Raw genomic sequence first — 70929 nt, 5'->3', positions numbered from 1 at the left:
TGCTCCCTTTGTTCCTTTCTTTTTTCCTGCTCCCTTTCCTCCTTCCTTTCCCCTTCTCTTTCCCTCCCTCTCATCCCCTGCCCTTCCTGAATAAGATCTCACTATCTAGTCTGAGTAGCCTGGAGCCAGAGATCCTCCTGCCTTAGCCGCCTCTATGCTGGTACCCTGGGTATTTGTCCCTTACCCAGCCACCTTGAGACTTTCCTCTCAGAATGCTGAGCAGCAACCACAGGTAAGGGCAGGTGACTGGGGTCCTTGACTCATGAGTGGTGAATATCAGACATTCTTTCAGACATTGTTTCATGGGGACGTCTAGCTACAGCATTAGATGGACACATTAGAATAAAGGTTCCTGTGCTTGTTCCTTCAAAATGGATTCATTTGAGAGAAGTGTTTTGCCTGTGTTTATTCTGGATGCTTTATACCTGCCAGGGTGCCCTTGGCACCGACCTCTTCTAGTGGTCCAATCTTTACCACATTGTATGCATTATACAATCAGAATGGTCTCATTTTGCAACTGTTGTTTGTTTGTTTGTTTGTTTGTTTGTTTGTTTGTTTTTGAGAGAGAGAGAGTACACATGAGCCTGGGCTGCTCTGGCTAAATTTCAAAGCATTTGGTTCCTGAGTCTACATAGCTTCTTCCCACCCACGAGGCAGTCGCATGGTGCTGACTCTAGCCCTGTGGCACTGAACTTCTCGGTCTCCCTGGCAGGACTCCGTGGCTTGTCATCTAGTCCCTTACTCTTTCTCTGCTATTCTGCTGCCTGGACTCCATCCATGCACACATGGGTGCCCAGCCAATGGCTTCCATGAGGGAGAACTTCCTGGGTCTATGGCTAAAGCGGTTGCCAACAACAAATACAGTAGTCACAGAAGCCTGATGTCTGGTTTTGACTGACAAGTAGGCATTCTGGCGGCCCTGGCCAGTTCCCACAGGATCATGACAGGTCTGTGCTGTAGAAGTAGTCTCCCAGGAACCTCTCTTGCATTTTTCCCCATTTGCCAGACCAGCCTGGGCAGATTTTGGATGTACAACTCCTGGTTTTGCTCTTTTTGTGTCAAGGTGTTCCCCATGTGTCCCAAGGTACCGACGGAGCATGGCTTTGTCCCCATGTCTGCCTATGGCTGGCCTGTTTACATTCTCTCCTCCAGTTTTTACTGGTTGCCCACAGCACTCTCTATCCCTTTAAATCTAGAAGAAGAGAGGACAATGCTTTCCTGCTCAGAATCAGCCTCGTGTGGACAGAAGGCAACGATCTACCACCTCTTACATTCTAGGAGGCTTCTGAAGTTTTGTGAGCCCGGATTCGAGGGGCAGGAGTGACAGGTGGGCAGCCACGAGCTGTACTTGGATAGGGCTTGGGCTACAAAGGAGCCTCGGACTGAAAGCCGACTCCCAGGGAAGTGCTATTTTAGGCCAACCTCCAGTCCTTTGATGTGAGTGCCACTTTACAGCCATTGGAGACTTCTGCAGGCACAGAAAGCTGCACCTGGGTGGATGGATTTAGGTCTCTATCTAAGCTCCGTGGTCACATTGCTGTGTGGTGCTGGGTAGACTACTTCACCTCTCTGAGCTCCCCCCCCTCCTGACTTCAGGATCTTCTGAATGCTAGCAGGACTATGCACTCGTGGGTTCAAAAATAAAAGAGGATCCTAGCAGTGAGGAGTCAGAGTGCTTGTCTAGAACGTGTGAAGCCTTGGGTTTGAGTCCCATCAGTCAGAGGGTGGGAAAGGTGAGGGGGTGGGAATGGAGAAGAGGAGAGAGGAAGACCCAGTTCTGTGATCCAATCCCAACTCTGACACTCGATGTCTCTGGTCCACAGTCCCCATTTGGAACAGGATGCTGGGATGCTCCAGTCTGTTAAGGATTCATCTCTGGCAGAGTGGTATTCATTCACCTCCTACCGCTTTCCCCTCTACTGTGGTTAGCCAGCTACACACCAGTATGAATTTGGAGGGACTTACCACACTGAACCAGGGCCACAGTGTCCTCGGGTTGCAAAGGCACAAGGGTCAATGCATCAGAAGGTCTTGGCTAAGACAGCCGGCCCTGGCCCCCACATGGCAATTCACCAGCTTGCAGCCAGCAGGGAGCTTGCCTTCTTGGCACAGCTTCCTTGTCTGCAGAATGAGAGTGACGGTGTCTGTGTCCCTGATGCTTGGCATGTGCTGTGATTCTGCCGTGTTCCCTCCGTGCCGTGCTGGCTGGTGTGGAGAACGGGCAGTCAGTGGCTTTGAGACAGGGTGTCTATTTGCAGAGGCCTTCACTTTGGTCCCGGTTCCCTGGGCAGCAGCCCCCGGACTCTTCTTCGTTCTGATCCCTTTCAGAGCGTGTCCTTCTCTGTCATGGCTGTGTAACCCACAGCAGTGACCAGGGAGCTGTCCCTGATTTCCCAGGCAGTGCTGTGGGTGGTTCTCCCCGCCACCCCATGGCCTCGGGTCAGCATCAAGCTCCCCTTGTGACAGAGAATGACACTGTGGCTCAGAGACAGGCGATTTGTCCTCACCTTTGTAGCAAGCTGGACCAGTCAGGACCACTGCATGGCTCTTTACTACACAAAGGCCCCTGGGTAGGAGCTATCAGGACTGAAGTACGGCCTGCAGTTTCAGGCCAGCAGGAGACATGCCATCAACACAAGTGGTATGGGGGCTTTCAGGCCAGGCCACTTCCCCAACAAGAGTGTAGAGGCAGATATTCTCAGGGAAGAGGGCAGCCCTGGGAAAGGAGACACCTCAAGGACACAGCTGTTCTGGCCAGGGACCACATCTGGGGGGGCTGTAATGGCCCCTCCCCAATGCCAGATGCACCAACAAGACATGATGCTTGCCACACACAGAGGTCTCTGACCTGAGCTGTCTCTCCAGCTTTTCAGACATGTGTGGCTGCCTGCCCCAACCCAGGTCTACAGTGAGTCCTTCAATGATGCCGAGTAGGGTGTGGCTAGGAGATGGGGAGATGAATGAGCCCCAGTTGTGGGTGCTGTCTACAAGGGGTCCATCTTATTTATCACTTTGAGTGTGTGGGCTATGGCTCACACCTTGTTTGTGTCCTCTGAGAAGGTTGGGTGTCCATACTGGCCAGGCTTGGAGCATTTGGTGTGTGGGGACAACCATGTGTCACCTGCTCAGGCCCAGAACAAGTCCCCTCCTCTTGGTCATTTTTCCTTCTCATGGCCAAGAGGAGTCTGTGCTTAGGTTCTCCCCTAGGCGGAAGCTTCTCCAGACCATCATGCAAGGGAAGAGGTCAAGAACAACAGACACAGCCTCGGAGAGGAAGCCTATGGGACTGGTGCTCATGTGTCATTTGCTTGTTTGTGCTTCTTAGGCTCTGACTGTCTCCTAAGCTTACTTGTTGGAGCTAATCCTCAGTATGGTGCTGGTGTGTGGGGCCATCAGGGTTAGTGGATTGATCAAGCCGTTACAGAAGGACTGGGAACAAATGAGAGGATGTGTCACTGTGTGTCTGTGTATGACTGTTGAGTGTCTCTATGTCTCTGTATGTGTGTTCTCTGTGTGTGTGTGTATGTGTCTGTCTGTCTCTGCATTTGTGTGTGTTCTCTCTCTGTGTGTCTGTCTCCATGTGTATGTTCTCTGTGTGTGTGTGTATCTGTCTGTCTGTCTCTTTCTCTCTGTGTTCTCTGTGCATGTCTGTGTGTGTATCTGTTCTCTCTGTGTCTCTCTGTCTCTGTGTGTCTTTCTTTGTCTGTCTCCATGTATGTGTTCTCTGTGTATGTGTATCTGTCTCTCTGTGTGTTCTCTGTGCGTGTCTCTGTGTGTGTCTGCTCTCTCTGTCTCTCTGTCTCTGTGTATGTGTGTTCTCTGTGTGCATGTCTGTCTATATCTGTGTATGTGTGTTTTATATGTGCTTGTATCTGTCTGTCTGTCTCTCTGCCTCTATCTGTGTGTGTCTGTTCTGTTTTTCTGTATCTCTTTGTATGTGTGTGTCTGTTCTCTGTCTCTCTCTCTCTCAGTGTGCGTGTGACATACTGCTCCTGGCTATGTGGTGACACAGCAGAAGGAGCCTCACCAGACTTGTCCCTAAGGCTCTTAACCTCTGGAACAGGGAGAAGTAAACATCTTTTTTGAATTCCCCAGCTTCAGCTACTTTGTTACAGCATCGCATCATGGACTAAGGCAGACCTCAGAACTCTGTGAGGAAAGCCCAAGGGAAGTGAAGGATCCCAGAGTAGCCCTGGGTCTGTAGCCACAGGGAGCAGGTGCCAGACAGGGGAGCTAGGAACAGTGGCAGGATGTGCCAGGCTGTCCCAGAGCCCAGGCCTCCTTTAAACACTGCCAGAGTTGCAGGGGTGGGGGGTGGGAGGGAGTGGAGATGAAACAGCTCCTCCCCCTTCCTCCTCTCCCCTCTTCAGGCATCAAGGACACATCCTGTTGATCAACCTTCCCTGATCAGAGGGCTCAGAGGTCTGGATGATGCCATGGTGACCATGCCCCTTCAGGGCTCAGAGTGACCTGGAGGGAGAGAGATGGAGGTCTAAAGGACAAGCAGATGCCGGACACAGTTACCAGCCTGTCCTTAGGAGGGGACACTGGCACTGGGAAGAGCAAAGCCTGACACTCAAGGTCACCAGCAGAGAGGCCAGGATGGAAGCCTTGCGCTGGAGGCATTGGACCACCCCCTGCAAGTCCCTGAGCTGATTACCATCTTCTTGTCTCAGGATTTCAGGAGCAGAGGGGAGATCCCAGGACCAGAGCAGGGGCCTGTGGGATAGTTGCCAAAAAGATGTTTTGAATGCAGTTGCTGAGGGCAGGTGTGGGAGAACCCAAGTAGTGAGGTAGCGGGAAGTAATGCAGGGAGCTGGAGAAGAGCCCAGAGATGTTCTGTGCTTGCCATAAAGTCACACAGCAGATCTGGACAGAACCTGGTCTGGGAACCCTGTGGAAGGTAGAAGTAACCTCGGGCCTGTGTGTGTGTGTGTTGCAGTCTGAGGTGGAATTAATGTGCTTCTGTCAAGGGAGAGAGGGAACAGGACACACTTCTTAATGGCCTATGAATGCACTGAAAAACCAAAATGGGCCTGTGAGAGAGAGACATCTCTGAGACAGTGAGTGAAGAGCCAACCTGCTCATTAAAAAGAAACTCTGCTCCTCTTCAGCTGGCACACAGTGGGGAGGAGCTAGAGAAAGGGTGTTGAGGCCTGCAGGTGAGGAAGTAATGAGGTAACCCCCCCAGAACCTAACTGACCAGCCCACTCCTAGGTCAAAGTCCACTCCTAAGAGAAAGAAAAAGTGTAAATGTAATTAAAAAAAGAAAGCTTCATAATAGCTGCTGATGCTGAGACAAAATGTAGGGGGCTGGAGAGATGGTTTGATGGTTAAGAGCACTGACTGTTCTTCCAGAGGACGCGGGTTCAACTCCCAGCACTCATGGCAGCTCTCAGCTGTCTGTAACTCCAAGATCTGACACCCTCACACAGGCATGTATGCAGGCAGAACACTAATGCACATAATAAAATAAGAATAAATAAATTATAAAAGAAAGAAAAACTAATAAATAAGCAAAATGTAGAGCCCTCCTAAACGTCGTGAGTGAGGAGAGGTTAATGAAATGTGGTCTGTCCATACACCAGAATACAATTCCGCCACGAGAGGAAAAGCGGCTGAGAGACAGCAGAGCAAGGAAGGTCCCAAAGAAGGTGAGCCAAGTGAGGTCCGTTTGCCAACAGCCATGGGTGGCATGGCTGCTCTAGAGGAGGACTTTATACACAGGAGGCAGGCAGATGGCAGCCCACAAGAGGAGACAGCGGTGAGGGTGAGGGCCGAGAGCTCACATCCACCTTTCCTTTTGCGGTTCTAAGACCGATGCTGGCGACAGTTACGAAACCAATGAGCCTGCCGGCCAACAAGCTGCGCACTTCGAATGGGCAGATTTATGGTATGCAAATTGTACGTCAATAAATCTGGTGTAAAAAAACCGAGCTGTGGGAAGATGGGTACATGTCCGCGGGTATGTGCAGAGCCTGAGACGTCTGGGAAGGTGTCCCTCATACCTGCCTGCTGTGGTGCTCCGGGAGACTCCGCCTCCTGCTGTAAAGGGGCAGTGGGCCAAGTTCTTACTCGCGGTTCCAGTGCGGCAGAAAAGCTGCGTCTGCACCCAGCTCTGACCCTGGATTAGCCTTCCTTTAAGAGGCTCTGCTGCCGTGGGGCCACGGCCCAAGTGTTTCAGAAGCCCAGAAACTTGCAAGGCCAGAAATTGATGTCTGAACACACCAAGGGCGAGTCAGAGGGTACGGGCTTCTGGAGGTCACGTAGGAGCTAGCACTGCAGAGGGGCGGCCATCTTGCCTGCTCCCTCCAGCTAGCGGTATGGACACTGCCTGTGCCATATTTGAGGGAAAGAGGCTGAGAAAGGGGACGTGGTCACTGAGGCTACCGTAGCTGAGGCTATTGTCTGGCCCTCCTATACCACCTGTTAGTCACACACTAGTGACAGAGTAGCATTTGGTGAAGTAATGAAGTCACAAAAGGCTGACACAGGAAGTTTAAGCCAGTCTGGGCTACATAGCAAGACCTTGTCTCAAAAAATTGAACTAACATCCCAAGTTGGGCAAGCACAGACAAGGCTCTGCCCCCTTCTTCAGCGAGGCTCAGGATGGCTGGCTCTCCTTCTTCTGCCCACACCAAGTTTCCACATGGGGTCATGTGACTCTGTCAAGGAGACTGTGGCCTGGACACTTCCAGAAGAACAGTGTGGCCGCCTCAACGCAGCCAGCAGAACCCATACTTCCCGACTGGGGAGGTTGATGCCATGCTTTAGAGCAAACCACTGTGGTCAGGGTTCAGGCCTGCAGACCCCAGAACCCAGCCCAGAGATGGGAGGCCATTAGTCTTGGGGGTAGCAAGGGATGGGACGTGATAACAGTTTACTGGGTGCAGGGGTAGTGAAGATATTTTAAGATTGGCACAGCAGGATTGGGAGATGGGGCAAAGGAGAGTACCAGCAGCACCTGGGAAGGGTGGCGCTACCACCCTGCACCTGAGGGATGCAGCTTTTCCAAACATCCTCTGCTCCTGGCAGATCAGGGCCAGAGAATGGTCACTAGCCACATGCTGAGCCTCACTTCCCAGAGAAGAGGATAGGGGCTCAGGTGGGGCAGAGCTCCATTGTGCTCAGTGAATATTTTCTCCTGCTCTCTCGGATCACTACCTCCCCCCACTAGATTTCCCCACCCTGTCCCCATTCCAGTCTGCTCAGCCTCTCTTCCCAGGCCAGGCCATCCCCAGCAACCAGCCTGGCCTACAAGCCAGGGGCTCCCACCAAGGGGCTGGCCGACCGGCCGTGAACCATCTCTGCCTGCATCCTGCTAGTTCCTTAGAGAGGAACAGGGGATAGGGCACAGGGAGGGGGCAGAGAGGCCAGGCAGACAGTTTCCATGAACGGTTCCCTGCTACTCCCCAAAATAACCACGGTGTATATCCACGGCCTCACACTGTAGACGCTTAGGATAAACCCTCGTAAATCTGCGTGCAGGACCGAAAACCAGAGGCCATACCAGAGGCCAGACCCTCAGAGAGCTCCTGCTCTCTCTCTCTCTCTCTCTCTCTCTCTCTCTCTCTCTCTCTCTCTCTCTCTCTCTCTTCTTCTGCCTCCGCTATCTGTCTGTCTGTCTGCCTCCCTCCCCACCACATCTCCATGGTGCTTTCCCCCATCATGGAGCTGTGAGGCCCCAGCCCAGCTCACGCCCACGGACCACATATTTTAATGCGCCTTCACAGTCTTCCAGAAAAACAGCTACAGCATCTACGACATTCTTCCGCCTCCTTGGAACAGCAGTGAGGGATGGGCCTGGGGGAGGAGGGCCTGGGAGACGTGGGGGAGGAAGAAGCGAGCTTCCTGCCCTCCTCCCCTGAGGAACCACAGAGAAAGCAAGGCTCCTGCCTCCTCCTAGGCCTTCAGACACCTAGAAAGGCACCCAGAGCGCAGGGACCTTGGGGAGAAGCTTCATGAAAACATTACAGTGGGAGCCTCAAGTACAGAGTTCATGAACAAGATTCCTGGTTCTGCTTTTCGGCTCCACATAAACCCAGAAACCTCAAAGCATTCTTAACTCGAAATTAGGAACCCAGAGCCTGGGACTGGGAAGGGGGACATGCCACAGAGGAAACGGTCACTGACCCTCCCTCAGGTGACCCTTGTGGGCTAAGGCAGCTCTGGGTTAAAGGGCACGATGACCTGGCTGAAAAGAGCCGGGAGGAAGATTTGAGCCCTCAGGCACACACTATAGCTGACACACAGGAAGCTGAATGTACACAGAGGACAGGGTGACCATGCGGGTCACAAGTTAGGGCCTTCAGTCAGTGCCCATGGCAAGCCCTCCTCCCCCATCCCTAGATGCAGAGAATCTGGAAGGGAGGTGGCCAACTGTCTTCCTAGTAGCTTTACTCATGACTTCTCTTTGGTGGGTGCATTAGCCAAATGTTGCCTTAGTCATTCAGCCAGTCCATCTTCAGGTTGCACACTGAAGGCAGCCTGCTTCCTGAGTGGTGGAAAGGAACTCACTGGGAAAGGTACAAGGACCAGCTCTCCAGGCTGAGGGGAGTTCTCACTGAGTCCCTGGGTTGTGGTAGGTGAGGGGGTAAGAGGTGATGCCAGAGAGACGGCCAGATCCCGACGGGAAGGGCACGGAAAGAAAGCTGTGCTCCATTTGCTGGTTGATTTTCTTGACATTAGCTTCCCCGGAAAGTGTGTGACTTTCAGTGACTCTGCTGTGGAGCTGAGAGCAGACCTGAGTCATCAGCTTGTGAACAGGGCGGATGTGTGAATGGACGGGTAAGATGGATGACTGCGTGGAAGAGAGAAGAGAGTGGATGAATGAGTAGGGGAGGGTGGTAGATGACAGAGTGATGGACAATGGACGGGTGCTGGAGGGTGGTAGACAGGTGATGACTGGGCGTTGGGGGGGATGCGTGATAAACGGGTGCTGGATAGGTGCTGGATGAATGAACAATGGGTGGGTGATAGTGTGTGGTGAATGAATGAATGAATGGATGGATGGATAGATGGAATGAATGAATGGAAGGCTATATGCTGAAAGCCCCAGGAAGCACCTCAGACCAGGGTTACTGACTGGAGGAAGGACAAGAGGCAGGGGTCCCATAATAATGCTGTCACCATGCACACAAGGGAGAAGGGACCAGAATGTTGGAGAAAACCTGTAACTGTGCTCTGAAAATGAATTGCTGTGTTTGGTCAAACGAAGGGTCTGAAGTGAGAGGTCCCATGGTGGCCAGGGCCATCCTCAAGAAGACCGTTTGGAGCGGGCTATGTGAGGTCTATGGTGACTGCGCTGATCCAAATGGACAGGGGAGGGGAGACCTGGAAGATGAGGTGCAAGGGACCTGTGGCTCAGTGCACTCCCTCAGCGGGCCAGGGATGTGAGGGTTGTCAATTGTGACACACTGTCTTAGTTAGGGATTTTATTGTTGTAAAAAGTCACCATGATCATGACGGTCCTCTCTTACAAAGGGTGGCTGGCTTACACTTTCAGATGCTCAGTCTGTTATCATCATGGCCGGTAGAATGGTGGCGTGCAGGCGGACATGGTATAGAGGAGTAGCTGAGAGTCCTACATCTTGCAGGCAACAGGAAGTTGACTGAAAGTCATACTGAGGGAAGCTTGAGCAAGAGACTGCAAAGTCCACCCCCACAGCTACGCCTACCTCCAACAAGGCCACACCTTCTAATCGTACCACTTCTCTTGGGGGCCATTTTCTTTCAAAGACACTGTACCTTAGGCCATGTGCCAATCACTCGAATCTTACTTGTTCTCCCGTGGGCTGTGCTGCCAGGGGTCCCACCTGTGCCGTTTTTGTAAACAAAGGCTCAGGTAGGTGATCTAACTTGTCTAAGGTCACACAGCTGCTGAGAGCAGACGGGCCTCCTTCTTGCCATGTGGTGTACATGCACATACGGTGTCTGTACTGTACATGTTCACGTTAAAGTGTACATGTGTGAGTGCGTGCCTGCACGTGGGGGCCAGAGGGCAATGCCAGATGTCTTCCTCTATGACTCTTTAGCTTTTCGTTTAGTTTTGTTTTTGAGACACAGTCTCTTATTAAACCTCGTTGAATCGGCTAAGAGGACCAGTCAATGAGCAATAGGAATCCTCCTGCCTCCACCACCCCCGCCCCCACCACCCGAGCACTGGAGTTACAAATGTGCACAGCCATGCCCAGCTACTGGGAAATAGATGGGTACCGGGAATTCGAACTCAGGTCCTCATACTTGAATGACAGTGCTTAACCGGCTGAACCATCTCCCGAGCCACTTCTCCTTTTTGCAGCTGTCAAGCAGTTAGGCCTCTCCCACCTCAGTGGGAGCTCCCAGACAGTGCTACTTCCCACAGCATGCCCAGTGGTTGCAGGGGCCATGCCAGGTGGCGTTGCCTGAGACAAAGGTAGGAGGTTCGTGACGGCACACAGGGTGGGGTGGCCATGACAATAAGGGCTTGAGCAACACAGCCAGGTGGCTTCTGGGAAAAGACAGACACTGTCTCCAGTTTGTTCTCATCAATGAGTGAAGCAGGGCTACAAGCCAGGACTCCCAAATGGCTCCTGGACGGTGTGACCTCAGCGCCTCCATGGACTGAAAGTTCCAGATGGCTTTTTTTTTTTTTCTGCAGCTTAAGTCTTGATGGTGTTTATTCAGAGCAAAAGAACATAGCAGGCAGCTACCGCTGACCGAGGACGCACAGGCGAGCCGCTAGCTGGAGGGTGGGGCAGGATGAGCAGCTGTCATTCCCCCGCAGGCTGATAGCCTGATAGGTGATAGTATCCTCTGAGGCTGGCTGCCGTTCACTCGGCCTCGGGATGTGTTCCTGGGAAGGAAGACAGCACACATTGCCAGACTGCAGCATAGGCGGGGCTTGACGTCCTAAAAGCAGCTCACCTGGATGAGTCAAGACCAAGTTCTACTGAGAATATGTTGGTGGCTTGCAATCAATGCTGGTGTGGGCATGGACACAAGGATCTCAGAAATCCTGGGGGGTCTAGAGCCCCATCACTCATATCTAACCCCGCTGGCTGGCCTTGACCACGGATGACAAACACAACGTGTTCAGTAATCAGATACTGATGCCCGAAAGGGAAGTTCAAACCCAGAGGATTGGGAGTGGCCAGCAGGCAAGCTTGGCCCTGGTCAGCAGCGTGGGGCAACAGTTCTGGGGGAGGCTGCAGAAAAAGAGGGTTTGCAAACACACAGTTGACTGTAAATCTGCCATCATGTGCGCACACACCTGGGTAGTACGACTGAGCCTCTGGACACCTCCACAGGAAGCAGCAGCATGGTGGCATCTGGATAGTGCCTGCGGAAGATGGGGCCTCCTTCCATTGGCCATTCTTGCCTCTCTGGAGACTTTCTTATACTGTGCCTTCTGTGTTTGAGATTAGCTCCTCATGGTCATGTCCCTCCCCGGCAAAGCTTCAGCACAGGAAAGACAGATACACCCAGCTGATGACTGCACTTGACAGCCCTGAAGCCTCAGAAATGCTTGTTCATAGGTTGTCTTAGTCAGTGTTCTATTTCTGTGAAGAAACACCATGATCACAGCAGCTTTTATAAAGGAAAGCACTTAATTGGGGCTGGCTTACCGTTCAGAGGTTTGGTCTATTCTCATCGTGGTAGGGAGCATGGCAGCATGCAGGCAGACATGGTGCTGGAGAAGGAACTGAGAGTTCCGCATCCAGATCTGCATGCATCGGGAAGAGAAAGAGCTGGCCTGGCTTGAGGTTTTGAAATCTCAAAGCCGTCTACGCAGAGGAAGGACCAGGCTGGGCACGAGAGCAAAGGGATGCTGTGCCTCATCAGCGGCACACGTACGCCAAAAACCGAAGGACCACATGTGCACTGGCTCCTCCCAGAAGGCCAGAGGTTCATGTTGTGGAGAAAGGGCAGGCCTCTGTGCTGTCTGAGCACTGAACAGATACACCATGGAGTCAGCCTGCGTGCCTACAGAATACACTCTGCCCTGAAAACAAGGGAACACCCACCATCAGCCACAACACGGATGAGCCCAGAGGACATTATGTCGTGTGAAATAAGCTAGACACGGAGAGATGACTGTGTATCTGGTCTCATGTGTGGGAAAGGCCTGAGAAGGTCAGAGGACTCAGTTCAGCCGACGTGACGTGACTATTATAAAATGTGTGTTTGAAAAGGCAAAGAGGAGACCGTAAGTGTTCCACCAAATAAAACAGTAAGTGTGTGTGGTAACTGGCTGTGGGCCGCCTTGCTTCAGCGGTGCTTCTACGGTGCACATGTCTCTCAGAGCAGCTGACGGACATCACACGTGTATGCAGTATTTTTGATTAATTTTAAAAACTAAAAACTTTAAAAACAAATTTCAACAGATACCCCGCCAACTATGTCTAGAGAAGAAAGTTTCAACGCACGAGACAGCAGAGGGAGGGGGTAAGACTGACTTGGGGAGAAAGGCCTCTGGAGGTGGGGCTTGGTACAGTGGGAGATCACATGACAAGCTGAGCCGGTCCAAGCCCTAGACTAGATCCCCAGCGCACCTCCAAATGCTAATGACCTTGAAGACAGAGGACCAGAAATGAGCTGAAATGAGACACAAAAATAACTCCGTGTGTTTGTTGTGCTGGGGATTAAAGCCGAGGGGATCTGGTACTCTACCACGGAGCTACAGCCCAGACCCTCAAGAGAAATTCGTAAGGACACCAATCTCAGTGACCTTGGGACACATTCAGATGACTCAACACATGTGTAATTATGAGGGCAGCAGCAGGAGGAATGATAACAGAAGAGGAGGAGCCCCAAATCTCCACATCCCCATAGACCATAATGAGAGTTTCTGGGTCCCTCTGCCCCATCCCATCCGCACCTTGACGTCCATCACTTCCTCCAGCTCTCAGGGTCCTACAGGCCACTTGCCCCTCTTGCAGGTACACTTGTCTCATCCCTGGAAGAGTTCTGGGGCTTCACTGATGCTGCTTCCCCAGGGTGGGATTGCAGGATAAAAGCCAAGAAATGAACTGCTCAAAGTTCCCAGCCTCTAGGAAGTCAAATGAGTTTTGACCCCAGGATCCAAGATACAAGAAAGAAAGGGAACATGGGAGAGCCCAAAAGGGCCACAGCTACGTGTAGCCTGTTCACCACACAAACTGCACCAGAGGCATGCCTAAGGAAAAGACCACCAAGAGAAGTTCTACCAGGAACATAGTTGAGACTGTGCCATCAGGGGTGTTCCTGAAGTGAGCATCTTCCAGACTTCCCTGTCTCTCTGTGAAGCAGAGTTACTTCATGAGCTGTGACATTCACAGCAAGGTGGGCAGGAACCCATCTCACGAAGTCTAAAGACATCCATCAGGATTTAGACCTGCTGGTATTGCCATTATAACCTTCATCAAAGCCCGCGTAGAGAGCTGGATGGAAGGAAACTCAGCTTTGGGAGAAGTAAAGTAAAATAGAAATTTAAGAGGAAGAGGATAGGAAGAATAGATGGTTGTCCCAATGAACAGCGTCCCTCAGCCTCCTGCCAGCTGGGATATAAGCCCAGGCTTCTGGGGTGAGCAGGAAGGAGATGCGGTCATGCAGACCTGCCAAAACAGCCATTCCCCAGTTCCAGCAGGCCGTGGGTCCTGTGGCAGGACCTGTTTCCCTTCCCTGGTGTGTGGGCTCAGCATAGGCCTGCTTGATGACCCTCATCCACTCTCCATGTGTACAGAGCCCCCCACAGCTCCCTGTTATCCTCAAAGGATACCCAGAGGAACAGCCAGAGCTCACATGCAGGGCTCTCTCTGAAACCCAGAGCCCACACAAGGGCTCCCTCCCATCGGGTCCCATTCCCTCTCTACAGGTTGGGTTAAGTGACATGTGAGAATCTGTAGGGGACAACCCAAGGCAAGGCGAGCTGTCCTTTCTCTATGGACCATTGGTAGGACCACTCGCTATGTGTCAGGCCTTATTTAGTTCACTGTGTCCCTGTCTCTCCAGCAGCATCTTGGGATGACCTGAGCTGTCTGGGGTCAAGTCATTCCCTAGCAAGAAAGTGTTTCCTCTTGAAACACCTGGACCACGCAGCTGTGCGTGGGCCCCAGGAAGGGCTGGGGTTGGAAGGACTAAATACCATAATAGGTAGGACTGCAAGGAATGGGGCAGCAGGGATCCAGTTTTGCCTCAAGAGAAAGTAAAAAGGCCTGCCAGCCTAGGAGGGGAGGCTTATGTTCAATGGTGGCATGGGGTTGGTTATTTTGTCCCTACCCCGTGACTCACTACTAGACTGTCTTTAACTGCCATTGTATGGGGCAACCATGGGGTCAGGATTAGCTCAAAGCATCCATTTCAGTGTCCCACAGCAGACATCGGGCAGGGTGACATGAGGCGCCGGGCCTCCCCCAGACTTGCAAAATAAGGAGTTCCAAATGCCCAGCCTCTCTGACCCCTTGTGATGCTCACATCCACTGAGGTCCCCGACTCCCAGGGTATTCCATCTGTGTCTCTGATGACTGGCAGGAGGGGATAAGCCCGCCCCTGTTGTGTTTGCAAGAGTTATTCCCAGTCACACACTAGCTAGAGAACTATCTACCGAGTCAATGGGGAGGGGGCATGGCAGGGCTGAATTAGCTACTGGGGAAGATGGACAGTAGGCATGCAGCTGAACGGAAGGTGGCAGTCCGGGTAGAGAGAGCAGCACCATGGAGTGATGGACAGCGTGGAAGCAATGACGTCATCATCGTAGCCCTCACACAGCCTCTACCTCTCAGTGCTTCATTAGTAAGTGAAGCTATGCTGTGGCTCACTTCTCTGAAGCTCGCGGGCCCTCATTCCCAGGTGCCTGAAACCAGGGTGGGCTTCGTGGTGGCAGTGTCTCAGGCCATGGATTTGAGACGGCGGGAGAAGGGATGAATGTAAGGAGAGCTTCCAAATGGAAGGAGCTGCCTTCCATGAGGGCGGACATTTGGAGCTTACTGTGTTCTAGAATGATCCTTCCCTGTTTCTGAGACCTCCGTGATGACAACAATGCCCATCATAACCCGACTTTACAACAAACCAGAGAACTGCTAGTCAGTTGATGGCCCCAATGACACCCTCTTATGGATGTCATTCCTGTCCCATTCTCTGTGGGCTACACTCAAACACCTGTCCTCACTGCACGGTGCCCAACGGCAGCCAGTTAATGATGTTACTCAGCCTCTCCCTGTCTGCCCTGTGAAGGGTGTTCACCATATTCACAGAGGAGAAAAGGGAAGGGTGGGCTCAGTGCTGGGGTACTCCCAGCCCTGAACTCTCATGGGAGGATCCTGACCCTGGGCAAGTCCCTAACCTCTCCGAGCTTCAGCCTTTTCGTCTCTATCTAAGGCAGGCACCAGCTTTGCTGGGAGTTTGAGTTGGGAGGGACTGCTTGTCCACTCATGCAGTGGATATACATCAAAGACCGTGCTGGCAGACAGTGAGGGTGAATGGCCCACCCGTGCATTGTGGGGTTCAGGGGGAAAGGATGGTAGCTAGCCAGCCACCCTGTCAGTGTGACAGAAAGCCTGGTGTGAAAGTGAAGATGAGGGCGGGGAAGGCACCAGGCTCAGGAGAGGATGGAACAGATTGCATCAGCCTAGTCAAGATGGTTAGGACTGTGGAGCTTTTAGAGACAACGCGAGTTAAGACCCCAGTCATGAGGTGAAGCCCTGAGGTTGGGGGAGGGGGCACCTAAGGTGGGGGTCAACAGGTGCAGGTGCCCCGAAGCTACAGGAGGCTCAGTATGCCTGCTGAGCGTAGGCATGGTGGTGGGGGTTATAGGAGTCCCCAGAAGCCAGGCCAGGGAGGGATCTGACGGGCAGGTGGGAAGGCAGGCTCTACCCACCCTGTATGGCCACAGCAGAAGCTGTGGAGAGGGAGTCTGCCTGTGGGCTGAGGATCAGTGGCCTCCAGGCCTCTCTATAACTGACTTTCTTATCCAAAGATTAGGAGAATCTATGCCTGAGGCAGACCACCAGGACTGCAACAGCCTGCACATTCACTGAGCCCGCCCATCACGCCCCCATATCCTGACACCCCAAACAGTGACTCACGGAACAAGACAGCAACCGTGCACTCAGGTTAAAATTATGCAAGCCACGTGCGTGATATTAAAAACCCAGGGAGCGTGTGTTTCTAGTGCGGCAGGGGGCGGGAGGGGGGATGCCAAAATGTAGCTGTTTTATTTAAGGAATTTATTGGGCTAGTGTGAACGGATGTTTGTTGAAGGTTTTTCTCCCAGTGGGGGAGAAGTAGGTACCTGCAGTCTGATTGCTAAAAATAGGGGGAACCTCAGCCTGCTCCATGAGATGAGTACCAAAATACCATGTCTTTCCTTCTTCCCCAGCAGCAGCTCCCCATGCCAGCTCCTGCAAAGTCTGGGCTGGGGACCATCCAAGACCCCAGGGCTTCACTTCAGAGCTCCTTCTCTATTCCCTGAGTCACAGGCTTGGTGTGTGCTCATCCCAGCTGCCTTAGGGAGGCAGGCAGGCAGGCCAGAGTCTATGGCATCAAATCCCTGACTTGACCCTGATTCTGTCTTCCTGTGTAATTGACTTCGGATGCTGGGGACAAGACTGCAACACCCACCTTTGGGGTCTTTGAGAGGCTGCAAGCACAGCTGTGGTGAGAGTGGGGTACAAGGAAGGGTAACAGGGGCCGAGTGCGACCAAAGCTCGTCCATCACAAAGATTACAGAGATGTCCTGTTCCGTGATTATACATGCAACCAGTACACACTATTTTTTATTTATTTTTTTATTGATATAAATTTAATCCACACTATGTTTTAAAGAGAGATCTGCAGAGCCTGGCTCTTCTTGGTTTTCCAGTGGCTCTCCCACGTCCAGGCAACTTCCACCTGTCTGCCTCGGTGGCCCTCAGCCATCCTGCTGCTCCTCATATCTGCTCCTCTCCCACTATACCCAGCAACTGTTCTCAGGGCATTTTGCTGGCCTGAATTAGGCTCTATACTGGAACCTCATTGTACAGGAGACTAGACCTGGGGGCGGGGTGGGGGCTTTGCCCCTTAGATGGACCAGGGACTGACCCAGAGTCACCAGGAGTCAGGGTGGGTCTTGTCTTTACATTGGAAATACTGGCGCACCCTGTGCAGTGCCTCCTGAGCGGATGGCCTCTGCCCTCCAGAGCCATTCAGCTCCTTTTGGGAAGGCATACCAGGCAGTCACTTTAGCTGTGATGCCTCAGAGTCCAGGTCTGGAAGGTCAGAAGGACTAGCTGAAATCTCTTAGCCTGGATGCTGGGCCTGTGTGGCCTTAAGTTGATTTATGGGCCTTTTTGAATTGCTCTTTTCTTTTTTTTTTGGAATACCTGTGTGAGCCAGGCATGGCAGTATAAACAAAGAAGAAAGTGTCCACATGGCTCTCAGACACCGCCACCCTGTGATCCCAGTCCCTGTGAGGCCCTCGCCAGCTCGCACTTGCTCAGACATCCACCTGTCTTCTTTTCCTCCCAGAGCTCAGTCCCTCCCTGTGTGCCCTGGGGCTGCCCACCTGCCCACCGCGCACCCAACTCACTGGCCTAGTGTTACAACGCCTACTTTTTCTGTCAACCCCCTAGCAGGGACAGCTTTAGGAACTTCAGGTCCCCTCCTGGGAGGAGGTAGCGGTCAGTGTGCTCTTGACTCCATCATGAAATGTGGTAAATGTGGGGAAGGCGGGGGGTGCTCACCCCATGGAGAGTCCTGAGGTTGGACATTATTCCTAGCCTCATTAGCAGATGTGGAATGAGGTTCAGAGAGGTAAAGAATCTGTCCATGGTTGCACAGCAGTGTTGAGACACACCTCTAGGTGTCTGTCAAACTCTTGTTCTTTTCTCTAGAATACACAGCCTCTGTGTTTGTGTGTGTGTGTGTGTATCTACTCTTTGTATTGACAATTTTCTGAAGAGGGACATAAGGGAGAAAATGTCCCCATCCTGCTGCAAAAACTTTCCCTGCCAGCCTCTGTTCCCTGGCGATGAGCTAGCCTTCCACCTTCCTCCTGTCCCTGATCATTGAAGGCAGACCTGTGTCACTGGGATAGGCGTGGGCTGCTATGGTGGGGGGGTGCTTTGCCAGACCTTTTCAAGAGGGTAGGTAGCTTTGCACAGTGGGAAACCCGGGACACCTCTTTCTTTGCTTTCTGCCACACCCTGGGCCACCTGTTCCTCAGGGGGCTCCTCCCACTGACTCTTGGACTCTCAAGGTGGTCCCACAGCCCGGGAAGTCCTGCCCTGCTGTCCACTTCTGCAGCAAACATCGCTGCCACCTTTGCCAGGAGGGTTCCCACAGTCTCCAAGACTCGAGGAAACTGCTCCTGACACACACAATTGTAGCAGGATGTGAATGAACTCCTCAGAATAAATGTGACTCATCTCCTGAGCTGTGCAGGATATGTACTTTACACTCACAAACACGCGTGCGTGCACACACACATGCGCGCACACACATATGTATGCACACATGCGCGCACACACATACATGCACACACACATGCGCATATGCGCACACGCACACACACACACACACACACACACATGGGCCCCATGGCTGGCCCAGAAGGTGCCAGCCTGGAGGATCATGTGCTTGGGGCAGCTCTCCTCAGCCCCAGCTCTGACTCGGGGAGACCACCTTGCACCTCTCCGCCATTGTCTGCCTTGGCTGCCAGGAGTCTTTGCTCTCAGAATACTTTCACTGAATATTTCATTCAGCACAGATCCCACAACTCAGCAGAGACTGCAGGGAGTAGCTCTGAGATTTCTCTAGAAAGTAACAAGCTTCCCAGCTCCCACAAGCCCCCTAGGCCTGGCCTTGACCACCATATCATGCCCAGGTGGCCATCACCCGATGCCATCCTCCTCCTCACTCATGTTCTGTCACATGGCTGGCCCTGAGCATGGCTGTGTACACGGAACTGTACATTGGAACTGCTGCATCATGGAGGTAGGCTTAGTTACAATAAATGCTGCTCAACAGGTGTCTAAAAGGTACAGATAAAGAAGAATGCATGCTAAGTAGGTGTAAATAGACACTAGATAGAAACAGTTCAATATATACTAGATACTGCTAAATCATTTTCTAAAGTGTAAGATTTCCTGTTGTCCCACAATCTAGCCAACACTTAGCATTATCAACATTTGAAATTTTAGCCAATCACTTGGGGTGCTGTGGCTATCTCTCTGTAACTTTAATTTTCATTTCTCTAATCACTGTTGAGATTTGGTACCTTCACCCGCCCCTGCATCTGCTGCCATGCTCACGGTTTCACATGGACTCTAGAAATCCAAACTCAGGGCCTCATGCCTGTATGGAAGTCAGTGTGCATAATGAGCCATTGCCACAGTTCTTGGTCAGTTCTTTTTGTTGTTGTTATTGTGTTGAATGCCACATGAACAAGAAGACTTTCAGTAGTGGGTATTTTGAGACAAGGGCTTATGTAGGCTAGGCTGGCCTTGAACTTGGGACAATCCTTCTGCTTCAGCCTCTCTAGTGCTTGGGTTAGAGACCTGAGCCACCATGTCCAGCTATATTTTTCTTTGAAGGATTAATTTTTTGGTTTGGTTTTACTGTTGTTGCTTTTGAACTCCCTATGTAGTTGACTCCTGTTTCTGCCTCCTGAATGTGGGTTTGCAGGTGTGCCCCATGCCTGACACAGATATTCCTTTTGTCTTGGTTTTTTGCTTGTTTGTTTTGTTTTTGCGAGTGGGAAGGGTCAGATCTCATGTAGGCTGACGTCAAACTCCATGTATAATCAAGGATGACCTTGAATTTCTCATCCTCACGTCTCCACTTCCCAAGTGCTGGTGCTGAATTCATGAGGTGTAGGGAATTGAATCAAAGTTTTATGCATGCTAGGCAAGCAGGAACTGACCTGTAACTCCATCTCTGGGTCATTCTTCCCCTTTAATCTAGACCCTTCCACCACCATTGCTGTGATGGTGTGGGGCAGGAGTCTGTTCCTGTATGGATGGTCAACTGGACCAACACCAGTCATTAAAGTCTGTCTTTACCCTGTGTTTGGTACAAACCACATGTCTGTTGGTGTCTGTCTTCTGTCTTCTAATCAGCAGGCCTGCTCATTTATCTACACACAATGCCACAGTGTTTTAGGTAGCTTTATAATTGGCATTAATATCCAGTAAAGCTGGGTAGATGGAGAAGGGGAAGACTCAACCGAAGAAGAGGAGGTACAGAAATTCCATAATGAAACCTGCTACCTTGTATGCTAATTAAAAGAAAATTAAAATAGCACAAAACCAAAAGGTACCCACTAAAGCACCTCCTCCCATTTCATTCTTCCTCTTCTTCCCTGTAAACAGCTGTCTTTCATTCTTCAGTTTCTACAGCTTCTGGGAAAATTAAAATGTGTTTTACACACGCGCGCACACACACACACACACACACACACACACGCCAGAACTTGGTTACGGTTGTTTGCACTGGATCTGTCAATCAACTTGAAGCTGACTTCTTTAAAACACTGAGCCAACCAGGCCATGAAAAGCGTCTGCCCCTCATTTCCTTTAGCTCATTTAGATCCCTCTTAGCATGCTGACAGAGTAGCTCTTGAGTAGCTCTGTTTGATGAAGCGGGGCGGGGGTGGGGGTGGGGCGCGGGGAGGATCTTGCTATAGCACAGCAGTGCCTACCTTTCCATAGAGATGTAGTCCCAGAGCCCTGAAATGGCCTGGCCAATTGCCCAGCCACAAGAGGGCAGAATGAGGACTCGGACCACCTTGCTTGGCCAATCTGGACCTCTCAACAGAGGATGCTGCAACATGCAGGCACATAGTGGCAGGGCCAGGGGTGGCTAGCATCCTGAGGGGTGGCTCTGTGGCTGGTTGATGACCCACTCCTCCAGTACCCAGAGGCATGTGTCCCCTAGCCCCTCCACTGCACAGACTCAGAAACAAGGCATGCGAGCCACACAGGGTCAACCAGTCAGTAAGGACAAAGCTGTGCTTGAAGCTGGACTCTTGAGTGACACACACTCCTCTTGTTTTATTTTTCCTTCAAAAGTCCATATCTCTAGGGCCAGTTTTCCACAACCCCAAGAAGTTGTCCAGACTCTGGCTGTTCCAGGTAGTACAGGCTGGTCCCTCTGCAAACTCTCAGCCACTTTCGGGACCAAGAGAAAGAAAGCAAGGGCTCCGGGTCAAACTGGGTGGGCTCCTAGACCTACCTGTGCCACGGCTGGTTGAGTGATCCTAGATACGTTTCTCTCCCTCTCTGAGCCACCTAACACAGTGCAGAAATTGCAGCCCTTGCCTTGCCGTAGGAGAGGAGGATTAAAGTAAGGGACAGACAAGGAGGCCTCAGAAGCAAGTCCTCTCAAACCTCGGCTCCTTTTCTTACCTCACTGCAAGAATTGCCCTGAGGTTCAACAAACTAGAGCCCAGATGTTCAATGTCTCTTCCCGCATGACCACAAGTGCTACCCATGATTGCAATCTTAGCACATGCAATGTTTTAGGGGGCCCGAGGTTCACTCAGTGTGGGCCTCCTTCGCGTTGTAACTACCGCAGTATTTACACAGCCAATGAGAGCTAGGATCATGGCTTGACTCCAGTCCATTCCAGCTCAGCTTTCTGCCCTGTGCCCACAGAGTGAGTCAGATCACCTCCGCTCTGTCCTTGTATGGTGGAAACACTGAGTCTGGGTACCCATGACCCAGGCCATGGCAGGGCTACCCCCATTGGATTTTAGGTAAATTCCCACCTTGGTGTGTACATCCATCAAACCCGATTGATACATCTTTGGATAATAATGATCTTCTTGTGCCCTTAGGTGAGATCTCTCTACAGCTATCTTCAGGATCAAACGTGCATCTGTAAGCAAACAAGGAAAACCATGGCACAGGCTTCTTTCCCTTTTTATCTTGACTGCCGGGAATGTGATTGCTAGACTCTGTGTCATGTAGAAGTGATTTACTCATTGAGGGCCGTGCAGCCGGAGTAAATCCTGGAATCAGAGAAATTCAGACCCCCTGCTGGCTCCTCTGCTTAGCACTGTGGCAGGGGCATTATCACTCCGAGCCTGCCTCCTCCTCCATAGAGAAATGAGAACCCTGAGTTCTACCTTCTCCCGACTGGGTGAGGCTGACAGTGACCCCTACTTCATCTCTGAGGCTGTTTCCTTTCCTGAGAGGTTCATGGTCACCTTGGCAGGTGGTGGTGAGGACCCAGAGGGTTCTGCCAGGTTCCTGTACCCGGCTGCTGGCACTTTGTAAACAGCAATTGATAAAAGGAAGGGTTATGAGCCTGAGGTTTGCAAACTGAGGCATTTTCCTTCAATGCTGAGAACCAAATCGAGGGCCTTGTGCATGTCAGGCAAGCACTCTGTCTTGGTGTTATGAGGCAAGAGCTTTGCTTTGGAACCCAAGCTGACCAGGAACTCACAGACCTCCTGCATCCTTCCTGTGGCAAGTGTAAAACAGCTCTGTAATCTAATGATAGCCTGGATTCTGGCTTCCGGAGCTGGTGGATGTGTCTGTGGTGGGCATCCCCGGCTCAGGTGCGTCTTTGCAGGTGTTCCTACTGCTTCCAGGGATAGACCTGTCAGAGCTGGCCCTGCGGGTGCAGAGCCAGGGTCAGGCCTCCCACTGCCCATTGTGTAACCACAGTGCTGCTTACCCAGAGCCTACAGCCCATGTGATGCTGATACCAAAGAAGGGCTGCCGCCTCACTGTGTGCTGGGTGGGGCAGGAGGCTGTGTGTTGAAGAGTAGCCAGACTGGAGGCGTGGCCAAAGCCATGATATTCCACATGCCCCGCCTCCTGGGCCCTGTGGGGATGCTTCTGACCTGTCACTCATTCCCGTATCTCCAGTGCCTGGCCTCTGATAAAGATGTCTTCTCTCACTTTCGAGGCACACTGGAGCCAGTCTGACCTGGGCAGCCATGCCCACTCCTCTTAGCAGCTTAATGCCTGAGGCGAGAGCCTCCACTTTCTGAGGCTCTGTGTCTGAGACTGAGTTTGCAGGCTGTCCTTTTTGGTGTGGTACCACCCATCTAACTGGAGAGGCGGGAGAGGTCACAGGATGCAGCTATGGTCACAGAGCCCCAGGCGCAGCACATGAGCGGGGCCCTACATCCCTCCTATCCTTTCATGCTTCTGCCCCAGGTCCCGTCCTGGGTTTCCTAACCCAGCAGACAGAGGTTCCACACTTCCTCAGCTGGCCCTGCTGAGGCCCGGGATTGGCAGGGACTACAGAAGCAGGGCCATAGGGGATCAGCATGAATCTGTGATTTTTCTAGTGTGGCCCACCATGATGAATTTTGCTAACCTGTAGAACATAGAGACCCTTCACGCAAAGCTCCTAGCTGTTTCTCACCTCCTGCCACAAAGGTATCTCTACCTGGCCAAGCCACTGGCCCCACTCTCATGCAGCAGCTTTGCTTTACTTACTTGTTTTTCAGGGGTGGGCTCCAGAGCGAAAGCAAATTCTAGAATGAGCAAATCAGCCTGTGTGAGTGTGGCCATGCCCTTGGCTACAAGACTACATTTGTATTTTAATGCCTTGCTTATTTTGCTTGCTTACTTTGTCCACACCTGTCACTCTAGACGAGTGGGTGGGACTACTGTCACTGCCGCTCTCCCCCTTTGTGGATTTTTTTCTTCCTCTCCCTTCTCTCTCTTTGCCCTCCCTTCCTTCTTTTCTGCCTTCTCCCAGCAAAGCCAGACCTCTGTACACTGAGTGGGGGCCAGCTCTGTGAAGGAGCTGGGGATGCATTTGTGTCTGGGTGGCAGAGGAAAGGGCAGGAAGGCAGCACCTGCTGTGAGCGGGTAGCTGAAGCAAGCCAAGGTGCAGAGGGACCTCAGTGAATGGGCAATTACTGTGCATATCCAAATATAAGACAGTCTATACTCTATCTAGACTCTAGTAGAGGGCCACCTCCATTCTCCCCAATAGCCCATGCATGTAAAGCTGAATAGTCCAAAAACCAACAGGGAAGCCGGATGGTCAGATGTCCACTTACAGGGTCAGGGTCTCACTTACACATCCATATTTTAAGTTCATGTTATTGAGCACATTAATATGGAATTCGAAATCTTTAAGAAATTCTTTGATCCAGTGCTTTCCTGTGGGGTTTGTTGCTGTGTCACCATCATGGCGGGGGCAGTATTTCCCAAAGGACATCTTCACGGGCTGGAGAGGCTCACTCAGTCTGTGCCTTTCAGACCCATGAATGCCATGTGGACACCTCCTGCACTGCACTGGGTCAGAAAGAGGCTCGGTGGCTGCAGATGACACACAGCCACTCGTTGGAGCACTCTGAAAGCGGTCTTTAAAAGGCTGGTCAAGAGCTCCCTCCCTCTCTGCCATCATGGAGTCCTTTTGCCTTGAGTCCTTTTATCTGAGTGAAATTCCTCAAGTCCTTTTATAGCAATGGCAGCCTCTATAAGCACCCCAGGCTCACAGAGAATGAAAGCCCACCCAGCCAATGTACCTTTCCCCCATCAGAGTTTGGGGTGAAAAACATAAAGAATTCAGAGCACTTGTAATTGAGAAAAAGAAACTCAGTACAGAGTAGGTCTGGATGCACTTCCTGGAGGGGATGGGGTGGGGACGTCTGAGAAGCCAAGGAACAGGCTCTCCTCGGAACACCCAGGTTCTTGGCACAGTTTCTGAAGGAGCTTGCCCTCAGACACTGGAAGATAGGTTTGGGCATCTCTTCTACTCACGGGGCCTCAGTTTACCCTATCTGTGACCTGGAGACGATAACCCTGCTTTGACGGCGGCGCTAGGAATACACAGCATAGGAGAAACTAGAGCAAAGGTTAGAGACTGGGTCTCCTAACACAGTTACATCTTCCCCACCTTGGTGTTCCAGCCTACGAGTCTGGACCAGAGAGGCACAGGCTAGCTGACTTAGGTGTAAGAGAGTAGCCAAGGCTGAAAGGTTCTGAGAAAGAAAACCTATGAGGTGGCCTAATTCACGAGAATTCCCCCCCCACACACATACATTACCCACCTCTCACACAACCCCATTCTCCCCCAAACCTCCTACCTAACACCCTCCATGTTGTTGCTGACTTTGATCATTGTGTGATCTTTATGGCTAATCTTTCCTATACCAACCACTACTGTTTCTTCCTTAAGAGCAGAGACTGTATCTTGGAGCTCCTCACAGGGCCTCGTACATAGGCTGTAGCCGGTATTTTGATGAAGGGGGGGATAGTGAGCTAATGACTGAGTCGACACCCCTCCCTATCCTTGCATGCCACCGAAGTCTCTCCTAGGTATGTGGCCCAGAGAATGGAGAAGTTCCCAGGCTCCACAGCTCACCCTGGCTGGACTGCCATGGAGTCCTTGACACTGTCCTGCGCGACCTGCCCGTGTGACCATCACCCTTGGAGTCGGCGCACGGCCCAGAGTGGCCCAGCGCCCGGCAGCCCCTCCCAAGGGGCAGAAAGAACCCGCGCAACCCGTGCGGGAACGGCAAGGACGGGAGGCCAGCCCCGCCTCTCCCACGCCCTGCCGGTGCAAACTTTCAAAAGACGCGGCGGTGGCGGCGGCCCCGCCCCGGCACGGTTGGCGGCGGGCGCGGGGGCGGGGCGGGCGCGCCCGGGCCGGTGGCTCCGCCTCCTCTCGCTGCCGCCCGCGCCGCCCATCTGCCGCCCGCCGGTCGCCCGTACAGCGGCAATGCCCCGCAGCCCGGCCTCGGCCCCCGGCCCGCCCAGCTAGCCCCGCGCCGGGACTCTCGGAGCAGCGATGGGCAACACGGTGCACCGGACCCTGCCAGGTACGCGCAAAGCCGCGCCCCGAGGTGGCGCGGAGCGCTCGGTCCTCCCCGGGCAGCCCCAGCCTTGGAGCCCCGGGTGCACGCGGGAGTCTGGCTGCCTGAGCCTGATGCCCGGAGCCGCACCCCAGACAGGCCGTGCAGACCCCGCCTGGTTCTCCTGGCCTTGGCCGTGCGCCCTGCGCCTTTGTTCCAGCCCGAGGTCGCTGAGGAGCAAGCCGGGGGCCATCGGGGCTTCCCACGGCCGGAGCCTCCAGGGGGTCTTGCGGGTCGCGGGTGTCCCGGGTCCCCGCACGCAACCCGCAGGCGCCCCCACCACACGTGCTACTTCTTGGCGGCGTTCCCACGCGCGCCCGGCTGCGCCCAGCTCGGGTGTCCGCTCAGCTGGGGGTTCTCCAGCCCCATCTGAGCCACTGCTGCGGAGCGCATCGCCCCCTAGTTAAAGGAGCCCTAGAATTTCCCAGACTGGAGAAAGACGGTGGGCGAGGGGCGTGGGGCGGGCGTGCGGAGGCTGGGGACACCACACCTCGCTGAAAATACCTAGTGATGGTAGAACAGGTCAGCTCGCCGAGGCTCTGGGCCACTGCCTGTCTGCAAAGAAGCGTCCTCGTAAGGAAGGGCACCCAGATTTTACACATGAAGAAGTTGAAGCTCAGAACATGAGAAATGACCCGATACCAGGCAGTGGTGGGAGACTATAAGGGCCCTGTCAGCCGTTTGCCACCCACCCACCCCCACCGCCTCAAATCGTCGGAAGTATTTGGGTATAAACCTGGGGCAAATTTTGGGGCAAAGGCTGAGTGTGTGTGTGTTTGGTGGCGGGTAGCTCAGAGAAGCAGCAGGTTGGCTGTAGGTCGGATTCAGGGCAGCCCAGCTGACACCCCCACAGCCCTTCCTCCAGCAGCTATAAGAAAAGAGTTGTCCCCTGCTCTGGAAAGGATGGTCTGCATAGGGCGAGCCTGAGGTCCAAGGGCTGTTGAGGAGAGAGACAGCCCCTTCTACTAGTAAGCCCTGAGCAGCTTTCTCTGGACGGTTCCTACTGTCAGCCAGGTCCCAGACTTGTCTGCCCCAGAGGTGGCATTAGAACCTGGGTCTGTACTAGAGTGCAGCTGCTTCTTGTGCACATGGCAGCTGCTAGGATGGGGAGACCCAGCCCCCCATCCCCAGGGACCCGAGGTGTCATCAGCGATGGCACACAAGTCCACGGGAGAGAGACACCACTGCACTGCTCTCTACTCAGCTTCTTAATCCAGAATGTCTGTGTTAGTCTAGTCAGTTTTGTAAAAGCCATTCTGCCACCTGTGGGTCACACTTGGAGTACAGGAAGGGACAGGCAAGTCTCACCAGGTGACCACATATTGCTCGAGACTGGTACTGTGTCGTTTCCTCTGGGGCCTGGTGCTGTGAGTGAGCCCCAGACTGGGGGCTCAGGTCAAGGCAGGTCATACCATGCTGTATGTAAGTGTGGGAGCCCCCTAGTGTCGGAGGGACCAAGTGAGGGAAGAGGAGGCACCTCAGAGAGCAGATGCCAAGAAACATGAAGGGCTGTGTATTTTCTCCAGTCTACCTGCCATTGGCTTCTTGCACCTCTATACCCAGCCCCTCACACCTGAAATGCTCTTGCTTGGCCATGCAGTGGCTCACCGTCAAGCTCCGTGGACGTCTTTTGCAGGAACCCTTCTGCAGCTACACTCTCTGCTTCCAAGACTGCTTGTTCATAGGACCGTGCTGTTCTGTCACTGCTGTGACTCTGTGTGGGGTTCCGTGAGGACAGGTCCTTGATCGTCTTGTACCCCTCCCTGGCTTGTCCATCTCGGAGCCCAGTGCCTGGCACAGGCTCAGAACCGAGTGGTGGAGCGCAAACGGAGCCTGAATCTTTGGCTGAAGGAACGCTTGGCTCAGGCTTGCCCCGAGGAAGCTGTGCTTTCCTTCTCAGGCAAGGGACACGTGCGTGGGGCTCATTCCACAGCACTGGAAATAGGGAGCTGGCATTTGCTGAGCACCTGGATTCCGTGCCAGGCTCCCTACATGTGTGGCTGCAGTCACACACCAACACACTGCTCAAGGCGGCTACACTCCCATCAGGTGGCCTGGCAGCCTCAGTCTGATTTCCATGTGACACCCCCTTCCCTTGCCTCAGGCCCTTGCTCTAGACTGGTTCTAGGTATTGTCATTCCTCCCAGCCCTCTACCCCTTTTTTTGCTTTATGGTTCTCCTGGGCGTATGTCATCATGTGACACCAAGTTTGATCGCTGCTATATGTTGAGTTTCTGGAGCAGAGGCTGGGGTGGTTAGCGAGTGAACAAATGGGTTTAATTCTCCCAGCAACCCTGAGCAGCAGGATCACCACTCCCATTTAATGGGTGAAAAATCGAGGCTCAGAGAGGTCAAATGATGTCTCTTTGTCTACAGTGCTCCTCTAGTTGACAGCGCCAGAATTGAAAGCCAGGTTTGTTTAGCTCCAAAGTCTTCAGTTCTTCCTGACAGGCATTATCCCTTCAACCCAGGCCTAGATAACACTTACTAAGTGCCCCCGTGGTTTAGATAACATTTATTGGGTATTCCACCTTGCACATGACTTGCTACAGGGCACAATAAGGAAATGCCAAAGGAAGGGAGGTGCCCTTTGATGGTGGGAACCCCCTTGGCAGCTCTCTCAAACTGCACCAACATGTTCCGATATATACCCTAGACCCAGGAGTGAGCACGGGTCAGCAGGAGACCGTGCATCTGCTAAGGTCCTACTGTGAGCTTCACCCTCCTTTCCAGATGCATCTCCATCCTGCAATGTAAGTATCAGCTCCCTGCAGTTTAGAGGACATAGGACTGAGTGAGTCCGGCTCACACAGGCTTCAACCAAGCTGGGCCTTAGCAGACTGAGATCCATGAGGTTCCTAATGCCATACGGTAGTATTCTTCAGTTCGCCGGCCTTCCCTGGGCTTTATAAGGGGAGAATAAGCATATAACAGGTAGAAATGGGGAGAGCAGCTTTCCAGGATGGGAAGGGTAAGAGGAAGAGTTCTCTCCTTTCTCCTGACCAGCACATTCTAGACCTTTCCCTGTGCACCTCTGGGGTTCACCCAGCACTGGTTGGAGGAGATGCTGAATTCAAACTATAAACTTGGTTTAGTCATTAAGTTGTCCACTGCTTAGCCAAGCCAACAGCTTTCAGAGTCTGCTCAATGGCCAGCTGTTTGGGAGTTTTAGCTAGGAGGTATGCTGAGTCTATCTGGGCCACCATGGGCAGGCTGGACCAGACCTTCACTGTGTGTGTTCCAAAGGGCCATCTTTGATTTTATAGGCAACAGATGAAGGCTCAGAGAGGTCAAGGGCAGAGTCACTGCTATAGGAGTGAGAGAGACAGACAAGAGACAGACAGGCGTCTTAACCTACCACATAGCTTGCAGGTGCTAAGTCTCGAAGGGATGTACTCCTACCTGCCTTAGATGATCCTTCCCACAGAGCCCCTGTCCCCATCCTCCTAGACAAGACCGTCTTGGACCAAGTGCACCCCAGAAAGACCCTCCTAGACAAAGCAAACCTGTAGCTGCTTGGCCCTCTGCTGCCTAACACCCTGTCTGGTCACTGAGATCATGTTCCCTGAACAAGCAGCCACTGGTATCCCTGAACCATGGCTTTCTCAAGCCCTGGGAAGATAACGGTCTTGTTCACTATGCAGTAGCCAGCCAACAAGTGACAGTGGCCCTTCTATTCACACCCCCTGCCTTCTCTCAGCTGAAGTTCGGAGCTGCGTTACCTTTGTCCCCTTGACCATGTATACCCCCTCAAGTTATTAGAATTTCTTTTGTAGTGCAGCTGAGCCCCTCAGAGCCACGGCAGCTCCTTTGATGTCCCTGAGACCTACATGTTGCCGACTAATGTCCAGGCAGGCTGGGCTAGGCCCCTTGGGGAGGTCCTGTAAGGGTGCTGTGGGTTGGGCTATGCACAGAGTGATTGTGGGAAGAGGAACTGGGGTCTGTTTTGTGTGAGCGAATGGTAGAGAAGACTGTGGTCTGGATGGAACAGGTGGACTTCGGTTTCATCCTCCCCCTCCCCCACCATGAGAGCTCAAGCTGGCTTCCTGGAAGAAATTACATCGGAAAGGAAGTCCGGCTGAGTATCTGCTTGCCCTTAGGGTCTTATGTGGCTTTGTGTGGTTTGGTTATTCTGTGGCCAGCAACACCTGTCTTGTTCCAGGCATGGGGTACAATCTTGAATGCCACAGTCAGAAGGTCTGCATGTTCCCATGGTGTGCATCCAGCTTACTGCCACCCTATCCCCAAACCGAGCTGGGCCACCAAAGCACCTGTCCACTGTGGGTTAGCACCAGCTACTAAATGCTCTTTAATGATACAGCATAGAAAAGGTACTGACTTGCACTCGTTATAAAAGGATTATTATTATTGGCGGTGGTGGTGGTGGTTTTTCAAGACAGAGTTTCTCTCTGTAACAGCCCTAGCTGTCCTGGAACTAACTCTTGTAAAACAGGCTGTCCCTTGAACTCACAGAGATCTCCTACCTCTGCTTTGCACGTGTTAGAATTAAAGGCGTGTGCCACCCCGCCTGGCAAAAGGATTATTTTTTCAAGGTATGTCTTATTATTTTAATTACGTACTTGCATGTGTGTGAGATAGAGCACATGAATGTAGGTGTCCTCGGAGGCCAGAGATCTGAGATTCCCTGGAACTGGAATTACTGCGGTTGTAAACCATCTGATGTGGGTGCTGGGAACCAAGTTCAGGCCCTCTAGGAGAGCGCCAAGTGCTCTAAAATGTTGGAAAGTCTCTCCAGCCCTAACGATTTGTGTGTGTGTGTGTACTACATGTGTGCAGTGCCTGCAGAGGCCAGAAGGACTTTCAGATCCTTTGGAGCTGAAGTTATACAGACTTAATAAGCCACCCATTATGGGTCCTAGGAACCAAACACTGGTCCTCTGCAAGACCACAGAGCCATCTCTACAGTCCCAGCAGATTCTTTTGAGATAGGGATTCACTGTGTATGGTCTAGACTGGTCTTGAACTCAGCAGCCCTCCTGCCTCTGCTTCCTAAATGCTAGGGTATCCCCACCACCTGCTAGGTTCATGCTCATGTCCATGTGACAGGTCAAACATAACTCTCTGATGGACACAGTCTGTGTTGACAGAGGCCGCTTGGCTGAATGGGAGACTAGGCCAGAGCCCAGGTCTTAGAATAAGGTGTGCCCCAGATCCTCAGCAGGGAACAGGAATGGAAGGGACGGCTCCCAGCCTGGCGGGGTCACCCGAGTAGTGTGCTGGGAGTGGTAAACAAGAAAGAACACCATGATTGTGGTTGTCATTGTGGAAGGGCGTTCCCAGTCCTGCTCCTGAGGCCTATAAAGATTGGCTGGCCTGAGGCTGGCCAGGTGACCCTCTGTCTCATATCCAGGACTGGATTGGAGGTCTCCCTCCAACCCTGGGGTTCTTAGGCGCTTCCCAGAATACCAGCCTCTGGGAGAGAAAGCTGCCCATTGGGCAGTTGGCACACTCGGTTAGGACAAGGACCTGGTCTTAAGGAGCTGGGTTTTAGTGGTAGAAACCAGCAAAGTCACCACAGCGATGGTGACAGAGGAGACCCACAGAAGATGCAGGAGCATTTCCTGGAGAAAGCACACTCTATCCAAGGAAAAGAGGCTTTGTTGGGAAAGAGGGAATGGCTGGTGAAGGCAGGGCACCTCAAGGTCAAAGACCCGGGCACGGGGAGAAGATGGGAGCCGAGCTGCAGAGTTCTGGGAGCTAGTACTAGCTGGGGACAGGAAGTCTTGTGACGGCAGGACAGGTTTGCAGACAGGTACAATCTGCTCGCTAGCTTCCCAGCAGGGTCAGGGCAAGGCTATTTAATCCTCCACGGTGAAACGAGGCGGCTCTGTACCCCGTATCTGTATTTAGTGCTGTGCTTTGAGGGTATAAAATAGAAGACGAGAGGCTGGCAGTGGCAATGTTTGAAGCAGAGGGTAAGGGGGCAAGATGAGGAAAGAATCTCAGAGCAGTAATGAGACCTGCCCTGGGTCAGGTGGCTGAGAAGTGGCAGGTGATCCACCCAATCCCAGGCCTGTCCTCAGGAACCTTTGCCTCATCAAGTGGCTGACCCTTGTCCTCATCCTAAGCATCCTGGGACACGCCTTTTCTGTCATCTGAAGTTACCTATGGTAAAAATATCCCCTCCCAGCACCCTTGGCTCTGCATCTACAGAGGTGGGTGTGGTTCTGCACCAGTCAGTCTCTTTGAAGGTGCATGTGCCTGCCCAGTGGAACCCGAACACCCAGGTGATGGGGGACACCACTGGCCCACATTTGCTCACCTGAGGTCTGTGAGCAAAGCTGAGAGGCTGGCTGCCAGGTAAGAGTAGCCTGTCCCCACACTGGCCAGGGTCCTTGATTGTCTACCTGAATCTGTGGCCCACCTGCCCTTTGGCCAGCCAAGTAGGACGACCTTCCAAGCCTCAACCCCTTCCTGGCACATTGAGGTGATGATACTTCCATTCAGGTGTGTCAAATTCTGGACCAATAGAGTGCTCACCTGGCTTCTGAGAATTGTGAATCCTCTAGCCAGCAAGCTGCTCCATGCTGAGCCGGAATCAGGTGCTCTCGAAGGAGACAGACGAGTAATCAGAGCTGCTAGCGTGTCCCATAGCCTGCTGGTGCCAAACACTATTCTAAGCCAGTACACTTGTTTAACCCTCAGCTCAGGCCCCGGTAGCCGCTGCGGTTAGCTCCATATAACTGCTGAGAAACAGGTACCAAGAGGGGCAGAGGAGGGCGCCCCCTGCAAGTTAAGATCAGCGTTCTTTGGTTGTTTGTCCTGAATCATCAGATATCCCTCCCACCCTTACTCTGCTGCAGGAAAGGTGTGTTGGGCATGCTCCAGGTGACCTGTGGGTTCACCTCGTGGAACCTGCCTGAGAATCCCCCAGGTCTGATGTACATATCTCCAGCCCTTGCCAAAGCCAGTCAGGGGTGTGGAAAGCACAGCTGGGAGGAGGCCTGCACCATCCTATTGGAAGTGTCGCCATTGGCAGCTTGGGCCTCCCAGACCTGTGGTCTGTTTTCAGACACGATGGGCGGAGCAGCGTGGGCAGAGGTCCACTGTGTCCAGAGAGACAGATTTTAGTGCCAGAAGACTTCCTCATGTCAGGGCCCCCAGGGCAAAGGTGAGGGAGTGCTTGTCACCGGAGTGGCTTGGCCTAGTCATATGTCACACAGATCCTGGGAGGATAGTTTACTCTCAAGCCTTGGGAAGAAATTCCCTGGTGAGGTAGGGATGCCTTCTGTGGCCCTCCCAGCCATGAATCTGTGCCCCCCTAATAGTCTTCAGGAGTTAGACCTATTTTACAGATCTGGACACTGAGGCGATGGGAAGCTACCAGCTTTAGCTAATACAGCCAGCCTCTCGTTCAACTCAGTGGTTCATGTGTTTGTGAGCCTGTCCTGGAACCTGCACCCAGGACAGCTGCCAAGCTCCCTAATCCTTCCTCATTCCTTCTTCTCACAGGGACTCCACTGGCCTAGTGATACCCTACCTCAGGCCTGGCCTCCCACTGGTGGGGAAAGCTTTTTAATGAGTAAGCCATTTGGGGAAGTGGAAGGGCGGGGGCATTTGGCTGTGGGCTGGCCAAGTGCCCAGGGTATTTTGTTTACACCCCCGGCACCACCCAGTTTATACCACAGTATGGCCCTTGGGCATTTGCCTTTCTCCCCTTGGCCCCCCAGGATGATGGATTTATGAGATGGGTAGGCACACTTCCACCTTGTGCCTCCAAAGCTGGGCTCAGTAACTTTCCACTGTAGGCCACAGGCTCCTTGGCCCTCTGGAGAGCTTCCTTTCCCTCAAGGTTCTTGGTGTTCAAGGGCAGGAGATGGCAGAGTGGAATTTCCATGTGTCTGGGTTTTGGCGTAGGATTGCATCCTGGACGGCGGGGGCTTTGTTCTCAGAACCAGGGAGCTCTTCACCACCTTGCCCTGTCTCCCACTTGTCAGAATGGGCCACTGAGGTCTGGAACCTGACCCAGGGTCTCCGAGCAATCACAACTGGACTTTGATTAGAACCCAGGAGAGGTGTTTGAAAGAGCCCTGGTCTTAGAGGCAGTACTGAGTTCAGACCTCTGTCTGTGTGTCCTGAGGCAAGACAGTTGCCCACTCTGAGCCTCCATCCCCTCGTTATCTTTAGGGTGAGAAAAATGACGGCACCACCCTCCTTTTCAGGGTTCGGAAATGGATACCAGGTGGCAGTCAGAGCCCTGCACACAGTAGGTCTCCACGAGTGTCCTTTATTCTTGGACACGAAGAATCTGCACTCCCGAAATTGCTGATGAGGGACTGAGATCAAGTTGCCATGTCACACCCAACATCTCATGTCCTGTCCCATGGAAACAAGCGTGGGCTTTCACTGAGGTGTGGTTTACCTGTGCCCTGGCCATGGCCAGCCCCTCTCTATCTCTGGAAATGGGCTTCGAGCTATACAGTGGCCGCAGGGAGCCAGTACCCCGTAGGAAGGAGACTTGCACGGGGCCAGCATGGGTCATGGCCTTGTAGGGAAGCAGGCTGTCCTCAGCAGCCTGTGAGACACTGGAAGATCCAGCCTGGGGTGCAAAACCAAGCACACCCCTGCCCACAGTCACGGCATCTTGACCCCAGCTTTAGCTGACTGCTCAGAACCTCACTGTCAGTCCATCTCAGCCTGCTGACCCTGGGCACTTTCCTTGCCTCTCCAAGCCCCTGCTCTTAAATCACCTCTATCTCGGGGGGGGGGGGGGGGCAGGCGCTAGGTCTCAGCCCCAGGATCTGCCTTCCAGCAGGCTCCCCTCTGGTTCTTCCCCCACCCCCACCTCAGGGTTGCAGGCCCTTAGGAGCTCCCCTCCCCCACAGTCACCGCTTTCCCTTTTTAGAAACTTTGCCTTTGTTCATCCCAAGTTCCGCCAAACTGTGACCTTTTTTGAGGCTGTGAACCGGCTGATTGATGGCTCTCACTGCCACCCCGCCGCCCCAGCCAGAATCCCTTATCTGTGCCAAGCTTCACAATGGCCTCGCTTCCATCTGCAGCCTTCTCCTTGCAGGTTGGGATGTTAGGAAGACCTGGGGTGAGCATGTTGCGCGATGTGAGTCTAGGGAAAGGGGCGGCCTTGATGGAGAGCCTGTTCCACTCCCTGCTCCATTTTCACCCTCCAAGGTGGTGAGGGCATCTGTGGCCACAAACACCCAACTCTTAGAAGGACCTGCAGGTGCTCACCTGGCAGGGTGTTACAATGCCTCTGTTCGGGGCACCACTCAGGTTGGGGGAGTGGCTGTCTGCAAGGCAAAGGAGAGAGAGAGAGAGAGAGGAGAGAGAGAGAGAGAGAGAGAGAGAGAGAGAGAGAGAGAGAGAGAGAGAGAGAGAGAGAGAGAGATTGAGAGAGAGCGCTAACACAGGCTGGGGCAGCTCTAGCCAGCTATCAGTGAGTGCTGCCAGGGCTGCCTGGTGAAGCGCCACTGGGGGTGGGGGTGGGGGGCTGGACCAGGCAGGAGTGTGTGGCAGTTAGACACGATGTTCAAAATCTTGGCTGTCTTTCTCATGGCCTGTCCTACTGGGCCATTTTGACAGGCAGGGAAGGAAGGTAAGTTCACAGTTTGAACCTCATTCTGCAGAGAGGTAGATCCAGTGGGGGCGTGGTCCGGCCTCAAACTCTTCAGCACTCAGAAGCTTTCTGGAAGACCCCCTTTGCCTGGCCTTTAAGACCTTTTGTGATGCAGTCCTTGACCCCCTCCGCATCCTCCTGCTCCCGTCCACCCTGTGCTTCTGGAAGGTTCCCAGTGCAGACTGCTTATTCTCCCCTCTAGACCTTCCCTGGTGCCCTTCCCCCCACCCGAACACATTTCCCCTGTCCCTTTTGTCTGCGAAGTGGCTCTTTCCGACTTCCCTGTGCGTTTTGTCTGTGTGTCCTTCCTGCTGCTTTCAGCTCTAATTCTATCTCCTGGGGGAAAAGAGGTGGCAGGGGAGTCCCGCGTGTGACTCACTGGGACATGGACCCCACAACCCACACAGGCGCTGGCACAGAGATGCTCCAGAGCTGTCAGATGGAGGAGGAAGTGACATACTGGGGAAGGAATGAGGGACATTCCCTCTGGCCCTCACAGCACTGAGGCCCTAACCCTGAAGCTGGCGCCTGTGAGACTGGAGTTTCCTGGGCCCTTTCATCAAGAAGCAACCTGGCCCAAGGGCCCGTGCAGTTGGAGGGACAGTGAGCTGACACTCTGCCTGGGCTCCCATCCGAGCCAGCGCATCAGAGGGGGCTGGTACACTGAACAATCCCTAGAGAATAGACAAGACTTTCTCCCCGGTTGCCCGGAGAGACCCCCAGCTCCCCACAGCTGTTGACTGTTGACAGTTGTTTGCTCAGCAAAGGGCCAGTGGCGGTTTCCAGCGCGGGCTGGCCCTCTTCCACACAGGGTGCTGGCCAGCCAGGCCTCTGAGGCCAAGAACAAAGTCCCTTGCGCGCCTGTTGCTGTGTTTGGCAGGGGAGCCAGGGCCGGTTTGTCTTTTTCTAGCTACTTCAAACCCACCAATGGAAAGGTCCCGTCTGCTGCCAAGGACAGCCAAGTCCTTGCCCTTTTGGTATGGCGGGAAACCTTGTTTTTCTTATCTCTGAAGCTTGCCCTACACACACCTACCCACGCGCACACCCCGTGTTGTTTTGTGCTGCTTGCAGCGCTGCTTTGCATTTTGACTGTGAGCAAGTATTTCTTGAACCAGATATTTCTCCCTCAAGGTCTGCAATCTAAGGATTGATGATCCAAGGGTCCAGGAAGCCTCTGAAGTTGAATGTCAGGTTCTGTGCATGGGGCGTGGGTATGTTTCTGGGGAGAGAAGGTCATTGCTCTCAGCCTGTGACTCTGCCATATCCTTACCCAAATGTTTCAGCCAGCAGAGGGCCAAGTGGGAGCAGAGCCCTGAGCCTGTCCACACAGCCTAACTTCTCCCCAGTGGAAACAGAAGGTAGTGAAAACGGACTGCTGGGGTCTTTCCAGCTAAAGCCCCAGCATGAAGGTCTGTGTCCAGCACATCTCAGGAGCTCAGCAGGGATTCCCAGCCAAGGGCATGCGCTTGTTAAAGGTGGTGCCCTGCTCCTGGGTAGAACCAGAATGCTGTCACTACCAGCACTGAGAAAATGCTCACCATGCCTGGCAGTGGGCGTGTTTCCTCATCATAGATCAAAGACTCAGTGGCATGAGGATTGGGATGATTGACATAGCACACCTGTGCCTGAATAGGCCTCTGTCTGTGGACAAGAGAAGAGGTAAGGGTCTAGGGTAGCATTTCCTGGACAAAGCCATGGGCCCCTCTGGGAGAAACTCTGTCCCTAGTCCACTGATTTAAAAAAAGGACCAAGTTTTTTACAGCTACCCGCTGAGCCTGTGCCATCCTCGAGACAACCTTAGAAGGTAGACATAACGGCCACTAGCCTTGTAGGTCTGCTTGAAGCTCAGAGATGTTAAGCATGGAGCTTAAGGTCACACAGCAAGCACACAACACAGCCTGGTTTGAGCTGGGTCTGTATGGATGCAGGCCCGTGCTCTCTGGAGCTACTTCCACATCAACACCTGGTTGGAGGTGAGGCTTGATCGCTGGTCACACTTTGATGGAGGGCGTGACTGTTTAGGACCTTTCTACCAAGTGCCAGAACGTTAGAAGCCATATGTGTGTGTTCTCATCAGCCCTGCCAGCCACCTCAAGGTAGAGATCCAAGGTCACCACCATCTGCAGGTGACAGAGCCACATCTGTCAGAAGCAAAGGGGTTTGCTTAAGGGCCCTCAGGCAGATTAGCAACAAGGCACAGGCTGAACCCAGAGCCACTGCAGGAACCGCCCAAGGAGCGGTCATAGGCTTGCCCAGGCCTGGGTAGAGGAGATGTCCAGTATGCCCACCCTAGCCTTGAAGATGCATGGTTTAGTGTCAGGCATTGTTCCTCTGACCCACACTCTAGGCAGGGCCAGAGCTACTGGCTGTGAGGTTCAAGCAGGGACTGTCCCTGGTGTTAGCTACATGGATGACTTCAGAGGTCCGTTCTGTTCCACCTCCCAGGAATCTTTCTGACTGGGTCTCACAGTTCCTAGACGGGCCTCACTAACCAGGGACCTTGGCTGTGTGGGGGAGGGAAGGGACATGGGTTTGTCCCTGGTGTGATTTGGGAGACTCATCCTAGCCAAGTGCTCTTGTCCTGGTGGCAGCAGCTGAGACACCTGTGTTCTCAGCTGCAGCTCAGAAGCTGTAACAGGACGGTTCACAGGGAAGTGCCAGGAACCCGGGGCAGGATGGGGTGTATGCCAGCAGACCCTTAGCAAAGGTGGTGAGTGACCAGGTCCCTGGCCGCTATAGAGAAGGAGTCTGCTAACTGGGGCTCGAATATCAGCACTGAGGTGTGCCATGTGGGGTGATGGCCACCCTGAGCCTGCTTATCTACTGGAAGTGGGGACAGTAAGGTGCGGATTCATCTTAAAAGCCAGCTGCCGTCATGCTGAGACACCTCCATTGTGGGGTGTGTGGAGTGGGGGACTGCGGCTTGCCAGGGGACCAGCACAGAGATGAACAGTTTGGGACTGACAGGATTCATCTTTTCCTCCGATTTTCTGTTGTTGATTGCCCCTGCTGAAGTGACTGAGTTCATTTTCCTGCTGACATGCTTAGAGCCTTGACTCTCCTAGCTCCAGCAAGGCAGGTGCGGGAGGCCCATCAGGACACCGGTTGGCCTTTCTTGTAAGTGTCTCCACTTTGTGTCAAGAACACATCCATCCTACCCACAACCACTCTGGTTGTCTTTGCCTCTCATCGAGTCTCTGGCCTGGGGATTGAGGAGGATGGAGTGTTTATCCCTCATTCACTGAAGGAAGTTGAGTTGTGTAATCAAAATTAGACAGATATGTCCACTGGGGCCTAGAGTGCTCTCTGAAAGCACAGCGGTGTCTGCGGGGAACTTACCCTAAAGTTGTAGAGGCTGGATCTCCCCATCTGTCTGCCCACCCCTGCCTGCACACATCATCCGACTGCGCTCTGAAAACACCTGTGGAGGCTCCTGGGATGTTTGACAAAAACACACGATGAAGAGATAGGACTGGTGCCCAGAGAGGAGCAGGAGAGAAGTCACCCAAGGTCACAGTACATTTGGATGCTCTGAAGGCTTTGATCTGTGGTCCTGTTAATGCTTCCTGGAGAACGCGGCAGATGCAGGGGTCCTTGGTCTTTAGGAAGCTGTAACCCGTGTTCATTGACCTGCACAAGGCTGCACGTGCATGCTGCCCCTGCGAATGCTCACACTGGGGATCCCGCTTGCTTGGATTTCATTCTCTAAACTCTATAGGTCTCTGATTGATTGTTATCACATCAGTTCCAAAGATGGCTGCCTCTTCAAAGCCACCCCTCTCTGCAGGCAATATTGGCTGGCGAAAGGACTGGTCTGTTGGAAACCTGTGCATAGCCTCTTCTCACCTTGGGTTATGTCATCTGGTCTGAGCCTCCTGCCTTGGCCTTTAGGACCATCCAGCTGAGTCCCGGGACATGGACAGCAGCACATATACCAACACTTCACCCAGCAACTGCCCAGCCTTGGCACCCTAAGCCACCACTACTGCGGTCCTCTGCGTCCCCCACAGCAACCAGCTCCCTGCTCTGCCCACAGCACTCCCCTCTGACCTTTCATGACCCATCTCTGTGGACATGGCTACCACCCACTGCCACCCTGGGTGCTGGGGCATGTGCTGGCCTTCATATGCTCCTTGCTGGAGTGAATTCAGCTGTGACAGTGGAGAGATGCCAGTCACCCTGTGGGGTCACAGAGAGTATGAGCGGGTGAAGACAAGTCTGAGTGAGCAGTGGACGGAACACTGCCTGGTACTCTCCTGGCACTCTCCAGAGCCTCCTAGGGGCACTCCCTGCAGCCCTCCCGCCAGGCCCTTGTTGCTTTATTGTGAGAACAGGAGGGAGGATGGAGGATGGAGGACAGGCACTGCAGAGTAAGCGGCCCTGGGGTGTTTGCTGGATGCATGGTGACTGCCCAGTTTGTAAGTAAAAGCCTGTCCCAAGCAGAAAGGTCTGTCTTGGCTAACCACCAGAATTGCACCCCAGCTTCTGGATTTGAGTGCAGTCACCCTAGTAGCTGGACGTGATAATGGGGAAGAGAAAGGAAGGACCATTGTGGGTAGGCAGAACAGCAGATAACGTGTGTGTGTGTGTGTGTGTGTGTGTAAGGATGGGGTCTTACTGCAGCCCAGACCTGGAAGGCGTGCCTGACCAACCTGAGGTAACAGTGGCCCTCACACTCCTGTGGCTGCACTGGCATCACCTGCTAGAGTCCACAGAAGGGAGTTATACCCTGACCTGACCCATCTGAGTTTGGGGCTTGTAGTCTCTCCCTTGGCCCATTCCACTATCTGCATATGGGCTCCTGGAGGAAGCCAACGTCTAGGCTGGCAGGCAGTAGCTAGCCTTTATCAAGGACCTAATTTGGCCAGGCCTTTGATGGGCTGGTGTGATTAAAGCCCTGCCCCCGAGTCCACTCCTGCTACAACCTTACCCTTACCCTTCTCTCCGCTGCCCTTCAGGCACACTCCATAGAATCGAGACACCTCTAAAAAGCAGGTTCTGTTTGTTGAGTATTGCTTTAATGTTGAAAGCAAACATACCAAGTGTTTTTATTTCTGTGTGGAAAATTTCTTAGGCCCTTTATATCTCCTCTGTCTTAAGACATACTGACCCCTTCTCTCCCCCTGCTGGCCCCTCTCCCATCTGAGCATGGTATTCCCACGGGCCTGTCCAAACTGTGGCTCTCCCAGCTGCCCATCCTGCCCTGGCATCAGGGTGTCTTCCTCTCTAGGCTCCGAGCTTGCAATAATGAAGCTCCCTCATAGTTGTTGTTGTTTTTTTTTTCTTTTAAGGCAAAGATCTATAAGCCCCCACTCCCCCAGCTCTGAGCCCACCCAGAACCTAGTCCCTCAGCTTGTCCTCACTGGCTCCTTGTTGCTCAATCTCATCAGTACTTCTTCCCGGGGTATTTGCACCGTGGTCCCTGCCTGGAACTCTCCTCCCTACACTCCTCGTTCCTTCAGTTCCTTTGGTGTTTTCTGTTCCAGTCACCCATCACAGAGACTCTCCATGCAAATCCCAGGGCAGGCAGGCTCTCAACACATTGCTCTCTGCAGCACACTCCCACCAGCGCGCCCCCACCCGCAGAGAACACTCTTTTTGTTGTTGGGTTCATCAGGAGGGGACCGTTGTCCATCTTGGGACAGTTGTATCCCCCATTGCCTAGCATGTTGTCTGCCTCATAGTAGACCTTAACTTTAGCTAAGCAATTAGTTGACGGCAGCCCTTGAAGTTTATTCCCTAACGAAGGTTTCTGTTTTGGTCCTTGTCCGGCATCATCTTGGGCGGCTGGGTGCCTTCTGTCTGAAGAGGGCTGCTTCCCTTCTCAGCCTTTAGAGGGACCATGATGTTTTTTTCCCCCTTGCTCTGCCTCCTGTCAGCCTCAGGGTTAACCAAACCCTCCACCTACCTCCATCCCCCCATCCCCGAGAGGACCACAGCACAGTGCACTCTGGGTTGAGCGTGGGAGGAGTGTCCCCACGGTGGCCTGTCATTCTTCTCAGAATGTACTGTGGTGGCCTGCTTTGAAAATGCCCTCTGCTCCTGTGGTAAGTGCAGGATTCCTCCCTGCAGTGACCACCCACCTGCAGCCTCCCTCGGAGTAGAAAGAGGAGGGAGGCAGAGACGACTCCCACTCCATTCTGGGCCGCCTGGGTTGTGACCAATGCCTGGGTTCTCTGAAAAGGCCCTCAGAGCCAGTCCCCTTAGACATGAACCCCCAGAAGGTACATTCTAGAAAAGCTAACCGCCTGACCATCAGAGAAGGGGGAAGGTCAGAGCCCTAGCTGGGACTGCTTTGGGGACTCAGAGAGATGGTGAGGTCACCAGTGGCCATCACAGACTCTACGTGTCCCGCCATATGTAGGCATTTGGTCCACAGGGCCTTCCAGCAGTAATGGAAGTTTTTGCACCCATTTGGAGACAAGGAGATCAGGTGGGGAGCCTGAGATGGCAGGCTGCTTTAGTGATCCCAGAACAATGTGTGCGCCCCAGATCCCTACCTCACTGTGAATATAAATTTTGAGGCAAGCAGCCAGACATCCCCACCTCAAGAATCCAGGCGCTCTACAGCTCAGATGTAGTCCTGGGGGGAAGCTTCTTGATTTAGGGGCTGTGGGTTGCTAGGGATGAAGAGGTCACCTGACCTCAGGCCAGGAGGTGATAAGCTGGGTGTGGTCCTCAGGTCACACCCAGCATTAAACCTTGGTTTGCTCATCTGTGAAGTGTCTGCAGTGACTTGCCAAGGTTAGGGACGGGAAAGAGGAGCTCCTTAGGTCTAGGCCGGAACTTTCTAGAATGTATCCATGTCCAGTCTAAAGTGGATATTGTGGAAATGGTTAATAAAATCCCTGGCCACTGGAGTTCCAAGCGCTGACTTGCTTTCTCTCTGTTCATAGACTCCAGCCCTCCTGCCCGCCTCCTGGCCACCCGCCCTTGCTACGGCCCTGGCCCCGAGAGGCGTGCTGTCCTGGGTGAGGCACCACGCTTCCACGCGCAGGCCAAGGGCAAGAACGTGCGTCTGGACGGCCACTCGCGCAGGGCTACAAGGCGCAACAGCTTCTGCAACGGCGTCACCTTCACGCAGCGGCCCATCCGCCTGTATGAGCAGGTACGGCTGCGCCTGGTGGCCGTGCGTCCTGGCTGGAGCGGTGCCCTGCGCTTTGGCTTCACTGCGCATGATCCGTCTCTCATGAGCGCGCAGGACATCCCCAAGTACGCCTGCCCGGATCTCGTCACAAGGCCTGGATACTGGGCCAAGGCGCTGCCTGAGAACCTAGCGCTTCGGGACACGGTGTTGGCATACTGGGCCGATCGCCATGGCCGCGTCTTCTACAGCGTTAACGATGGTGAGCCGGTGCTGTTCCACTGTGGAGTGGCCGTGGGGGGCCCACTCTGGGCACTAATCGACGTCTACGGCATCACCGACGAGGTGCAGCTGCTGGGTAGGTCGGTTGGCACAGCCTGTGCGTTCACAGTCCCGGGGGCTCGGCTCACCTGAGGGCTCCCAGAGGCCCAGTGTGTCCCCATGTGTCATGATTCTCACGACAGCAATGACGATCAATTTCCACGGGAGCAAACTGAGGCACAGAGAGTTACTTTGTCACAGAACTGGGAGGGAACCCACGTGGGCAGGGCCCAGAGCCCATTGGCTATGCATCTTGTCAGTCTTAGACCGCTACCCCCTCGTCCGCTCACCACTCTTTCTCCCCTTTGGTCATTTGTTCATATGCCACCTCCCGAAGGCCAACATGCATTTCTTTTGCTGGTTCTTACTCATCCAGCAGATGAACCTATGCCAGTGGGCAGTCAGGTGCAGCCTCCAGAGCCAGGCTAACTACGGATTGGGTTAGGGAGGCCCTCACAGCGCTGAAATTCTGACTGTGGGTGCTCCCAATGTAAAAATTTTTTCCTATTATCTTGAGGCATTGTATGTGGTCTCATATGTGTATGTGTGTATATATGTATGTGTGTATATGTGTATACATATAGATGGCCCACCCCACCACTGAGCATGGAGGAAAGACAAAAGACAAACACATACACACACACACACACACCATCTCCTGAGCATTCAGGACTTCACAAATATTCCCATCTCAACCTGGTCATACTGCCTAACATGTGTGTGTTGCTTTTTTTAAAAAATGATGCTTAAAAAAATTGATGTAGAATTTGGCCAGAAATAGGGTGGTGCGTACCTTTAATTCCAACATTTGGGAGGCAGAAGCAGGTGGGTCTTCTGAGTGAGTTCCGTGCCAGCCAGACTATATATAAGACCCTTTCTCAAAAAGAAAAATGATGTAGAATCAACGCCAACAGGAAAGTGGCCATTCTAAAAGGCCTAGTTGGGTGGCCTTGAGTTGGTGCCCATGACCTCCGTTTCCCTCTTAGCTACTCGTATGAAAGGACACCAGATCCCTGAGGTCATTGTCTGTTCTCTCCTCCCACAATGGATGGTGGTCACTTGTCTTCTTCTGAGGCTGCAGCCCGCATTTGAAACAACCCAGACTGGTACACCGGGAGAGTAGGTTTCTCAGGGAAGCTGAACAGAGCCCTGTGTGTAATTTACCTGCAAGGAAATATGCAGGGGTAAAGTGAGTGGGCAGTCGGGTGGACAGATTTACCCCCCTCTGTTTGTAGCCGGAAGCTTCCACCTCCTGAGGGTCTTCTTCACTCTTTAGTCTTTCTGCATAGCCTGTTTCTTAACGCCCTGTGAATGGGCTGGTGCACACCAGAGATTGCTGCTGATTGCTTCTCTTTTGGTTTTTGAGACAGGGTTTCTCTGTGTAGCTTCGGAGCCTGTCCTGGAACTTGCTGTGTAGACCAGGCTGTCCTCGTACTCATGGAGATCTACCTGCCTGTAGATGGAGCAGCAGGCTGCATTCATGCCACCCAGCTCCCAGCCACCTGGCTAGCTTATGCACCGAAATAATTACACGGAAACTGTATTCTTTTAAACACTGCTTGGCCCATTAGCTCAAGCCTCTTACTGGCTAACTCTCACATCTTGATTAACCCATTTCTAATAATCTGTGTAGCACCATGAGGTGGTGGCTTACTGGGAAGGATCTTAATATGCATCCATCTTGGAGAGGAGAGCTATAGCGTCTGCCTTCACTGCCTTATACCCAGCATCCTGTTCTGTTTACTCCGCCTACCTAATTTTCTGTCCTATCAAAGGGCCAAGGCAGTTACTTTATTAACCAATAGAAGTAACACATAGACAGATGACCCTCCTCCATCACCTGCCTCTGCCTCCCAAGTGCTGGGCACCACCACTGCCCAGCGATTGTTTTTTTTCCCCCGTGGGAAGCTGGTTTATTTTTCCATAATAAATGTTTGGGCTGTTTCTGCCCCCACCCCACTGGGCATGGGAGGCAGATTCAGTGTCCAGGAGCTAACTCTCCTCTCTCCCCAGAAATAATGAAGTCGAAGAAGTTCTGTGTAGTTAAAGCATTCGGGGAAGTGAGAGCCACGGAGACTTGTGCCTAGTCCCGGCTCTCACGTGCCATCTGTGTGGAATCGACACAGAGACAGACCCTCTCTGAGCCTCGATTCTTTTCTCCTGTAAAGCGGGTGCATGATGGCACCCACCTCATGGGGTATCGGCAGGGTTATAGGACATGGTGTCGGGCCTGAGACACTGAGGGCACTTGGCCAGCAGCTGACAGACAAGGACCTCTGCTAACTTACATGTGGGCAGGGCCTGTGTCCCAGGTCTGGGCAGATCAAACTGGAAAGCTCCACTCTGGGGCCTCACTTGGGTATTCTGACCACACCCCTGCCTGACCTTACCCCTTAAAGGTTTTCCGTGAAGGCGCCAGAAATGGCAGCTTGCCTAAACCTCACCAGTCTCTCACCACTGTCCCTGTAGAGCTGGGAAGCAATCACGCCTGGTTTCCCAGCCCACGTCTGTGTGAGCAGGCAAGAAACCACAGCCACACATGAGCAGTGCAAATGGGCTAGGAATTTTTGAAAGTACAGATTGGAGGCTGTCCTCGATGACTCAGTGAGGCTGAAAACACCCGGTGGGGGGGGGGACACGGATCCCTCCTTTCATTTTCTCACTCAGTAAACTTGCATGGAAACCCCTCCACCACCACAGTGTTCTGTGACCCTTGTTGGGGCGGGGGGGAAGAGCCCATCATGAGGTAACAGGGCAAACCTGAGCCTCACTTTCCTTATTTGCAAGTCATCCCTGAGCTGCGCTAATTGACATGACGTGCATGGCACAGAACGGTGTTCACACACACACATGTAATAGGGGCAGTGAGAGCGAGAGAAACTCCATCTCTGGGTTATGGGGCCACAGGTAAACTTCCCTTCCTCCTGGTATCTCTAAGAGTCACTTAAAGTATGTGCATGTGTTCAGTTGTGTTGCTTGTTTCATATGTATGAGTGCATGCCTAAGTGTATATGCATCAGGTGTGTGTATGTGGTAGAGGCCAGAAGTGTGTGTCAGAGCACCAGGGACTGGGGCTACAGGCAGTTGTGGGTCACTGTGTGGGTGCCAGGAACTGAACCTGGTCCTCTGCGAGAGCAGTAAGTGCTCTTAACCCCTGAGCCATCTCTCCAGCCCTAGCCACATTTACAATTAGAAAAAACATCAAAACCATTTCTTGGCTATATGATGGAACCTTCTGGCTCTGTCGGTGTTTCTTTCCTTCCCGTGGAAAAGGCAAGTTGACACTGAGTGCATCTGAGACAATGGAATGGAGCTTTTAGAGATCCACCATTTCTGAGGGTCACAGACTGTCCAGCTGAGGCCCCAGGGTGGCCAGTGGGTTACTAGCAATGTGTAATGTTTTTCTTTTCTCCTCCAAAGTCAAGGTTTTCAGGTCTTTTGCAGGGCTAATGAAAATAAGAAGAGAAGCCTGGCATGGTGGCACACGCCTTTAGCTCCAGCACTCAGGAGGTAGAGGAGGTGGATCTCTGTGACTTTGAGGCCAGCCTGATGCACATAGGAAGTTCCAGGCCAGCCAGAACTACATAGTAAAACTCTGTCTCAAAAATATCACAAGAAAGAAAGAAAGAAGAAAAAAGGAATTGTGGTTCTAGCCCGGGACAGGTGCTCCCCAGCATGTGAGGTTTTGGGTGTGACTCCCCAACATGTGAGGTTTTAGGTGTGACTCCCCAGCATGTGAGGTTTTTTTAGGTGTGACTCCCCAGCATGTGAGGTTTTATATGTGACTCCCCAGCATGTGAGGTTTTATATGTGACTCCTCAGCATGGGAGGTTTTAGGTGTGACTCCCCAGCATTTGAGGTTCTAGGTGTGATTCCCCAGCATTTGAGGTTCTAGGTGTGACTCCCAGCATGGGAGGTTCTAGGTGTGACTCCCAGCATGGGAGGTCTTAGGTGTGACTCCTCAGCATGGGAGGTCTTAGGTGTGACTCCTCAGCATGTGAGGTTTTAGGTGTGACTCCTCAGCACTGAATAAAAGGTTTTCAATTACAGTAAATAAACGGATGTTAGGCCATCATGACTTAATATTAAGAATGGGCAGTGGGTCAGAAATGATGTAATGTACAATCCTGAGAGATCCCTGGGAAAACTTGGATTGGGGAGGTACCCCAGGATCCACCAGTGGGTACGTCACAATGTCCGATTTGCCCTGTGCACCCTAGACTTCTGAGGAGACAGTAGAATTACTTTAAAATTCTCAGCTATAAAATCCCAGAACAGAAACAACAAAACCAACAGTACCCTTCATCTCCCCCTCACGTCTCATACCATACGGAATAAACCTGCGAAATAAAACCCAAAGATGACGTCAGGGTAGGGCTGTCAAAGGGGGAATTAAATATAGTATGTCTAGTTAAATTTGAATTTAAGATAAACAAAAGAAAAAATTTAGTACTGATTGCCTGTGCCAGTATTTGAAACATGCTCATAACCCTGCCCCCTCCAAAAAATTGTTTATCTAAAATTTAAACGAACCCAACCTTTATTTCAGCCAGCTCCACAGGCCTCGGAAACACAGTCCTCGTCTTTGGGGACTGTGCCTTCAATGTCCCAGAACTTGAGCCAAGTCAGAAAGGGTCTATAGGCTGCACACAGCTTTTGGCCAGGTGGAAGTGTGTGCCCTGCCTGTGTCTTCCTGTAGTGGGTCTGACTACCACACCGGTGTGGCCAGGCCCATGGTGCGGTTCCCTGCTTAGGGAAGAATCTGGGTTCTGAGAAGGAAAGTGCCCAGCCCTGGAGTTCCTGTCCTGCAAGGCTGGATTTGTGTGTTTTGGGCTCTGTAGCTCTCAGCCCTGGCTGTACACTGAGTCCCCTGGAAGACCTGGAAAGTCTCTGCTCAGGCTGCACCTAAGCCAATGACAGCGCGTCTGGCTCCCAGCACCAGGCTGACCCAAGGCTCTCAGGTGGCACAGCCTGCAGCCGGGACTATAATTCCAAGGAAGCCCTTCGCTCCCCCTCCCTCCTAGCCATCCTTACTTTGAGGTGGAACTCCTTTAGATCTCATGTCCCCCGTTTGTATTTGTGGCCATGTCACATACTGGGCCTGCCTCATCAATCAGCACACCCCGGGACAGCCTGCAGATGAGGAAAACGACGCTCACATCTGCTAAGGCACACTGACATTCCAGCTGTCCTCTTCCCTCAGAACGTTGTAGGGGGTCCCAAGGATGAAGCACAAAGGGTCTGGCTCCGAATGGATCCCATCCTCCCTCTGCCCCGTGACTTGTCAGATTAAACAAACATCATGCCAAGGCTATAGCATCGCAGGCTAGACAGTCTGAAATATTTGGTTGCTTCAATATCATTTAAGTGGGATAAAAAAGGACACAGTGCCTTGCAGCTACCTGGTAAAAGCCAGTGCCTGGGGTGGCTCTTCACTTCTTGCTCTGATGTTATTTTATAAACTTCTTCCTCAGTCTGGCTATCCTGTGGGGCAAACGAAGGGCCACCCACCTGCTATGACAGTCCTGTGTCCTACCAACTGCTTATCTAGGTCTCAAGACATAAAGGCCTCATTGACCCATTAGGGTTCAAACCCCATCTCTTGACTTGTGGCCATAGGCAGGGGGTGGGTAGTAGTGACTGGCCATATTGAAGAACCCCGGACTCCTCGGGTTATAATTATGAGGGTGGGTTGTTCTTTCTGAGGGAAAATCTGGGTGTGGATACAGAAGCCCCAGCTGCAGTCCTGCCTGGGCCTTGCGTGGCACCATGTACCTGACTGAAAAGGCTGCATGCCCTCTGCTGAGACAGAGGCCCTAGATTATATGCTAGCCGCACTCATTTTCTTAAATTATATATCACAGCACACATAAAACACATGTAAACCAGTACATATGGGGCTCTTAAGCAGCTAAGAGCACCTGCTACTCTTCCAGAGGACTCAGTTCTATTCCAAGTACCCACATGGTAGCCCGCAAACATCTGTAACTTCAGTTTCAGGGATCCAGTGCCCTCTTCTGGTTTCCGTGGCAGCAGCCATGCAAGTGGCACACATACATATATACAAACACACATAAACAAAAATATGCAAAAATGTTTTAAAAGTTCATACAAACATATCTTAAGTATATATTCAGCTCTTAGAGTCACCCAGAGTACAGAGGTGTGTGTGTGTGTGTGTGTGTGTGTGTGTATGTAACAACATGAAGATAGGTATGTGTATAAACAGCTATAGGCTCGAACAAGCGTTCAGAAAGCGAGACCATTTCTCCTTACCTGCTAGTCTGAGGACATGGGCAGGCCTTGAAAGCCATCTCTACACCATCGACTTCCATGTTAGTCACTCTTCTGTCTGCTGGAACAGAATACCTGAATTTTTGTTGGGAAGTTGAATTAGCATGCTGTGGTGGTTGAAAGAGCCTATAGGGCTGCCTTCCTGATCTGGCCTCTGGCAGGGCCCCTGGGAGCTGCCATCAGGGTGGCGGACACAAGCAGAAGAGATCACCTAGTGAGACAGAAGCTAGAGGGAATCGGGGCTCAGGTTTGTTCCCTTACAAAAACCCATCCTCACAGGGCAGAGTTGCTCCTCAGCCCAGCTTTCACCCTCTGGGACCAGCACGTCCAGTAGCGTGTACTGAGCCCTGGCTCTCAGAACTTACGCTTCCTCTTAATCATCCAGGCCCTAGCTCCCATCACAGAAAACCCAGAGGACTTAGCAAACTAGAGTTCCCAGAAGCACACCTCACCCTGCCCGCTGTCCACCTGCCGCTTGTGACACCTCAGCCTTACACTGAACCTGCTAGAAGGAGCTCTTGACTCTCCCCACCTCTTGCTCTTCCAATCCCCTCAGTCATCAGAGGTACCTCTCACTGCAGACACTGGCATCCACACTTCCTCTTCCCTCCCCGGTCTATCACGTGCTCTGTCGTTTCTGTTCCCAGAGTTACTGTATTGAAGAGTCCTGAATCTAGACAAGACAGCTTGGATTCTGTGCCAAGTCATGCCCCCTACACTGTATGTCTCAGCTCCCGTCTTTGCCAAATGGCAGTAGCAATAGTTCATACCTATCAATCACATTATTTAAATGAGATACATGAGTTCAGATTAACCTGCCACACGTAGGACCCAATATAGGATTTCAGCTCTTTAAGTTGCTATTATGTTCTAGCTAGGGAAACAATAATGCCCAGACGTACAAATGTATGACAACCTTGGAGAGTGAGAGAGACAAGGACAGAAGAAGGCAAAAAGTTGGGCTTGGTGCATGAACCCCAGGACTTGAGAAACTAACATGGAAGCTCATAGGTTCAAGAACAAGCTGGTCAGGGGGTGAAAAAAGAGGAAGCAAGATAGAGAAGGAAGAGAAAGCCCTTTGTTTGTTTGTTTGTTTTTTCATTTTTTGTTTTTTTGAGACAGGGTTTCTATGTGTAACAGCCCTAGTCGTCCTGGAACTAGCTCTGTAGATCAGGCTGACCTCGAACTCACAGAGATCCACCTACCTCTGCCTCCCTAGTGCTGGAGGCAAGTGCTATCACCACCGGGCCAAGAAAGCCCTTTTTAAAGCAATTGGAAGTCAGGTACAGCAAAGACGGAGGCTCAGGTAGCATGCAATCCAGTCAGACCACCTGCAGAACAAGGTCAGAGGATCTGGGGGCCAGAGTCTGAGGTCACGCGAGGATCTGGGATGAGATCCGAGGGAGCTGAGGTCATTAGGTCTAGGAGTTCAGGAGTGGGGCCTGAAGTCTGGGATGAGATGTGGAAGAGCTGGGGTCTGCAGCCTCATGTCTGAGATTGGGGTGGGGGCTGCTATCTAAGATCCATGTTCTGAGGTTTGGGGGTTAAGAAGTGTGGAGTCAGAGGTCAAGAGAACCCAGGGTCCAGGGTCTGAGGCCTGAAGTTGGGGTCTGGGGCTTCAGGGACACGGGTATGGGGTCCAGGGTGCCCGCGGGCCTCCTGATGCTACTCCTCTGTCCCGCAGAGAGCACCTTCGCGGACACACTGACACCCCTGCGCCTGGGCCAGGCCCGCCTCAGTGCCTGCCCTCCTCCCGGCAGCCACGACACCGCCAACTTCGACAACAATGAGCTGGAGAACAACCAGGTGGTGGCCAAGCTGGGTCACCTGGCTCTCGGCCGTCAGGACGCCGCTGTCCCGTGCGTGGCCCGCGATCGCTCGCGGCCCGCGTCGTCTCCCGCGCTGCTGGATGCGGAGCTACGCTTCCATGCCACGCGCGGCCCCGACGTGAGCCTGTCCGCCGATCGCAGGCTGGCCTGCGCGTCCCGGCCCGACGGCGGCCGCACGCTGGTGTTCTCCGAGCGGCCACTGCGGCCGGGGGAGAGCCTGTGCGTGGAGGTGGGCCGGCCGGGACTGGCGGCACCCGCGGCTGTGGCCTTCGGCATCACGTCGTGCGATCCCGGCGCGCTGCGGCCATCCGAGCTGCCCGCCGACCCCGCCGCGCTGCTGGACCGCAAGGAATACTGGGTGGTGGCGCGCGCCGGGCCGGTCCCCAGCGGCGGCGACGCGCTCAGCTTCACCCTGCGGCCGGGCGGCGACGTACTGCTCGCGGTGAACGGGCGCCCGCGGGGACGCCTGCTGTGCGTGGACACCTCGCAGGCGCTCTGGGCATTCTTCGCGGTGCGCGGCGGAGCGGCAGGCCAGCTGCGCCTTCTGGGTGAGTAACCCAGGGTCCTCGACAAGAGCTCCCCCTAGCACCGGGCTGCTGTCGGGGCTTGGCTGGCCGGCCGATGGGTGTAGTTTTTATTTCCCTTATGATTAATTTTATTAGGATTTTTAAAAGAAAATGCATAATGGATATTAATTGTGTGAGAGAGAAAATCATTAGCATATGCAAGAGAAGCAGCACCCCAACACGTCCAGAAACCGAAGGGAAAGCAGAGCAGTTCTGTTTTGAGATGATTCTTGCCTGTGCTGTCTGGTCAGCAAAGAGACAAGACACCCACCCACTGTATGTGAGACGCCGACAGGGACAGCTGCACAGTATGACATTTGCTGCAGCAGAGGGGGTAGCGAAGGGTCCGGAGAGCACAGTGCCATCCTCACAGCCCAGCTCAGAGCAGATACAGCTGCCTTACCACCACGTTGCCCTGGATGCTCCCAGTGACCTATGAATCCCCATTTACACACAGGGCAACGATCCATGGGTCACACAGCCCTGAAGTGCAGGGCAGATATCATTCTCCTGAGTTCTCAGTATCCTGGGTGGAAGAGAGTGCTGTGTCCAAGGTGAGGTTACCATAGGGATGAAATGATGGACCGCTCTTCAGGCCCCTAGCTGGTGCCTGACACAGAATTGTCATAGGTAGCTACAACCTGGGTGTCTGAAGGAGGGCAGAAGAGGCGCAGGGTGCCTGTGGCTGTTGGCCAGGATTATTTTGCTTTTATTTTTGTTTTTTATTTTATTGATATTTATTGAGCTCTACATTTTTTCTCTGCTCCCCTCCCTGCCTCTCCCCTCCTCCCTTCAATCCTCCCCCAAGATCCCCATGCTCCCAATTTACTCAGGAGATCTTGTATTTTCTACTTTCTACTTCCCATGTTGATTAGATCTATGTAAGTCTCTCTAGTGTCCGCATTGTTGTCTAAGTTCTCTGGGATTGTGGTTTGTAGGCTGGCTTTCTTTGATTTATGTTTAAAAACCACCTATGAGTGAGTACATGTGATAATTGTCTTTCTGTGTCTCGGTTACCTCACTCAAAATAATGTTTTCTAGCTCCATCCATTTTCTTGCAAAATTCAAGCTGTTGTTATTTTTTTCTGCTGTGTAGTATTTCATTGTGTAAATGTACCACATTTTTCTTATCTATTCTTCAATCGAGGGGCATTTAGGTTGTTTCCAGGTTCTGGATATGACAAACAAAGCTGCTATGACCATAGTTGAGCACATGTCCTTGTGGCACGATTGAGCATCCTTTGTATATATACCCAAAAGTGGTATTACTGGATCTTGAGGAAGGTTGTTTTCTAATTTTCTGAGAAATTACCACACTGACATCCAAAGGTGTTATACCAGCTTGCATTCCCACCAGCAATGCAGAAGTGTTTCCTTTTCCCCACAACCTCTCCAGCATAAGTTGTCATCAGTGTTTTTGATCTTGGCCATTCTTACAGGTGTAAGATGGAATCTCAGAGTTGTTTTGATTTGCATTCCTCTGATGACTAAGGATGTTAAATATTTCCTTAAGTGTCTTTCAGCCATTTTAGATTTCTCTTTTGAGAGGTCTCTGTTTAGGTCTGTACTTCATTTTTTTTTTTTATTGGTTATGTGATCTTTTGGTGTCGAATTTCTTGAGTTCTTTGTATATTTTGGAGATCAGACCTCTGTCTGATGTGGGGTTAGTGAAGATCTTTTCCCATTCTGTAGGCTGTCGTTTTGTCTTGTTGACCATGTCCTTTGCGTTACAGAAACTTTTCAGTTTCAGAAGGTCCCATTTATTAATTGTTTCTCTCGGTGTCTGTGCTGCTGGGGTTATATTTAGGAAGTGTCAATGAGTTCAAGTGTACTTCCCACTTTCTCTTCTATAAGGTTCAGTGTGGCTGGCTTTATGTTGAGATCTTTGATCCATTTGGACTTCAGTTTTGTGCATGGTGATAAATATGGGTCCATTTTCATTTTTCTACATGTTGATATCCAGTTATGCCAGCACCACTTCTTAAATATGCTTTATTTTTCCATTTGATATTTTTTGCTTCTTTATCAAAGATCAGGTGCTTGAAGATGTGTGGATTGATATCCCGGTCTTCTATTCCGTTCCATTGTTCCTCCTGTCTGTTCTTATGCCAATACCAGGCTGTTTTCAGTACTGTAGCTCTGTAGTAGAGTTTAAAGTAAGGGATTGTGATGCCTCCAAAAGTTCTTTTATTGCACAGGATTGTTTTGGCTATCCTGGGTTTTTTTGCTTTTCCAAATGAAGTTGAGTACCGTTCTTTTGAGGTCTCTGAAGAATTTTGCTGGGATTTTAATGGGTATTATTTTTGTTCTTGTTGAATCACCTAATATTTCAGCCTGAGACAAGTCGTCCAAGTTCCTGCTATGTTAGCTGACTTTCCATCAAGCGGAGTAAAGGAGGTTCACTCTTCTTCCCAAGGAGGGACATATTTTCTGAATTAGCACTGAGCTTTGGCAGAGAGAATTAGTCACAGCCCAGGATCCTGTAGCTGTGACAAAACCCCATTCTATGTGCCCCATGCAACAAAGGGTAGTGTAACTCGGAAGCGCAGGAGTCTGTCGGACGGATTTGGGAAAGCTAGGTCTAGATAATGCGTGAGTGCCATCAGGACAAGCCTTGTCCTGGCTCCTCTCTCAGTGGCACAAACCTTTCCTTTACAAAAAGTTCTAATGGCAGTGTCAGGGTGGCCTTGCTTGGCTTGTGTGCCCTTCCTTGAGTCACAGTGGGATTGGAGAATGGAAGGTTCTCTGGACCTGACCTGGTTATCCTAAGGCTATTTCTGATTAGGGGTAAAGTTGTAGCTGTACCCCTGTGAATGCCCCAAGGTAGGGATGGCGGCTGGGCAGGCAAAACACAGGCATCCACCACATTGATGGAACCCTGGTCGGTCACTCTAATCTGCTTCCCAGACAGAAGGGCTGCAGAGAGGGCTGCAGAGGGATGAGGAGCAGGGACTGGCAGAGCCTGTGCCACCCGCACACCCCTAATGGAGTCTCTTCGGCTCCCAGGTACCCTGCAGTCCAGCCCTGAGACCACAACCCCATCGGGATCCTTCAGCGGCTCCCAGGATGACAGTGATTCAGACATGACCTTTGGTGTCAACCAGTCTTCCTCGGCATCAGAGTCATCTCTGGGTAAGGAAATGTAAACCTCCAAGGGCGCAGGGGTTCCTGATGGCGTGGGTTCTTTAGCTGTGCCGGTGGCCTTGGCCTCTGCTGGCTGAGCAGGTCTGCTGTGTTTTCCATTGCATCTGCTCCTTCCTTCTGGTGTGCTCAGTGGGAGCATAAATATGGAGGTTCAGAGGCCCAAAAGCTGCTGAGGAAGCCAGTTAACCTTTGTGCAAAAGAACGGCAATATCAAAAATGTGTAAAACTGAAGAGGTAGACGAAGATGGGACTCTCCACACTGTGCCCCGTTTCTACCATGGGAACACTGCGTTCTTGGGGTTGCCCAGCACAGCCCCCTGAGAGCCATGTCACTAATGATGTCCTACCTTCCTTCTGGCAGTGACCGCCCCCAGCTCCCCGCTGAGCCCCCCAATGTCCCCAGTCTTCTCTGCACCTGAACCAGTGGGCAGCAGGAACGGAGAGTGTACAGTGTGCTTCGACAGCGAGGTGGACACGGTCATCTATACGTGTGGACACATGTGCCTCTGCCACAGCTGCGGCCTGCGGCTCCGAAGGCAGGCACGGGCCTGCTGCCCCATCTGCCGGCGGCCCATCAAGGATGTCATCAAGATCTACAGGCCGTAGCGGGGTGCCGCTGGCTCAGCCAAGGCAAGGTCACCTTTCGGAAGCCCCTGTCAGGTGGGCGACACCATGGCTACCAGGGAGCCCAAAGTCAGAAGCCATCTCTCATCTGCCACTCGCAGTGATGAGCAAGGCAGGACAGGTGTGGTGATGAGGCCCTGGGGGCCAGAGCCCAGGCAAGCATTGCTTCTGGCTCAGACACACGCTGCCCCCAAAAGCCTGTCCCAAGATTCAGCTCAGGAACTGCCTGTCAGATCACCTGCCTCTTGGTGACCTTCCGCTGGGAAAGGGTGCCCTCTGTCTGTGCAATGCTTCTTCGGGGTTGGGTTGAGTGTGTGTGTCGGGGTGGGGGGGGAGATAGCACAGGGAATGAGTGCGAGCGAGCGGGTGAGGGCATGTGTGCGGGTGTTCTGTCGTCTCCCGGAGGGTATTTAACACTAAGGGATGTGCAATCCGGGCCCAGATGTTAATGTGATGGTTGTCCACTTTCTGGGGGTGTGGGTTTCTGCAACGAGCTAGCTTTGAACACATGAGGCCTGAACCTACCTACACAGAACTCCTTCGACGGTATAGAAAGAGGCACTCACATTTCCTAAGGGAAAGCAAAAATAACTTCACTGTTTACAGCTCCCAGAAACAGCTCTTACTGAGGGGGAAGGTGGGCGGGGACAGAAGAGCACAGGTGACTTACGCAGACTAGGAGCTACCTTCCCATGGCGACTGAGGATTCATCCCTAGCCAGTAGAACAGTAAGCGCCTCGCCCCTCGGCCCCGCCCCTACATGCCCTGGAGTTTTATAATGCCCCTCCTGTTCTCTGGGGTGACTCCGTAACTCCAGTGGTAGAATTAAGGAGAGATGTGGGCATGTCCCAGCCACCAGCTGGCAGAAGCTAGAAGACCCAGACTCCCTATCTGGACCGTGTCCTGATCCTCTCCTTTTCCTCTTGACTATTAAGGTGTTAACTAATACACTTGTTAGATACTTGTGAAGAGCTGACTGAGATGCTCCCCACTCCTGGACCTGTTTGCTGACATTTCCCAGGACCCTGGCCCTGGCCCTGGTCCCCTCTCACTGGGCCAGACCTGTTTCTGTAGGCTCCCAGACCTTGCCATTGCTGATGTTCTAGCCAGGCATACCCCTCTCTTCTGAAGAGCTGCCGTTCTGGCATTCCATCTGCCCGCTGGGAGCTGTATGTACCTTTAGAAGGGTTCCTTGGCCCCTCTGTTTCTTGGTTCCTACTTGGAAGCCTGGTGCCAGGGCACTTGGGAGACCCACACGTTCTGAGGAAGCTTGAGGCAGCTTGTGAGGAGCAGCTTTTTCTCACAGCATCTCTTGCCATGAGGGAGGAAGGGAGAAAAGAAGCATTTAAGAAGTGAGGCTCATGGGACAGGCTTTGACAGGAGCCATGGACCACCTGACAGAGGCCCAAGCCACAGTCAGTGTGACTGGGTGGCGGAGCTCCGGGCCTGCGTAGCTTCTCTGCTTGGGAGTGTCTGGGTCTGACTCAGTCACAGCTTCCCCATTCCTGTCCCCAGCAAGAACCTCTGGCTTTTCCCTTAGGGACTGCAGGGCTCATGTTCACCCTTTCTCTTTGCAGTTTTTTTGTTTGTTTTTTGAGAAAGGGTTTCTCTGTGTATCCCTGGCTGTCCTGGAACTCTTTCTGTACATCAGGCTGGCCTCAAACTCATAGAAATCTGCCTGCCTCTGCCTACAGAGTGTTGGAACTAAGGGCGCGCACCATGCCTATCTGGATGCAGTTAAATGTTTTAAAGAGCTACAGGAACCCCTGTCTGCCTGGGTTAGAGTCGGAGAAGCAGGCACATTGGGTACCCAGCTCAATTTATGCAGCCAAGTTTTTGGCTTCTCCATGTGGTGGGCATGGGCAGAGTCACCTCATCACCAGCGGTGGTGACTTGGTTTTCAGGCAGCCATGGCCCTATCTGATCATAGTCTCTAACTGCCCCGTCTCGTGGCCTTGGAGAGTCACTTCCCCTTTGCCTCTTGCTCTCCCAGCTGGACCCTGGCGTTGCAGCAGGGGTCACCCACGGCCACTACCAGGAAATGAACAGCTGAGGTCCTAGAGCCAGGGGTGGACCAGGTATGCTCCTGATGACCCCTGCCAGGGCAGAAAGGCTCCAGAGGCCTGTTTAGCCCGCTCTGCAGCCGCTAGAAATAGCTGCCGTGTTTCCCACAGAGCAAAGGGGGCTGCTTCTGTTCTAAAAGCCGGGCATTTGCCAGGGCTCTGAATAAATGGAGCCAGGCCCTAGAGGCAGTGTGTGTGTCTCATCTCAACAAGGAGCAGGGGAGCAAGGAGTCCGTGTCTGTCCTTCTCACCTCTTCCATGCCTGCACACTGAGTTTGAGAGACACCTTTGGCAGGACCCTGCATATAGGTTTCGGTGCCATCTTGAGTCGCATCTGAGACCTGACTAATTAGAAGGCATACCGTCTTACGGGGAATTGTGAAAACCACACACACCATAGCCCCAGGATACTGACATGCAGCTTCTAGGTCCAAGACCTTCAGCTGCAGGAAATGGGTACTCAGGATCTAGGAAACACAGTATTGTCCTCATTTGGCGGGTGAGATGTGAGATCCTGTGAGGATTCTTAAGGCTCACACAACAGGAAGTGGCATGGCCAGAATCCCATCCATCCTCCCCCCCCCCCCCCCCCCCCGCATCTAGTCCTGGCTGGCCTGCCTCACTTCTCAGGAAGCTCAATACTGCCCAAGTCTTCTTTCCCTCAACTCACCTGGAAAGCCTGAGCTTCCGCATCTGTGTAGAAGGTTCTGGGCCACAGTCCCTCTGCTGCCCACACCCTAGAGGGGACAAGTGTCCTCTAAGGCTCTTGTATTTGCTACCCTTCTGCACTGGAGTGTCACGTGGGGCTGCTCTGGAGAGGGACCTTAGGCCACCACTTTCTGGGATCTTGTGGCCACACCCCTCTCGGGCAGCACCCCGCCCCCATTTTCCAGGCTCACTGCCCATTTTGTGCCCTGTGAGCCTCAAAAGCCAAGAGTATGATGGGGGGAGGCCAGGTGACACCCCCCCATTTGTGGCAGCCGTATCCTGTCCACTAGAACTTCCTGGAAAATGGTTGTTTCCCAAGCAACGTGGACTTCTCCACTTCCTTCCTGCATCGTCGGCGCCGTCTTGGGGTTGGCTTCTTGGGCAGCTGTCCTGCAGGGGCTGTGACACGGGTTTTTACTTGTCCAACATCCGCTCACCAATGTGGCTCATGATCAGGACATGAGGTTGAGAACCGGGGCCAGAGGCAGAACGTGTGAGCAGCTCTCAGACCGGAGGCTGGAGGCCAGATTAGACACTGATCTCTCGCTCTGGAGTTGCGTCCTGTGCTAGCACATAGTAGGTACTCAGGAAAAGACTGCAGATGAGTTCAGGGGCCAGGTTATGTGTAGTCAGGAGTTTAGTGAAGTAGCATCACATATATATGGATGCAAAGTCATTCAACAGACGTTTGCTGAGTACCTCAGGATGTGAGCAGCTGTGCTGAGGGAACAGAGAGGGTGTGCCCAGCCCTGATGCCAGAATGGTGCCATCAACAAGGTAAGACAGGGCAGAACACGTGGACTTTCTTGACCATTCTGTTGCCTTGGGTCCATTTAATTACAATGCCCACAAAGCTTCCCACACCTGCACTAGGTATGTGGGGGTACCTTGTGGTGAGCTCTTGCCAAACAGCAGGACCCCACCAGTCAATGGCCACCTTCGGGTTCTACAGGGAGTCTCTGGGGAGACCTCTTCCGGCTACTTCCAGGAGCTGGGAACCAGAGGAGCCCCAAATCCCAGCTGAGAGTGGCATTGTGTAGCCTCGGAGCCTGGGAAGCAGTAACTGCACTGCACCCTCCGTCCCGCCCTGGCTGGGGCCATGGCTCAGGAACACACAGCCTCCCAGCTCTTCTCAGTACTTCAGTGTCTCACCCGGGTCCCTAATGGAACTGCCCATGCGACAATCTGTCTGTGCCTTATGGAGGTGTGTGTGCGTGCACTTTTTATCCTTTACAATGCAACCCTTCAAAGTGGACAAGAAGCTAGCAGATGTAGGGCTCCAGATGCTGGCGGGGAGTCCCCAAGACCCTCCTGTGGTTTGCTGGTGGACTGATAATGTTCATCCCCACCCCACTCCCACTACCTGGGTACAGACCCCCTGAAACATGTCTGTCCTTTCTGATTCAATACTGTGACTCTCCAGCCCTGTCTAATCTTTGGGGAGCGTACTAAAGGCCTGAGAGCTTGGGGAGCGAGCCGGGAAGGGTTTGCGTTGATCTTCGTGTGTTGTGTGTTCTGATATTTGTCTGTTTTTATCTGTTTTGTATTAACATAACTTTCCTGTTTGAAAAACAAATACAACTCTGGCTTGATTTAAAAAAAAAAAAAGTCTCATCAGATTTCTTTTTAATTGTGCTGAATGTTGTATTGGTGAGTGGAGGGAGGGCTCCAAATTCTGTCTGCCTTTAAAACAGGTGAGGTCACGTCCTAAGAACCTCGACGGTCCTTAGTCCTGACCATGTCACTGTACAGTTGCAAAACTGCCGCAGAGAAATCCTTTCATAAGGGTGAACACTGATCGTGGCGATGTGAGTAGCAGTATCGGTTAGCGAGGCAGGAAGAGCCCGAAGTGTGCAGCGAAAGGGGTGCTTCCTGAAACTCTGGAAGTATCAAACTGCCTAAGGTGGGAAGAACAGAACGCAGCCTCCGCCCCTGAGTCGATTGCTCTGCATCCTGCCCTCCTTTATTCGCCCTCCCTCCCCAGGTGTGTTCTCCAAACCACATGACTGCTCAGCCTGCATCCTGCCCTCCACCGTCCCTTAGGGGACCAACCTGTGCGGCATCCCTTCCTGAACCAATCCCTGACACCAGGGTGATGCGAGCCCTGATTGCCTAGACCCAGGACTTGCATTGGCCTTTTCCTGGGAATATTGGAGCAGCCTGGATAGACAAACTGACAGACGTCTCTGTAGGAATGGCTGAGTGAGCCATGAGAGGGTACTAGGAAGCTGTCATGTGAAGCCAGGGCAACCTGACTCTGGTACCCTGGTTTGGCCTCTGCACATTGAGAGACCTTTGATTTCAGGGTGGGTGTGACTGCTGTTGTGGTCGTGCTTGGAGATGCTCTGGGCACTAGTGTCCAGCACTCCCAACAGGCAACAAATGTTAGGCTTTACAGCACAGGAATGTGTAATGTTAACAAGCCATGGGGACAGAGCTTGGAGGACTGAAGCCAGTTCAAGGCCACCCTGATCACATAGCAAGTTCCAGGTTGGGATGGGAGGCAGTCTAAAATCACACACACAGGCTGACCTGATATGGATGTGAGGAAGCCATGCATCACAACCAGCACAGAGAAGTAATCAGAGTGGGCTGCCCTGAGCTCATGGTGACTCCCTGCCAGATCCACATCTTTTTCCTCTCCTCTCCTCTCCTCTCCTCTCCTCTCCTCTCCTCTCCTCTCCTCTCCTCTCCTCTCCTCTCCTCTCCCCTTCCCTCCCCTTCCCTCTTCTCTCCTCTCTTCCCCTCTCCTTCCCTTCCTCCCTCCCTCCCTTTCTCCCTCCCTCCCTTCCTTTCATTTCACTATGTAGACCAGGCTGGCCTCAAACTCACAGATCCACCTGTCTCTGCCTCCTGAGTGCTGAGATTAAAGACGTGCTCCACCACCACCCAGCTGGTGCTAAACAGCTATAGCAAGCGGGTATGATTTCATTAAAGCTTGAGGTTAGAATGAAAATCACCTCTCGGTTCTGCAAACCCCACAAAGAGTGGCTGACCCCAGCTGGAATTTATTGGAATTTGCCTGGAATTCTCAGGCAGCCGGTGTGAGTTTAGGATCCGCATTTAGTCATGGTGAGATAAGGCCAGGTTGGCTGGCTTGTTTGGCTTCCTGTCGTCCAGGGTTCCAGGCCCAGGTGACTGGGGTGGGCTTGCAGCAGCCCCTGGAATGCAAGCGGGAAGGTGAGGGGAGCCCCAGCCTGTCAGAACATCCCAGCTGGACCACTGCGTTAGGAATGATAGGGCAAGAGAGATGCACCAGCCTTTCGTTAGCCTTAGCCATGGAAACCACCATATCCACAGGATGTCTACAAGGGCTCTTCGAAGTTCCCACTTACAAAGGAAGAGACCAAGGACTCCCAGAGGAAGAAGTAGATCCTGTCAAAGCAGAACTGTTCACAGTTATGTTTGCTCTCCTTTCAGAACCCAGGCCGCTCCCTTTCCCCATGATACCATGTTTCTTTGGTACTGGGTGACATTTTCATGAATATTATCTAATAACCAGGACCTTTTTAATAAAGAAAAATTGTTACATTAAGCTGTGTTCTTTGGACCTGGAATACATTGTGAGATCTTGTAAAAAAAAAAAAAAAAAAAAAAACCCTAGATAGATAGATGATAGATGAAGGAGGGAGGGAGAGAATGGGAAGGAAAGCCAACTTAAGAGCAAAAAGTAGGGAGGGAAAATGTATTGAATGAACACGTTGAACCTGTCAGTTCTGTAGTGATGAGCTGTGGGCAGGCCTGCTTTTCATCCCGGCCGGCTCCCACATGGTTAGCTTTACACCCGAAATAACAACACACAAATTGTATTCATTTAAACACTGCCTGACCCATTATATCTAACCTCTTCTTGGCTAACTCTCATAACTTGATTAACCCATTTCTAATAATCTGTGTAGCACCATGAGGTGGTGGCTTATCGGGAAGGATTCTAGCCTATGTCCATCTTGGGCTGGAGCTTCATCACGTCTGACCTGGAGAGGAGAGGCATGGCGTCTGAGTCACTTCCCTTCTTCCCAGAATTCTGTTATGTCTACTCCACCCACCTAAGGGCTGACCTATCAAATGGCCAAGGCAGTTTCTTTATTAACCAATGAAATCAACACAAAACAGAAGACCCTCCCACATCACGGTTCTAACTTCTAACTGCTTCCCGGACAGCTGGACCCAGGTACTCGTTATACAACTGCCTCTGTTTCTCTAGTCTTCTTTCTTCTAGGTTAGTGCCATGCTAGGCAGGTTTGCCTGTGGCAATTAAGGTGCCCCAGTGGCACCTAACATGTCATGCCAACTAGTAAACGTGTTAGAAATCTGCCCTATTGTGGAGACAAAAACCTGACCAAAGCAATTGAAGGGAGGGATGGTTGGCTTTAGCTCACGGTTTCTGGTGATGAAGACGCTATAGAGGCAGGAGCAAGAGAGGGCCGGTCATAACCAGCTCTGCAGTCAGGAAGCAGAGAGTGGTGAATGCTGGTGCATGACTTGCTCTCTCATTTTTTATTCTGGCAGGTAAGGTGGAACTTCCCACCTCAATTATCCTAATTAAAAATCCTCTCATAGACACAGCCAAAGATTTGTCTCCAAAGTGATCTACATCCCAAATTCTCTCCTGTCTATTTGATACCCAAGTAGGACATTTTTAAGCCTCAGTCTTCAGCCCTTCTTCCTGTATGCACATGAACATCTTATAACACACATTCAGTCCAACTTCAGAAGTCCCTATGGTCTTTAATGGTCCCTTTGTTTGTCTGGGCCGCCCAGCTAGCTTACACCAAAATAACCTCACAGAAATTATATTATTTAAACTCTGTCTGGCCCATTAGCTCTAACTTCTTATTGGATAATTCTTACATCTTAATTTAACCCATTTCTATTAATCTGGGTATTGTCACATGACTGTGGCTTACCGGCAAGATTCTAACCAGTGTCCGTCTTAGGCAGGAGATCCATGGCGTCTGCCACTCTGCTCTTCTTCCCAGCATTCAGTTCAGTCTACTCCGCCTGCCTAAGTTTTAGGCCAAGGCAGGTTTCTTTATTCATTATCCAATGAAAGCAACACACAAACAGAAGGAACTTCTACACCCGTGCAATGCTACTTAAAAGCTGAAATCTCATTCGAGACCTAAGATAATCACTTCACTATGAGCACCTATAAAAATAAGTAAATTAAACAAATAAATAGAAACGCATCACATATTCCAACACGCAATGGAACAAAATAGACATTCCTGCTTCAAAAGGGAAAATTGAGACATAACAAGGAATAACTGAACCCAAGCAAGACCAAAACCCATCAGAGTAAACACCAAATCCTGCAGCTGCACTTCTGTCATCTGGGACACATGATGGAGCCATCTGAACTCCAAAGGGGTTAGGTAGACACACTTCCAGCTTTGCTCCTTGCAGTATGCACACTTTTCCTTTTGAGCTGTCTCTAATCCATGCCTTCATCTTTCTTCAGTGGACAGTCCATGGTTCTAGCATCTCTAGTATCCTGAGGTCTCCACTGTAGTTTAGATTTCACCTTCACAGCTTCATGCAAAGTCTTCTTGGGGCCTCTTTGCAGGGACTCCAACCCTAACACACATTATCTGGTCTCAGCAGCTCTCTGGAACCCCAGTACAGGACACCATGACCCCCACAATCTTAAATCTTCCCTGTGTGCAAAACCATATGAATGCTGCTGCCAAACGCTGCCACTAGCCGGGGATGGAGCTGTTATAGAAAGGCTACAACTGGAAAATCCCAAACTTGTGCAAAGGCTTGGGGAAAAACAGAAGAAAATCTAGCCAGCAGGGCAATGCCTCTGGTAGGATTAGATAGAAAAGAAGAGATGATGTGGGATGTCCTTCTGTATATGACAGAAAAGGGAAGATATGTGAGATGTTCTTTTGTATATGTGTTGCCTTTATTGGTTGATGAATAAAGCTGTCTCAACCAATGACTTAGCAGAGTAAAGCCAGGCAGGAAATCTGAAGAGAGAGAGAGAGAGAGAGAGAGAGAGAGAGAGAGAGAGAGAGAATAGGCAGAGTCAAGGAGGCACCATATAGCTGCCTGAAGGATGCCAGATCATTGAGGTAAACCACAGCCTCGTGGTGATACATAGATTAATACAAATAAGTTTTTAAGATGTAAGAGTGAGCTAGGAATATGTCTGAGTCATTGGTCAAACAGTGTTGTAATTAATATAGTTTCTGTGTGATTATTCGGGTCTGGGTACCTGGGAAACGAGAGCTCAGGCTCCATGTACATCCTGTCTGCATGCTGCCCCTGGGCATCTCCATGGGCATTTGCTTTCCAGGAGCAGGATTCCCCTTCAGCATACTCAGGTAGGTAGGCTTTGCCCTCTCAAATGAAGTTACATTTTCACAGTGTAGAACATTTGGTGGTGAGGTCTAGCCATCAGGGCACCTTTTCTATTGTCCTGGCTCAGCCGCAAGTTCCTTTAATAGTTACAGCCCCTTCTGCAGTCCGCGCCTAGGCTGCAACTTTAAACTTGCCCAAGATCTTTTCTTCAACAAACTGAACTTTTAAATGTCTTTCCTACCCCTGTTGCTCTTTTTCCCCCCCCCCGACTGTAGACCTGCATAAGAGTGCTGAGCAATAACCACTCCACAGCCTGAATGCTGCCCTGCTTTGGAACCGCCTTCACCAAACAAATGACTCTTGTGTTCAGATTCACTGAAGTACCTCTCAGTTTATAGGGATGATACAACCAGATTCTTTGTCAAACAAATGACCTCTAGCCCAGTCGTCAATAAAAGCCATGTTCCTCACGAGCAGGGCCTTCACTGCTAGCATTTCTTTAGCTTCCCAGTCTTCCAAACTCTCACGGGAACAGCCCATGGAGTTCTGCTGATAGCACCCAAGGGCTTTCTAGATCAAAGTCCCAAATGTTTCCACACTGTTCCTACAGAACACTTCCAAAGGCCGAAGAGCGGCACAGTCAGGTTCTTTACAGCAACAACCCCACTTCTGAGCACCAATGTCTCACTTCTATGACAAAAGACTTGACAAGGAAAAGGAAGGGAGTGTTGTTTTGGTTTATAGTTCCAGATGACAGCCCATCGTGTCAGGGACAGTATGGTGGCAGGATCAGGAGGCGACTAGCCAGCCTGGGTCCACATCAGAAAGCAGGAAGGAATGAATGCTGGGACTCAGCCCGCTTTCCTCTTTTTATTCTGTGTGTCAGTTAGGGTCTTCCCACGTCAGCGGCTAATCCAGAAAATCTCTCGCTGGTGTATCTGGAGTGTTATCTCCATTGTAATTCTAGATCAAGTTGGCAGTTAATATTAACCATCGCAGTGACTCTATAGAAGTTTCTGGATAAGTCTCAAAGTGTTTTTCTCTTCGATCCAAAGGGTCAAAAGCCCAGTCCCTGAGCCAGTCTCTGTCACATGCCCTCACCTGACACAAAGCCAGGGTCCTTTCTCTCTAAAGCTCCACCTCCCAGGAGGGGCAAGCAGACCCAGAAACAGACCAGTCTGAGCCAGCATGCTACTGAGACTGAGGGACAGGTCCATCCAGATACAAAGGCCATGGATCATTTAGTGACATGCTGGTTGTTGTTGTTGTTGTTAACTTGGCACAAGCCAGAGTCATCTCTAAGGAGGGAGCTGCAATTGAGAAAATGCCTCCAGCAGGTTGGGCTGTAAGCAAATCTTTGGGACATTTTCCTGGCTAATGACTGACTGGGAAGGGTTCAGCCCACTGTGAGCAGCGCCACCCCTGGACGTGCGGTTTTAGGGTGTATAAGAAAGCAGGCTGAGCGAGCCATGGGAGAAAGCCAGTGAGCAGTGTCCTTTATTGTCTCTGGTTCAGTTCCTTCCTCCAGGTTTCTGCCTTGAGTTCCTGCTCCAATTCCCCTTCATGGCGGACTGTGAAATGTAAGATGAAATAAACCCTTTCCTCCCCAAGTTGTTTTTGGACCCAGTGGCTTTATCACAGCAATACAGATAAGAACTCATCAGTGTCCTCCTTTCTCCCCATCAGGCACACTTCTCCCGGCCCACTCCTACTGATGTGAGAGTCCAGACCACCCCCCCACTCCCCGCTGCAGCCAGAAGCTGAGCCTACCTCAAGTTTGCCCATAACACATGCGTACAAGTTTTTCTTTCCCTCACTCCTGGAGTCCTGCACACCGAGCTAATAATAAGGGGTCGTTTAGTGAGCACTTTCTGCAAGAGAAAGACTTTCATTTCACCCACAGGGCCTCACAGAATCTCTGGAGCAGGCTTTATCACCGCTTGCATTTGACAGACAGGGTAGCTCTATGCCTTACTGTGCATCCCAAAGGTTTGTCCTCTGGCGGCGTAATTATGCCCTGGGTTCTAGTCCCAGAGGTTTATCCAAGGCATCTATCACACCTCTGTAGTGCAGAGGAAGGAGAGGAGGCTCCTGGAGGGCAGGAACTGTAGGAGAACTGTGAGGTGAGATTTGAACAGGCTGCCTCTTTCCCTGAAGCCCAACTGGCCAGTGGGTAAATCTCAGTAGAGAAGAAGGGAGAGGAGAGAGAGGGAGGAAAAAAGGGGAGAAGAGCAAAAAGAATCCCAACCACTCTGGAATACAGATGGGCAAAGAGCAGCAGTGTGTGGACCACAGGGTACCATTGTACCCCCAGAGCCAGGGTCCCTCACCTAGGTTTTCTACAGTTCAGCCTGCTCCTGGAAGTTGTTTTGGCTCCTATATGGGGTGTGGAAAATAGAGTATTTTTAGACATCTAGTTCTGGGAATAGCGTCTGACCATAGCTATTAAATGTACACAGGGAGAAGTTTCCAGAAATCCGAGGGAGGAGGCAGCAGCCATGGTTCCCTTTCTCTTCCTGCTGTCCCAGACATGGCCTGCCTAGGCCTAGACATCTTTCCCCAGACTGTGGCTGAGGCCCTTTCCTGCAACCCCAGCTGCTCGGGCAACAGGCTCAGCTCTGGAGTTGCTAGTCAGGCCTGAAACCCATACACCTGCTCTACCTGGCGAGAGACCTCTTCAGGGGTCTCAAAACCACTCTGCGTGTGACTGTGTCCTGGAGCCATTCACGGAGGGGAGACTCCTCACTAAAGTCCGTCTTCCCATCCTCTCACCTCTGGGTGGGCATGCAGCCTAAGCTCTTAGTGTCCCGGCTAGCGCATGTGCTCTGAGGATCTGATGGCATCCAGCATGGTGGATGAGGGAGCATGGACACACACATGGGCCCCTGTCAGTTTCTGGGTGAGACTCTGGACAAGTTACTTCCCTCTCTGAGCCTGCTGGATCTCTGAGGAGGAAGGGCATCCCCCACCTTTGGGTTACGTCATGGTGACGTCATATAGTCAGTGCTAAGTACAAGGCTCTATTTTATCCGGCTTTCCTTTCTATGGTTTCAGTTGCCCACGGTCAGCATTAGTCTGAATACCAAATGGGACACTCTGGTAATAAATAATCCATAAGTTTAAACTGTACATTCTTCTGAGTGTCCACAGTGTATAGGCTACCCAGCCTGCAATCACTGTGACTTGAACTGGCTAGCCTGAGCCACTGTCCGTTTAGGTCAGGACTCAGTAAATCTTACATACTTCATAATTTCCCATAGTGGGAGCAGTTAGGTGAAGGCTGTGCCGGGACAGGAACCTTGGAGGGCAAGTGGCTGCTGTTCCCAATGCTGCAGGATCGGGCAGAAGGGTTCCGCAGTACATATGCATCCGTGTGTGCGGGGGGGTGTCAGAAGATGTCTCTTGTGGATAAAGGCCACTAGACTTGCTCACCCAACCCTCTGCCAACGACAAGCCTGCTGGGCTTCCCTTCAGGTAGGTTCTATGGCAGGATTATGTGCAACTCCGCTCCCAGCAGAGTCGGCCACACGGTGGAGCTATTGCGTTCCATCCCATCCCCACCAAATGGAGTCCCTGAATTTAGCGCAGCTCCTTGTCACAAGGAATGAAAACGGGGTGTTGAGACAGGGGCTTACCGGGCCTGCTTCTGAGCTTGCCATGGCCCTGTGCCCTATGTTTATTTTGGCTCCTGGTCAAGAATGCTGGTCCAGGCTTGGGAGGCTGACCTTCTGACTCCAGAGGGAAAATCACACTTTCGCTCAACTCCCAGGAGCAGTTCTGCATTCCAGGAGAGGCGTGGGAATGGCCAGGCCTTCCCCAGCGAAGGCAATGGAACTGCCTGCGCCCCAGTCGTTGCTTCCAGCCTCTACACTGCCCTTGGGGATAGCCAGCCCACCGCAGCGGAGAGGAGATGCCCCCCCCGGGGGGGTGGTTCTAAGCCAACATAGGACAGACATCAGAAGTCGCTAGAAGGGAACCATCCAGACACATCCCTTGCTCGCTCTCACTCTCCTCCCTCTCCGTGCCGATCTTGCCTCCACATGGGCCCCATTTGGCTGTCCCCTGGCAAATGGGCCTGGCAAGGGATGCCTTTCCACAGGTGTGTTGTTTTAGCTGCTGTGGAGGCTGTACAGATACTGGCACTTGCAGGGAGACTCCCCTAGGACTTCAAGAAAAGCCAGGCACTGGAGGCAGGGCAGTTGTTGGCCAGCAGAGAGACCATCCTGAGTCCCGCCGGCAGAAAGGGGATGCCAGGCCAAGGAGCAGAGGGCAGCAGGTTGGCACGCCGCTGGGGCTGGGGCAGTAGTCCAAGTTGACATTCTCCTGCCTTGGTTCACCAGGCTCTTCTCCAAGACGTCCCCAGATGCCATTACCTGATAGCGCTTGAACAGGCTTCCTCCATGGGGCTACACAAGGTTCCTCCTCAGGGACAACCCGCATGAACCTGAAGTTGGAAGGGGCTTTAAGCAGTTGGAAGGAACTGACCCTTTCTTTTCAGAAGATGAGGAATTATCGCCCTCTTGCGGTCATGATGAGATATGGCATCTCCTCTGGCTCGCATCCAGGTAACACCCAGCAACCAGGAAAGTAAAAACCTGTGACTGACTTTGCAGGTCTGTGTTAACACGAGGTGGGAATGTCAGGGTGACATTGGGACTGGTTTTGGATGGCTTAGCGCTGGCCTGGAAGCTTACTAGAGGAGCTGAGACCAATACAGGATCCCGGGATTGCCATACCCTGAGGGACCAGCAAGTGGTGCTGTGTCAGGTCATGGTTGTCGTTGTCCCCTTCCGGGTCGTGTCCCCCACTCCCCCATTCCCCCCCCACCCCCACCCCGGTCTCTGACTCATTTTAATTCACCCAGACAACGTATGCCAGGAACCATGAAGAAAGACAGTGGAAAACAGAGACACCGATAGTCGTGGTAAGGATGCTAAAACCTTAACTTTGGCTATGGGAACATGAATGTCTCAGAATTTGAGGAACTGGTGACCCAGTGACTCAAAGGTCTGCCTTGAGTGTGTGGCAAGTCGCTGGGTGATAAAGCAAACTACTTTTCAAGGTGGCAATTGAAACCCAGCATGTATGGTTTGAACGGTGACCTCTGCACATCCCGGGATTGAGGCTGCAAAATACTGAGTCAGGTTGGATGGCAGCAGCATTGGCAGTGCCAGCCTGCTCTCTCAGGGGCACAGTGGCCCTCTGAAGATCGGCCAAGGCCCCTCCTCCAGCTATACAGTGGCAGGTCTGAGATTCGCTCTCGTGGGGCTAGTTCTGGTATGCTGTCACGAAAGCATCTGTGCAATGTGATGTAATTAAAATAAATATTGTATTAATCAGAAAACAAAATAAAATAGATAAATAGAGGCTGGAGGTATAGCGTGAGGGGAGGGAACGCATGTGCTCAGCACACTGGAATGCCCCAGTTTAATCCCCAGTATTGCAGCAATACAATAAAGAAATGTGTTTCTCATGGGGAGGAAGCTGAAGGCAGACCAGCAAGATGGCTCAGCAGGTAAAGGTACTCGCTACCAAGGCTGAAAACCCGGGCTCAGTTCCTGAAACTGCATGGTAGAGGTAGAGATCTGACTCCTGCAAGCTGTCCTCTGACCTCTACGTGATGTGTGCAGGTACACCACACACACACACACACAACACAAACACAAACACACACACCACACACACACACACCACAAACACAAACACACACACCACACACACACACCACACATATACACACCACACTCCACACATGCCACACACACACATGCCACACACACATCACACACACCACACACATCACACATACCACACACACACCACACACACATACCACACATACACACCACATTACACACATGCCACACACACACATCACACACACCACACACATCACACATACCACACACACACCACACACACCACACACACATACCACACACACCACACACACCACAACACCACACACACACATCACACACCACACACACATACCACACATACACACACCACACACACATCACACACACCACACACACATACCACACACACACACCACATAGTACACACACACCACACACATACCACACATACACACACCACACATACCACACACACACCACACATACCACACACACACCACACACACATCACACATACCACACACACATCACACACATCATGCACACCACACACACCACACATACCACACACACCACACATACCACACACACCACACATACCACACGCCACACACACACATACGTAATAATGCTAAGGTATTTACTGACATGTTAACAAAGGTGGTCTTGATAGATGAACAGTGAAAATAAGTGAGGAGAAATTTTATTTTCTTAGTTTGTTTTTCTGCATGAACATAGCAATACATTTGTAATTGTATATGGACCAAACCCTGTTGTCATAATATGAAAATTATGATTATTTAATTCAGGAATTTTTAGGCAGGGACATAAAGAGACAATTGACAAGAGGAGATCTCTTCTAAAGAAAAAGATCCAAGGGGCACTGAGGGACAGGGCATGTGGCTCAGAGTAGAACACTCGCCTAATTCCTATGGGGGCCCAGGTTCCATCTCCAGCACCTCACGCAACAGTGAGTTGGATAATTAACACAACT

At 52.1% G+C, this 70929-nt stretch overlaps 1 protein-coding gene across 1 annotated transcript; it reads left to right on the top strand.

Annotated features, from left to right (window-relative positions):
• The first annotated feature begins 25591 nt into the window (after positions 1–25591).
• On the top strand, positions 25592–59575 carry Neurl1b (neuralized E3 ubiquitin protein ligase 1B). Its single transcript, XM_057775670.1, has 5 exons — positions 25592–25729; positions 42251–42796; positions 50738–51430; positions 54455–54580; positions 54954–59575. The coding sequence occupies exons 1-5, from the start codon at positions 25699–25701 to the stop codon at positions 55196–55198; spliced, it is 1641 nt and encodes a 546-aa protein (XP_057631653.1). The 5' UTR covers positions 25592–25698; the 3' UTR covers positions 55199–59575.
• Positions 59576–70929: the final 11354 nt, after the last annotated feature.

This window comes from Chionomys nivalis, chromosome 7, assembly GCF_950005125.1.
Source record: "Chionomys nivalis chromosome 7, mChiNiv1.1, whole genome shotgun sequence".
Classification (NCBI taxonomy): Eukaryota; Metazoa; Chordata; class Mammalia; order Rodentia; family Cricetidae; genus Chionomys; species Chionomys nivalis.
Note: the sequence above shows the minus strand (reverse complement) of the source record. Positions and strands in the feature narration are given on the sequence as shown.

Bases quoted from the DNA above. Each gene is read 5' to 3' on its own strand.
- Neurl1b (XM_057775670.1), top strand. From the start codon at position 25,699: ATGGGCAACACGGTGCACCGGACCCTGCCAG. The intron at 51,431-54,454 runs GTGAGTAACCCA...TTCGGCTCCCAG, and splicing joins AGGCCAGCTGCGCCTTCTGG to GTACCCTGCAGTCCAGCCCT. The intron at 54,581-54,953 runs GTAAGGAAATGT...TCCTTCTGGCAG, and splicing joins GGCATCAGAGTCATCTCTGG to TGACCGCCCCCAGCTCCCCG.